The sequence below is a fragment of the Ruditapes philippinarum genome, unplaced genomic scaffold (assembly GCF_026571515.1).
Source record: "Ruditapes philippinarum isolate M1 unplaced genomic scaffold, ASM2657151v2 ctg12200_1_1_1_1, whole genome shotgun sequence".
NCBI lineage: Eukaryota > Metazoa > Mollusca > Bivalvia > Venerida > Veneridae > Ruditapes > Ruditapes philippinarum.
The window spans coordinates 1-62,500 of record NW_026861898.1 but is presented as its reverse complement, the minus strand read 5'-3'; the positions used below and the strand labels follow the sequence as shown (position 1 = coordinate 62,500).

General features: G+C 32.9%; 3 protein-coding genes and 1 long non-coding RNA gene across 4 annotated transcripts; 1 reads left to right on the top strand and 3 right to left on the bottom strand.

Annotated features, from left to right (window-relative positions):
- The first annotated feature begins 9,643 nt into the window (after positions 1-9,643).
- LOC132717298 (uncharacterized) lies at positions 9,644-11,673 on the top strand. The gene is made up of 3 exons (XM_060700730.1): positions 9,644-9,965; positions 10,368-10,620; positions 11,242-11,673. Exons 1-3 carry the CDS (start codon positions 9,900-9,902, stop codon positions 11,379-11,381), a joined length of 459 nt encoding a protein of 152 aa, XP_060556713.1. The 5' UTR covers positions 9,644-9,899; the 3' UTR covers positions 11,382-11,673.
- Positions 11,674-13,566: 1,893 nt separating this feature from the next.
- On the bottom strand, positions 13,567-18,315 carry LOC132717296 (uncharacterized). The gene is made up of 3 exons (XM_060700727.1): positions 17,313-18,315; positions 16,823-17,047; positions 13,567-16,397 (listed from the first exon to the last, which is right to left on the bottom strand). The coding sequence occupies exons 1-3, from the start codon at positions 18,313-18,315 to the stop codon at positions 13,567-13,569; spliced, it is 4,059 nt and encodes a 1,352-aa protein (XP_060556710.1).
- A 1,536-nt stretch (positions 18,316-19,851) lies between these two features.
- LOC132717299 (uncharacterized) lies at positions 19,852-22,509 on the bottom strand. Its single transcript, XR_009623942.1, has 3 exons — positions 21,659-22,509; positions 21,188-21,253; positions 19,852-20,867 (listed from the first exon to the last, which is right to left on the bottom strand). It is a non-coding gene; the product is annotated as an uncharacterized LOC132717299 (long non-coding RNA).
- Positions 22,510-44,176: 21,667 nt separating this feature from the next.
- Positions 44,177-61,735, bottom strand: LOC132717297 (F-box only protein 9-like). The gene is made up of 14 exons (XM_060700729.1): positions 61,585-61,735; positions 57,309-57,414; positions 56,603-56,706; positions 55,809-55,866; positions 54,987-55,095; positions 54,381-54,477; positions 53,300-53,401; positions 52,701-52,762; positions 51,993-52,078; positions 49,134-49,247; positions 47,597-47,715; positions 46,674-46,778; positions 45,674-45,753; positions 44,177-44,793 (listed from the first exon to the last, which is right to left on the bottom strand). The coding sequence occupies exons 1-14, from the start codon at positions 61,585-61,587 to the stop codon at positions 44,676-44,678; spliced, it is 1,263 nt and encodes a 420-aa protein (XP_060556712.1). The 5' UTR covers positions 61,588-61,735; the 3' UTR covers positions 44,177-44,675.
- Positions 61,736-62,500: the final 765 nt, after the last annotated feature.

The window sequence follows — 62,500 nt, the reverse complement described above, 5'->3', positions numbered from 1 at the left end:
AAAACCCAAATAGCTTGAGTTTAGATATTATACATGAAACATTTTTAAGTAAATATCTACAAAGTTTGTTCAAATAAAAGCCCGATGGTCAAAACTGGCCCTGCCTCAGGGGTGTCATTGTTTTTAACTATATGTGTATAGTAAAAACTTAAAAAATCTTCTTTTAAAAAAAACCCAATGAGCTAGAACTTAGATGTTTAGCATGAAACATCTTCTTATGGGTGTCTACCAAGTCTGTTCAAATAAAAGCCCTTGGGTAAAAATTGGCCCGGGGGGGGGGGGGGGGTTGGGGGGGGCTATATACAGGTGAGCGACCTCAGGGCCATCATGGCCCTCTTGTTTAAGTTTTAAGGTGCCCTAAAATACATTTGAGACAGTTATTTTGGCTTTCAGCTAACTACTTATTTGTATATTAAGTATTATTTACGTGTATTGCTTTTCATTTAAGTGTATTGTCATTAAAAAAATTTCTGAGACAATGTGTTTCTAATTTGAGGAGGTCATTTTTGGTTTCATCACATACAACAAAGACTGTTTTCTAAGTATTTAGGTGGTCCAAAATCCATTTAAGATAGTCATTTTGGCATCCAGCTGCCCCTTCATTTATTATCCCCCACCAAAAAGGCAGCGGGGGATATAGAAATAGTCTCCATCCGTCCGTCCCTCCGTTCGTCCTTCCATCCGACATTTTTGTCCGGAGCTTATCTCAAAAAGTATTTGAGGAGGAATGCTGTGTGCAAGAATGATAACTCTTCGCTATATAATTTTGAGTAATTGCCCTTTTCATACTATTTTGTCCGGAGCTTATCTCAAAAAGTATTTGAGATATCAACTTGAAACTTCATAGGTGGATGGATCTCATTGAGGAGGAGTGCAGTGCACAAGAATGATAACTCTACCCTGCATAATTTTTGAGTTATTGCCCTTTGTTATTTTTCAAAATCAATTTTTGTCCAGAGCATAACTCAAAAAGCCTTTGAGATATCAACATGAAACTTCATAGGTGCATAGAACTCACTCAGGAGGTGTGCATTGCACAAGAATGATAACTCTACTTTTCATAATTTTTGAGTTATTGCCCTTTGTTATTTTTCATGCTTAATTTTTTACCTGAGTGAAGCATTACTCAAAAGTGTATGAGGTGTCAACATGAAATGTCATAGGTGGATAGATCTTATTGAGGAAGAATGCTGTGCGCAAAAATAAAAACTCTTCCCTATACAATTTTTGAGTTATTGCCCTTTGTTCTTTTTCATACTATTTTGTCCGGAGCTTATCTCAAAAGTATTTGAAGTATCAACTTGAAACTTCATAGTTCGATGGATCTCATTGAGGAGGAGTGCAGTGCACAAGAATGATAACTCTACCCTGCATAATTTTTGAGTTATTGCCCTTTATTATTTTTCAAAAATTAATTTTTGTCCAGAGCATAAGTCTAAAGGCCTTTAAGATATCAACATGAAACTTCATAGGTGCATAGATCTCACTCAGGAGGTGTGCAGTGCACAAGAATGATAACTCTATCTTTCATAAATTTTTAGTTATTGCCCTTTGTTATTTTTCATACTTATTTTTTCACCCGAGTGTAGCATAACTCAAAAGTGTTTGAGATGTCAACATGAAATGTCATAACTCTTCCCTATATAATTTTTGAGTTATTGCCCTTTGTTCTTTTTCATACTTTTTTGTCTGGAGCTCATCTCAAAAAGTATTTGAGGTATCAACTTGAAACTTCATAGGTGGATAGATCTCATTGAAGAGGAGTGCAGCCATAAGAATGATAACCTACCCAGCATAATTTTTCAGTTATTGCCCTTTGTTATTTTCAGCCATCAGTATTCACATAGGTTTCAAATCTGTAATCACTTCTGCCATTAGTTTTCATTACCAAAAGACCTCTTAAAATTGAATTATTCTGCTCTACTACATATACATTCTTCCAATGAGCAAACCCTTTCGGTGGGGGATGGCCATGTTGACATGGCTCTTGTATTTGTATATTTACATGTATTCATATTTGTATATTTACATGTTTTCATATTTGTATATTTACATGTATTTCTTTTCTTTGTGTATTGTAAGAGTTTTGATTTGTAAATAAATCTGTTCACTAACCCAAAAGTCGTTTGATATAATGTTTTCCTTAAAAAGACTTTTTTACTATTATACAGAATTTCTGTAAAATGTTTGAAATGAAAATATTTTGGGTTCAGCAGATAAGATTGTCAAAATGTTTTAGAATAATGGCAACAAAGAATGAAAGCTACAACTTGTCTTTCTTTGCTTTGATACCTTTCAGTGAGATTGTTTTTCTTTATTAAATGTTTTAGCTGTCTAACTTGGCTTTAGGAAGGTTGCCAAATTGGTTCTATTCAAGTTTCCTTTTCTGTCTGAAATAATGTACACAGGGGTTTTTAAGTCCAAATAATTGTACTATGCTTTGAGATGTTGTGCTAATTTGATTCAGGAGGGTTCCTGAAATAATTCTGTCTATTCCTGAGAGATTAAAATCGCTGACTTCACACTACTTGTCCCTCATCGCTGTGGGTTGAAATCCAATCAGAGATTTTGATTTCTTTCATGTTATGAGTTAACTATCCAGTTGGCTTGTGGAACATCAATGATTTTCAGATGCCTGCTCATGCCTGAAATAATGCAAGAAGGGGCACTTTAGGTATTCATTACAATAATGTTACAGAATTCAAATGGGTGCATGCATTTGAATCCTTTGGGCAACTGACAGATTTTTTGGTGTTTTTATTTTCTTATGTTAGTTATTTTGGTTTAAGAATATAGGGGCTGTTTTCAAAGTTTGCCTAAATTTTCTTAAAGTATATTTTGTTGATCTTGTCAAATATAAAATATTTTTACCATGTAGTTTTTATTTTATTAGACTTTGAAAATATCAGGTACCATATTTGGTATTAAATTTGGCATAATGCAGCGAATAAATACGATAATTATTATATAATTAAAATGAAACACTTCTTTCTTTCCAAGAGTGATCTGAGAGATACATAAAATTAATAATGTTCAAAGAAAAAAAGATAAAAAAAAAATTGCCACCTCTGGGCTTTGAACCTACGCCCCTTAGTGTCAATGCAGTTGACAGTATATGTAGTAGTTCTAGCCTATTTTAATACTCTTCAATGTAGCAGTAATGCAAATAGATGGGTCATACTTTAATGGCTATGTTAATAGAGAGTTTCTGTTTTCTTTTACAGGCAAACCACCAGGAGACAACACAACACCGAAAGGTTACACATGTACATTTTGTGGAAAATTCTTCAACATGCCATCCCATTTTCGTCTTCATGTGAGAGTGCACACTGGAGAGAAGCCGTACACCTGCAATGTTTGCGGCAAAGGTTTTGCACAGAAGGGAAACATGAGGTCCCATCAGTTGGTCCATGCTAAAGAGCGAATAAAGTTTTAGTTACACTTCTTTGACAGGAAGTACTTAAAAACCTGGAAACATAGTGATCCCTTGGAAGCATTAATCACAACAAAATTACAAGAGAATTGCAGACTCGCTTTTATTGAGTCTGTACATGGGGGAAAATGAATACTTGCAACATCCCTCACGCCCCCTAGCACCGGCATGAGTGGTACTCAATTTTCAACACAGAACAGCCTTTCTCGGCATTTTATTTGTCATTGAAAAGCAATGGAATATCAGTTTTGGCTTTAATGACATATAAGAATTTATACCGAAGATAAACATTAGAAAATTATATGAATGAAAATTATCATAAGAAAACTATAAGGTTTTTTAATTGAAATGTTTCCGAGATGGTTTGTGTATGAAGATGAGTCGGTCATTTTTGGTTTCATCACTATCCTTAGAGTGCTTTGTAAGTTTTGAAGAGGCCCAAAAAGCATTTGGGAAAGATATTTCTGTGGAAGTGGTTTCATATATTGGAAGTAAATAATACAAAGGCGTTGTGTAGGTTCGATCAGTATTGACTCTCAATTCAAAATGTGTACAAAATCTCAATAGTAATATATAAACAATTACAACATACATCAGAAGTGATGTTGACGTCAAAAAGCGCAGGAAGATGTAACGTAAATAATAGCGTAAATAAAGGTAGTTAAATTGAGGACAATTTCTTCCCTCAGTCGAGTTAAATCCTGTAAGACATTATGATTATATGGGAAGTGTTACAGCTTGTGGTCAAAAATATGGCGTATTTATAAATTTGGTAAATATTTGCTAAGCTGTGTCTTAAACTTTTTTAGTTGTAGTTTTGTTGTGCTTGAAAATTGCAAGTTATCTGAAAGTTAAATTTGGTATTTAATTTTTGGGTGAAGATGTTCATGTACATGTTTGATGAGGGCTCAGCCAATAAAAATGTAGATTTTACCCAAAGAATATGAGGTTGTTGTTCTTATTCAGCTTGTCCAGTTTTTTGTTGTTTTTATTTGTTTGGATCGTCAGACCAAACAAATAATGGTAGCAAAATTTCAGACCCTGATGCTGTTAATTGCAAATGCCGAAAGTAGTCCGCTTTTTTGAAGCGGTTACTTCCCTTTATATGAACACTAACGCCAAAAAATTCAGGGGAGATCACTGCGTAAAGATGGTCAAATGACAGGCGCATTAATTTTCAAGCAAAATAGTTCCCGAATGGTCGAAGATTTCTAATATTGTTTTATTCTTTATAGATATATTCTTTATTCACCATGGCTGAGGGGTTTGCGCGCTCGCTTTGGAAGCGAGAGGTCTGGAGTTCAAATCCTAGATAAGGCAACTCATTTTTTTTCCAACTTGTTTATTAGTCATATCAACATTGAATTGAATATCAGTGTTGCAATAATTTTTATTAGTCTTATAGCCAATTTACTACAATTAAAACGGCAGAAAGCATTGGTGTCACTATACAAAAACAAATTGGTTTATAATCTCACAACCTTCACCTTTCTGACATTCTAAGACCCAAACAAATTCAGCGCCTTCTGTGCTTTGATTTTGGGAGGGATAGATGGTTAACAGTCAGTTTATTTTATACTAATACTTTTCTAAGTATTACAAGTAAATCATAATAAGTCTTCATTAAGGTGACAGCTCTATTTCAAAGCTGCATCATCGGTAGGCCTGAAATAAAAACTTATTTGTTTTCTCTCATGCTACCTACCTTAAAAAATCACTGATACCAATGAAATTTTTATTTTCAAACCAAAAAAAAAAAATCTAAATTAAACATGGAAGCAGATTCTCTCAATCAGAATCACTTTTTCATATCTGTTTCATATTTTCCCATTGTAAATTATTTATTATTTAACAAAGTGGAATAATTATATATTGAATAAAACATTGAAATTAATTGGTTCTTTAAAAATGTTAAAAGGACTCCACCAAAGTCTAAAAAGCCTAAAACATAAAAAAGATATTATATGGTATATTTTATAATAATATTGCATAAATAACAAAATAATCAATATTTTGCTAGCACCTTTGATGGCACACCTGTGCTGGCACCTCAGCCGCTGAGGCACCTGACTTGAACCACCAACCTACAATATGGACCGCTTCATAATAAGCTTTCTTTAAAGATGTACAACATTTTCTTTAAACAATACAGTAACTGATAGCACTTAAATATATCTGATGCTTTTCACATATCATGTCTTACTTCCCCTGGTTGCCATTTTTTGGGGGGTCATTCCAATATATTTTATTTCTAAGATATGATAAAAAAAAAGTCTTTCACAATTCTATCAGCTTCCTATATGCTAAGAGTGTAAGTGATGTTTTGATAATATGTTGCATTATATATTTGATAACATGATAATTATGCTAATGATTATTAAGATATGTTAATGATTACAATCATGTGATATGCTTTTGATTATGCATGATATGCTAAATAAATGATTATATGTGATAATTATGTTAATGATTAATATATGTAATATGCCAATGATTTTATGTGATATTCTAATGATTATAATATTAAGATATGCTAATGTTTACATTGGCCTTTAATCGACCTTGACCTTCAAGGTAAAATTATTCAAATTTGTTTAAATTGTTATAACTTTGTTATTTACTAACAATATTGGTTCATACTTGGACAAAAGAACAGATTTGACAAAACCAACATATTGATTTATTCTGATATGACCTTGACCTTAACTGACCTTAACCGTCAAGGTGAAATTATTGAAATTTGCTTGCATTGTCATATTTTTGTTAATTTGGTATTTTGATTTCCAGCTTTTGTTAAATTTTCCCATTTTTTTATCTCCTCAATTTGCAAGTCATAATCACAGATATATATATATATACAACGGATAGGAAGCTTTGAAAATAAACGATAGTTAGATTCAGACCCACAATCCTTAATGCGCGCTTCGGTGATCCCCGCTTGTCTCCAATTTTCATGTTCTCGTTAAACTTTGGCGATATCCATGGATTTTCATTGGAGAAATATTTTGTGAAAAAATTTTTATTGTATGTTTTAGAATAAATAAATAGTGATGCATAACGCATTCTAGAAAGCATATCACATGTAATTAATCATTAGCATATCACATACATATATGTTTTATGCTAAAGATTTTATGTGATATTCTAATGATTATAATATTAAGATATGCTAATGATTACATGTGATATGCTAATTAATGAGTATAGTTATGTGATATTATAGTATAGTCTAAAATACGCAATAATTATTATCTTGTGCATTATCTTTTATAGGCATACTTCAAAACGACACACTGGGAAGAAATGGTCATGTTTGTTCAACTTGTGGGAAGGCCTTTCCTACACCTTCCCATCTACGTCTACACATGAGAGTACATACTGGAGAGAAGCCTTACACCTGTAAAGTTTGTGGCAAAGGTTTTACACAGAAAGGAAACATGAAAGCACACCAGATTGTTCATATGAAATAACAGATAGTTCATATAAAAAAACAGATAGTTCATATTAAATCACAGATAGTTCATATAAAATAACAGATAGTTCATATTAAATAACAGATACAGTGTTTAGTTTCACTGTCTTCACAAGTACAATTTCACAGTTTTAGAAATTTACTACAGTTTTCCCCTCTTTTTGATGTATGATAATTCATACTGGAGAAAAACTGTTTACATTAGTAACCTAATGCCTTGTGTTTTATAGTTGCATAATTTATGTATTGTGTACAAAATTATATAGTGGAGATAAATGTTAATATTAGTAGCCTAATGCCTTGGATGTCTCTAAGTTTCAAAATGATTCTGATATTCTTAAAGGGAATAAAAACTGAGGTTTTTTGACAAGAGAGGACTGGACATTTATTTTTGAGATTTATGTTCCATTTGATGTAGGTCTACACTAATAACTAAGTGCAAAATTTCAGACCTTAATTGCTCACTCCGTTTTTCCAGGACAATTATTATAATTTTGAAAAGTGACCTAAAGTTGAAAAGTGTTGCAATGCTTTTCACTCAAGTCTGGCTAAAAATAGCACAGATATAAAAATGTTCAATTTATTAATTTTCTGATTATGTTTACAAATCATCCTTTGAATAACTTTCTGTTTTAATTGCCTCAGCTGATCTATGTGAGAAAATAAAATTCTAAGTTTTCAGCATTTAGACCTTAGTGGAGTTCCTTTAAGACATATAATTTTTTAAGTTTAAATGGAGATTTGAGGCAATAGTATCATAATATTTATACATTGTGAAAGAGTGAAATTTCAATTTGAAATTATTTCAGCCCTAAATTAACTGGGAAATGCTGCCATATTACTACAGTTCAAATATAAATCAACTTTACATTTCCTGGAAACTTAAAAGTTAAATCAAATCTACATCGTAAAGCTCACAGTCTTCGATGTTGGATATAGATATAATAAAATACCACTTTCCCTTTAAACACTTTTAAGTTTGTCAAGATGCACAAGTTCTGAAGTAGTGCTGGAGCGATTAATGATGCACCTTAGAAAGATATAGGTCCAAGTTTCCAATTTACATTCTTTCTGGCAAGAACTAAAGGTACTGACTTTATCAAGTTACTTAACTGTGTTTACATCCAAATTTTACAGAAATGATCAGTACCAAGTCTAGTTTTGCATATCAATGGCATTTTCTGGTTCAATGATTTTTGTCAGTTATAGTTCTTTAATGATTTTATTTTTAAAGTTTGTCCAGTTTACTCTTATAGTTATGCTTTCTAGAATATGTTATCAGTGATAAACAAAGTTAAAGTTTTAAGGAAATGTTGTACATCATTTTTGATTTGGAAAGCTGATGTTGGATAAATTATTCTTTTTCAGTTTTCAAGAAAGGTGCCTGCTAAAATATATAGACTACATGTAATAGCTAGGTGGTTTTCACTACCAGACCATTTGTTTTACATTAAATTGTTTAGGCCTTAGACATGGTAATTTAAAAACACAATGATTTCCTTAATCCACTCTGGCATCGTACATTATTCAAAACAGTTTTATGATGCTTTGTAAAAAATGTTGGTTGTTGTATGTTGTAGTAGAGAAAATTATAACTATGCAGTTATGCTCATTTCAAATATCATTCTCTTTTATGTCAAAATATTTAACTTTCTTCTTTTTTGTGTGTGTGTTTCCTCATTTTTGTGTTTCAATTTGGTATAAAAACAGATAAAAATAATAAAAAGATAAAAATGACACTAGATTTTTTTTATTTTTCCCCTGTTTAAGCTTGACTTAGGAGAAATATTTCGTGCAATTGCTACGGTCTAAATTTGACCTTGACATATAAATAACCTTGAAGGTCATATTATTGTATTTTCACAGTTTTTTGCTATAATTGGCTACAACAGGGAAATTAATTGATGTTTTGTCTTCATACTTGTGCACAACCATCCTAACTGCCTCCGTGGTCAAGGGTTTCGAGTCGATGACTTCTCATCCAGTTACCTCTCTGGCGTGGGTTCGATCCCCGGGAGATGCTTTGGTAGTTTAGCGCGGAGGAAGGTAGTCTATTACTGGTGTAACTCTCCAGGAACGATGGTTAGGAAACTACCCGCCTATATGACTGAAATACTGTTGGAAAAAGGCGTAAAATGAAACAAACAAACAAACAAAAGCACAACCATCCACAAAGCATTAAAGAGTCTTTAAGTGAACTTGATCTTCACCTTAATTTGACCTTGACACTTGAGGCCAAATAAGTAAATTTTGCTACAACTAAGCATAACTATTTTATTTACAGATTTCATTTGAATAATATTTAGACAAAAAACAACATTATGACAAAATTATTCTGATATAACCTTGACCTTTAATTGACCTCGACCATCAACATGAAATTATTGAATTTACTTTGTTTTTTACTAACAAAATTAATTCATACTTGGACAAAAGAACAGATTCGACAAAACCAACATGTTGAATTATTCTGATATGACCTTGACATTTAATTGACCTTGACTATTGAAATTTGCTTGCATTGTCATAACTTTGTTATTTACTTATAAATTTGATTCATACTTGGACAAAAGAATGCATGTAACAAAATGGACCAGTTGAATTATTCTGATATTAAATGTACCTTGACCTGTAATTGACCTTGACTGTCAAGGTGAAATTATTGAAATTTGCTTGTATGGTCATTACTTGGTTATTCACTTAGAGATTTGATTCAAAGAACACATGTAACAAAATACTCTGATATGACCTTGACCTTTAATTGACCTTGGCTGCAAAGGTGAAATTTTTGAAATGCTTGAATTGACATAACTTTGTTATCATATTTTGATTTCCAGGTTTGTTAAATTTTCCCATTTTTTAGCTTTTCAATTTGCAAGTCATAATCAAGCGAATAATTTACAAACTGAACTTACAGTTTTATTGATTTACTTGGATAAAATTATTTCAGGTACCTATGACCTTCAACAAGAAATACCTCTGCAGTCCCAAGGTATGCCAACAGCAACTTACAACAGCTATACTCCCAGTAAAGGACTAAAGATTCCAAAAGCAGACTATGTAAGTGTAATTTAAAGAAAATTATGCAATGAATTTTGAGCCAGGATAGAGGTTGGCCAGAAAAGGATTTTACAAGCCCAAATTTTTAAACTTTTAAATTGGAAACTTAAATGTCAAGAATAATGATTTACACACTTACTTTGTAAATTTTATTCTCTTTGATTTTTGAGAAAAATGAGATTTTCTGTTTCAAATTCAGTCATTAGTGAATTTTTCAGGCTAATTGGGCTAGAATTGAAATACTTTACTGCAGTGAAAATAAATTTTTACAGTGAAAATATGGAAAATGAAAATATGCATTTTTTTCATCATTATTTAATTTCTCAATATGTCATTTATAAGTACATGTATATGATAAAAGAATATATTTCATATCAAGAATGTTTTCTCAAACAATTTCAGATAATTCAGCAAAATTTGAATGAAACAGATGTCCATCCAGGATACTGCCAGTTTGGTGGCCCGGGCTCTAATGTACTGGTTACATTAAAATGGAAGAAAACTATGGAAGCAAGAACGAAACACTTTAAACCAGCCCACGCGGTGAAAAAATACATCGATGGCTTCTTTAATCCTTGGGATCTGCAGGGCCTTACATCAGGGTCGTTGGCGGGTATGACTGGGGACAAAAAAGAAATTTTTGAAGCGCTTGAATGTAAGTAATTTAAAAAAAAAGTTTTGTAAAGTTTATAATTATTTCCTGCTTAATATTTAAAATAGGATGATTCAAATTGCTAGAGACTGAAAATTAACTTAGAAAAATCAATGGTTTTGAATAATCCAAATCCAAATATAGTGAAAGAAGAAAACTACTCAACTTCCAGTTTCAACAGCGTCAGGGTTGTAGGCCTAGTGGTTACGGTGTCTGGCCCTCAACCAAAGGGATCATGGGTTCGAACCCTAATTGGGTCACAACCATGTTTCTCCATATGACACCAGTGTTTGGTCCAGAAAGCAGACTCGAAAGTAATTAATATAAGTTGCAAGAACTTGTTTTGCAATTGAGCTTAAATAAATATGTTTAATCCAATGTTGAATTATGAAAATCAATAACTTAAAGCAGTCTTGAGGTACCCACTTCTTAAAAAATAGTTTCTGGTTCCACCTACCTATACAAACAACAAATGATTATTAGCACTATAAAAAAGTGTGGGCAACCGCATGCAATTGATGCATTCATGTAATATGACCTATATATATAAAATAATGTAGAGAATTATATTATTTAAACATGAAATATCATTTTAAATAAATTTCTTTTAATCTCTCTTTTCAGTATTCGCCACAAGTGAATTTGGCTTCAACAGTACACAGTTCAACCGCATTATAAATACAAAGGCAGGAACATCCAGGAGGGCTATGAATGTTAATTTCCCCGATTATGCTGTGCCAAAACGAAAGAAGTTTATCCCTTAACCTACTGAATAGTAGAAATGGACTCATCTGCCATCTCATATTTTTGGACAAAACCATTCATCAGTTTTAGGGGAAATTTTGCAAAATATGTACATTCTGAATAGCGAACAGTTCAGACCATGACAGGTTTTTTTCTGGCCCATGTGTGATGATTGGTATTGAGTCATATTCCCAATGCCAAAAAGTATATGAGCCCCGTCACGACAAAACCAACATAATGGGTTTGCGACCAGCATGGATCCAGACCAGATCAGGATCCATGCTGTTTGCTTACTAACCTTATAACAAGTAGAGAAACTAATAGCGAACAGCATAGATCCTGATCAGACTGCGCGGTAGCGCAGGCTGGTCTGAATCCATGCTGGTCGCAAACCCATTATGTTGGTTTTGTCGTGACGTGGCTCATATGGCTTTATTTCTAATTTTAAGGTGAAAATTCCTAGTTCAAGGGACAAAAATTAAAATAAGTATTATTGTCATTTTGTTATAGTTAACTGTACTATGCCATAGAACATTATAATCTTGCATTCAAAAATTTGATATTTATGTGCTTATCAGTGAAATATAAAAGGAATTTAATTAAATTCATATATGTCAATAAAGGCAAAATAAAAATGTACGTTTGTTTTATTTTCAAACTTATGAATATTAAACATTGTCAAAAGACATAATAAAAAAAAAGAAAATAAGGGTTTTCTTTTTCATATGTATATTTTTGGTAGGGTGACAATCTGGCCCTCAAAAACAAGGGACCCGACCATGAAGACTAACAAAACTTGTTACATACCAAAATGTTCGGCATAGTCTGTAGTTCTTGAAACTGCCGGCATAAATTGGCATAAGTCACTGCATTTTCCAGAATCCAAGATGGCCGCCAAGATGGCCGCCAAAAAATAAAAAATGCCCAATCAGACTTATGTTGGTTATAGGGTGTCCTTTATGGCATTTAACTTTGTTTTTATTGATTATTTTATAAGAACAGACATAAATCTAAACATATTTAAGCTTTTCTGAGATTAATATCATACTTTGCGATTTTTTTGGTGAATAATACCCAAAAATTGCGTGAAAATCAGGGGGTAGGGGTAATATTTTCGTAAATATTTCAAGATGTGGACAATACATGCAGTTTATTTTTACTTATAACACTTCAGTAGTATATAATACTTACTATTTCAAACATTTTGTAACACATTCATTATCAACATTCACAATATTTATGATCTTTATGTGGTTGGGGCATTTTATCTGCAAAAAACTGTTATAATGTATAGTATTATATATATAAATTCGCAAACGGAACAAAAAGTGAATAAATGCAACATATTTCATTTTTACACTGTTAAGCTTACATAAGCACATATTTAAGCATAACTTGTTGTATGATAAAATCATCATGACTGTTAAGCAAAACTATGCTTAACATGGCTGTTAATGCAGATTTTGGCCTTTTCCGAATAAATACTGTAGATATAATACAAAACTAGCATGTTGACAAGAATTTTCTGCACAGCTTGCCATTGGCTAAGATCAGGCTAAAGCTATTCTTAAATAAAACAAATATTTGCAGAAAAACACATCAATGTCCAAACTTTAGTATATGAAGTGATCAAAACAACTGCACTCAAATGTTCAAGTCTGACATTTCATCATTTGACATTTTAAAAGCTGCGGTGGTTATTTTCATCCTGATCAACATATTGAATATAAACAAAACTAGGATAAAAGCTACAGATTGGCAGAACATACAATATAAGTACAAACAATGTTTCTCCTTACTGTTAGACACAACTTAATTATGCAAAGTTCACAGTTATAGACTTCAACAAAGCACAAATAGCTATTATATTCTACTAACTATTAACAATGTGCTTAGGCAAAAATCATAGTAGTATAGGTCCTCATCTGCAGAGACACTTGCCAGCATTGTAAACAAATTTTGACAGATGTCATCAGAATCTTGTAGTGTACCATTGCAGCTGCATGCTGTTGTACATGGTTGTTCATTTTCCTGACAGATACATTCCTCACTACAATGGTCATCACAAGCACATACCATATCACTCAAAATCTCTGGTGGTGCGCACGATTGTGACATGAGTTGAGGCGAGTACAAGCCCCTGTTGTCAGTCACATACCCACATTCGAGTGGATCTAGTTCAGGCTGAGGGTTCAAAGCATTTCTCTAAATGAACAGCTGGTATGCACATCTTAGTAAGTGTAACATCATGCTGTCATTTGTTGGTGGCAATCTTCTCGGCTTGACTCTAACCTTACCCAAGACAAGTTCTTTGCGTAGGATATTCAGAGATGTGCAACATGTTTGCCCATAGAGCAAACCAACAAAGAGAATGGCTGCAGCTTTTGTTTCAGAAGATATTTCTGGCAGCTGACCCAAGTCTGCTAGGCTTGTCAGTTGTGGTGAATGTTTGCGCAGAACATGGAAAGCTTTCTTCTTCCCAATTCCATGGAAGGAGGAACATGTGTCGCACCCTGTGATACAATAAACTGGAAGTAGAACGGCTCTTTCGTTGGGATTCAGTGCTCTGTACACCAAATGCACTGGTATGTATCTTGTAAGGTTACAGTACAAACCCTTTCTGCCGGTCTTGAAATACACGACTTCTATTCCCAGACTATCATAGTGGTGGACCAGTAGAACAAACACATCTGTGTCTGGACTTACCACTGTTGCACTCTTGATCCTTAATGATGCCGATGCATGTGCCAAGTGGAACAACATTCTGCTATCAGCTTCCTCTTGGTTTGACTCAAGGCCACCAACATATGAAACTGCCTTGTTTGTAACCAATAGAGTCTTCTGCTGTAACCCACCAGAGACAAACAGTTGCATGCCCTCAGCAATCAGGGTATGGCAATTTTCTGTTAAATGCCTTGTATACATTTTTGTTAGCTCGCTTTTACACTTGCTGCTGGTCAGCACCCTTTTCCAGTCGCCAATCACCATATTAGGTTGGATTGTTATGGCTGAGGCTGAAGCACTCTCTCCACGTTTTTGCCGTGTCTGCATTTTCAGACTGTTTTCTTCATATCTATCGAAGACTACATGGACTTGAGCTGTTTGCTGACATCCAGAAATTATATATGTCCAGAAGCTGTCTGCCATTTGCTTGTATGTAGGTTTTGAACCTGTTGGTGGCTGAAGTAATTGAATAATTGCCATTCCATCGAAAACAATACAATCTACTCTTTGCATATTTCTAGGAATGTTTTCAGGTTCTGCAAGTTGTTCAAGTTTTTCCAGAAAGTCAGACTTTTTGGTGGAAGTCATTGAGCCATCATCATGAAATAAACTAAGAGGGACAGGAGCATTCTCAAATGACATGACACGTTCTAGTGGCACTCTCTTATAGGCGTTGATTGCCAGCAGCCGGAGGTACATTTCTTCGCCATTAATGGTTATATCTTTGGCTTTCATGCGAATGGTCCTTGCCTTTCTTGAGCTCATGGTTTTTATGTTTGCCCTTGGGATTGGATCGAAGAAATTCTTCTTCGGCGCTGGTCTCCCTTCAACCTGAAACCTGTCTTGCACGAAATCTGTTAACATCGACATACCAGTAGAGTGACAGTTAAGAAGACTACTAGCAACTTCAGGTTCTGCTGCAACACCTGTAGCGAAGTTTACCAGAGTGTCCGGTGGATCAGTCAGGCAAAAGGGGTCTACGAAGACCTGGTTTTCAAACAGACTCAGCATGTTTCTGACAGCTTCGTTATATGCACTCATGTGGAAAGGTGTGTCTGTGTGATGTTTCACTGTTGGAGTCTTTCCAGCAGACGAAAATTCAACAGCATACTTAGCTGTAACTGGTCTGGATAGGAACCACCGAGACAGGGCACTGTCATTGTGTGTGAGGCCAATTATGCCACCTGAAGACTTCAGTGCCTTATTCTCCGTCACTTCCAGGACATAGTCGATCCATACAGAGTTGAATACTCCTTTTGTCAATTTGGCAACAAATTTACCTTTCTTGAAGGATTTGAGTATGGCATCTGGCAGTCGATTCATCTTCAACAGCATATAAGGCATATATCTTGCATATACTGTTCTGTTTGCTGCAAACATGAATGGTAGTAGCAGTGACTTTGAGTAATGAAAGGTATCCCAAAGACCATGCCTTGAAGCAGCTAGGTACAGTTTCAGAGGTTTGGAGACTTTCATCAAGTAGTCATCCCAGAATTGGAAGAGTTCTGATTCAGTCCTACCTTGGTGACGAAATACTTCCATGAGAGGAACCATGTGGGTTTCTAAAAGTGCTGTGGTCTCCTGGAGAAGACTTGTATCAGCTGACTTCACATCAAGTTGTTGAAGTTTCTGCAAAAGTGATACTGGCACTAGCTGTGATTTCTGCTGCCCCCATCTGTAGAACTGAAACAAAAATCTCTGGCTTAACACTTCATCAATCATGATAAGAGCACGAAGGGCCCTGTCAAAATCTTTGCCAGAGAGTATATGATCTGCTGTATTTCTGGCAAACACATCTGACTCTACCAACAAATTCTTTAGTCCAGCATCCCCATATATATGCCCTATGCCACCAAATACACTCATCAAAAAATGCATGCCTCCTTCAAGAGGAATAACTCCCTGGAACTCAAGTGGCTTTGCCCATACAATTTCTAATGCTTTTGACAACAAACCCATATCAAATACAATAGGACACTCTGTCTGACCTAGTGCATTAACCTGTTCTTTACTTCGTTTTAGGGTTGTGTAAACTGTATTGAGTTCAGTTGGTGGGGCCATAATTATTGGATTGAATATTATTTCAGATGAATTAGTGAGAATGTCAGTTTGTATATTTGACTGGAAAACTGTCCATGGTGGAAACAAAGACTCAAATCGGCCCACTGAGTACAATATGTCATTCAAACGTAGTTGTCTGGCTTCAGCTGGTTCTGGGCTACTTAGTTCCGACATCTGCACCGGAGGATTAAGCTGGGGATTTGGCCGCTCTGTAGGCTTCTGGTAAACCAATGTATGTGCGAGACCATCTCCTGAAAGCAATTTAAGATATCATAAAAAAGAAAAACTGAAATTAAGTGGATGACTTGTATACATATTTTTCAAGAAACAAGATTGAATTTGGAATAATGTTATTATGTAAAAAGATGTTACAAAGAAATAATTGAGCAGCCAAATTATTATAATTGTTGCCTGGGAGCAAGTGGGTCCTGGTGTATAGAAATGGGAAAACTAGAATATTCATCTTCTTTAACACTTGAACATTTCTGATGGTTACTTTTTCCAATATCTGATACTAATTATAGTTTGGATGGTATTTTTGCTATCTTTTTATCCAATTTTACTTGGTACTCAAAATTATATCTACGCCCTTGAGGATCTGACAAAGGATACTGGTAACTAAAGCCATAAGGATTGTTTTGGCATGATGTGGGTCAATCAAACTCATTTTGTTTACCAGGCAGTTCTACAGTGTCGATAGACCTCTCCTTCACTCTAGGTATGCGGGGTGCTGACTGTTCGCCACTTGAAGGTGTGTGGACCAAAATACTGGTCATGGCATGTGTTGACTTTTTGCCACTCAGGGTACTTTCATTATGGTCCCAGTTGTCGGCTGCCAAAATGATCAAGTCATCAGATCGCTCCTGCTCATCTCGTGTCATGTGTGCAGGGATAATTCCACCTGAAAGTATTAAATTTATTTATTTATTTATTGCCTGTTACACTTGTTACCATGACCTAATAAATGATATTGTTGTTGTTGTCGTCGTAAAAATTATTTATTTATTTATTTATTTATTTATTTATTTATTTATTTATTTATTTATTTACACAGATAAAATTTATAATAGCATGAGCTAATGTATTATAAGAACAAATTCTGCTGATCATACGTAGTAACATACATTTTTACATATCTTAAATAATTATTTTAGTTGCTTTTTTACCTGACAGTGTTCTCTCTTGAACAGATGCCATATGAATTGCTGCTGATGTGAGGAAATGCCTGATCTCTGTGTATGAGAGCGTGTACCCATGTGAATGAAGGTCCTCGATTAACTTCTTGCTTCCATATGAGTGGTGCAAATATATCGATAATCCAAGGTGTTTTGGGGTTATAACTGGCTTAACTAGTGCTGTGATATCTGAGCAAATTGAAACTGTTCTCTGATCAGTGTCACTATCAAGTAAGTCATGTCCATCTTTTAGTTTGGATTCTGATCCCAACCATGTAACAAAGCGCACTAACAGAGGATCCAAAAATTCTCTTTGGGTGGACAGTCCTATTTCCATGGAAGAAAAGTACTCTTTGTCTAGACCTTCAGTCTGCAAGATTCTCCTCCTCAATATCCCAGCTGCTTCATGGACAACTGATATTTCATTTGCATTCTTATCATTTATACTTTCTGTTATACTTGTTTCAAGTTCTTCTTGTTCAGTTATATCTTCTAAAGCCTTCTGCAGCTGCACAGACTTTGACAATGCTTCATCTACTGTAACACCCTGAGAACAAACAAGGTAACTTAAACCTTCTCTAGCAACAAACTTCAGATCTGGCCAAACTTGCACCAGTGCTTCCTTTACACGGCCTGCACGTAACATAGTGTCTGGTATGTCTAAACCATTTTCTCTTGAAATTTCAATCAGTTTTGTTCGTAAGTATCTAAAGTCATAGGTAATTTTGTCCTTTTCAATCTTGTCATTTAACTCAGACTTCAGCAATTGGCAAGCTTTGTTTAGACTACATGTACTTTTATCATCAGCCGGGTATTTCCGTAATAAGTATTTACTCAAACATTGGGGCTGTCTATGGTATCTTGCTTCAACAGCTACCAAATCTCCATGTGTACTCAGCAACCGTGTTTGTAATGCATTGTCGTTTTTACTTACAGCTACTTGTAGCAAATTTGAGAACAGCTTAGAATTCTCATCAATTGAGCCTTCAATCATTTTTTTGTTTGTTTTTTTTTTGTTTTGGGTTTTACGTAACATCGACACAGTATAGGTCATATCGCGACGTTCCAGCTTTACTGGTGGAGGAAGACCTCAGGTGCCCTTCCGTGCATTATTTCAGGCACGAACGGGCACCTGAGTAGAACCACCGACGTTCCGTAAGCTAGCTGGATAGCTTCCTCACATGAAAGAATCCAAAGTCCCTGTCGGGATTCGAACCCACAGCGGTGAGGGGCAAGTGGTTTGAAGTCAACGACCTTAACCACTGGGCCACGGACGCCCCAAAGAGCCTTCAATCATAGACCAGCAAAGTCTGTTCTTTGAGGTACATTTTCCACCACAAATGAAACAACGCTCTTTCCACAGAAATTCAGATCCAAGCTGGGATCGTGTAGATTTTGATGGGGTTAAATTTTCATCATTTTTAATATTTTTCTCTTCATTTTCAGACCCTTGTTTGTTGTAAAAAGGGTGCACAAATTTAGAACGACATACTTTGTGATAATTAAGTTTAAGCTCTCCATTTCTTATTTTGTCTTCATATGTAACAATGTTTGTTGAAATTTCATCACCTCTGCTTTTACAAACATCTAGCAGTGTATCAAACTTCAATGGGTTTAATTCAGTTCTTTCAGATTGTTTAAGAAACTTCTTATTGCAAAAGACACAGTTGTTTTCAGTAAATGATAGTTTTCTTTTCTTGGACTTTTCATTTACAGTTCCTTCCATGATGCTGCCTTTGCATCATACCTAGAAAACAAGATAGGATATATTTGAAGGGGATATTTTTACTGAAGCACCGTTTTTGAATGAGTTGCTCATAAACTGCTTAAAGAATAGATTTTTGTTCATGAATTTATATGTACTGTATAAAATATAATGTTATAGCAAAAAAAAACATCATAATCAAGACATATATTAGTATATATTTATACAGATATTATTAAAAACCGTTGACTAGTGCACTGACTTTTTCAATGTCATTGACAGGGAAGAAAAAACATTAAATTTAGTTTCTGCTGTATTTTGTTTTGAAGAATTCACATCTAAATACAATCATTAAACAAAGTTGCAGGTCACTTATTACCTGTTTTAATTCATTGTGGGAAAATTTTGGACTAAATATGATTGTTTTTCACATGTTGAATTTTGAATTCCCCTCCCACTAAACTTTTTGGTGCAGCAGTAAATATTACCCCTTCAATATTATCCTATACCTGTTTACTATGGGGGAATGAAGGAAGGATTAATAATAGCCTTGATATGATTCAATAAATCAGTACTTACCAAGAATATGTTATTTGTATGTCTTCTTACCTTGTAATTATGCAAGATTTTCGGAAATCGGCTAGAAAAACTACATTACTTACCTTAAACGCTTAAAAAATGAAAACTGACAATAAATTTATACCAGATTGCTTGAATTTTATTTGATTGTCACTGTATTAAAGTTAAAACCTGAAAAGTATACAGTTTATTGCATAAAACTTTAAATGTAGACAAAAATAGAACCCCCGGGCCAGCTCGCCCAAACCAAAATCGCAAGCTAACATTGCAAGCTTGTCACAAGCTTGCTGCAAGCTTAAGTTGCAAGCTTGCTACTGGCTAGTAATTGGAACCTTGCGGCAAGCTTGCGGCAAGCTTGCGATCAGTTATTTAAAAAAATCTGACTGCAAACTAGTTAATATTTAAGCTTGCGCAAGCTTAATCGCAAGCTTGCGCAAGCTTAATCGCAAGCTTGCGCAAGCTTAATCGCAAGCTTGCGCAAGCTTAATCGCAAGCTTGCGCAAGCTTAATCGTAAGCTTGCGCAAGCTTATTTGCAAGCTTGCGCAGGTTTATCTGCAAGCCTGCACAGGCTAAGTCGCAAGCTTGTGCATGTATAACTACAAGCTTAATGTATAAGCTTGCGCAAGCTTAATCGCAGGCTTGCAAAAACTGTAAACCCTATTTGGAAAGGGAGCTGCTACGTATAACAGTCTCTGAATCCTATATAACATGCAAAAAAAAGGCATTAATTACCATGATAAACTTATTTAATCATAAATTGTAAAAAGAAGCTGATGTTAAATTTTTCATATACTAATGTTTTCTTCCAATTACCATGGTAAATAGTCCAGCCTTGATGGAATGACATTGAAAAAATCCAGCCTAATTCCAGCATCCCTGAATGTTCTTAAAATGTAAAATTCTGGGATGGAATTCAGCACAGGAATGTTTGGGGTAGAATTTTTATGAGTTTAACATGATCACATATTTCTTTCACAAAATTTAATACATATCCTTTAGTCCAAATACAGAATAGAACACCCTGCATTCACTATAACACAAACAATTTTTTTCTAGCTGCAGGTTTTGGTAGGTTCTTGTTTTCTTAGAATCCAACACTTTGTTTTAAGCAATTATTTTGCTCTTAGTCTGTCAGTGACAAACTATTCAATCTTAAATTTGTTTTAAATGTTTCTGATTATTTAAATTACTATTTCTTTTATCGGTGTCCATTTTTAGTCCTCTGCCTGTGTTTCCTAGAACTTCTTATGGTTGTGCTGACCTTTAAAGATAAAATTCATAATTAATTAAATACAGATGCAGTAATGAACTATGTTTTATTGCATAAATGCAGTTATATTACATATCTTTTAATAACATCGAATCTAATGTTTCAACAGTATTAACTATTAAATATTAACTATGCTTATGCATTTTCAAAAAATACTAAAGCAATGCAGTATATCTTATTTCAATGTGCACAAATGTTTAAGAATTTCTCTGTATGAGAATTAAGTAAATTTGTGACAATATTTATTACCCAGTATGTATTTTTTCAAGAAAAGATGTGGAATAGAAAAGTATTGAGATTTAATAATATACCTTTTCAGGATTAATACTGCACATCATTATTAAACTCTGCCGCTATTTCTCACAGTCAGCACCAGCCTGCAAATTATTTATGTATAATGTAATTTTAGATTGTTCCATTGAAAACACAACACATACATGTAAAATAACAAATGATTATGATTGACCCTGTTCAGCTGTACAACTTAACTACTGATTGTACCAATAAGTCCTATTTAATCAAATTGATTTAATTTGTTTAATTTGCAGGAAATGAAAAAGATCTACTAACATGCCATTTAAACAATATAAACAATCATTAAAAAGAAATCATTGAATAATTTATATGTTACAGATTATACATGTATAGATTAAAAAGAATTATCAGAAAAACAAATGCATGAAGTTGAAAATATAAAAACAACCTTGATCTCTTGTTACAAATGTTAATAATTTGATATATAACCTGTTTCTGCATTAATGTAACTTAAGGTTTATAATTACCTGATTCTGTTGTATATATCCTTGTCCCAGGTGATTCTGATTGTTATCATACCAATACTTAAACACTTTAAATGTTAAACAAAACAATATCTCCAAAACTGCTAAAATATCAAGTACATCCTCTGCTCTCTTTGCTGACCCAGATATCTTAGAATTCAAATTTTACAACAGTTACTGTAAAACTGGACAGGTCTATCATTATGTAAAGCAGGGTTAATCTACTCATCATTTTAACTTTCATTCTTTGAGCGTAAAAGAAAATATCAAATAGCTAATAGATATAAATATTTTAAAAATCATTACAAATTTTTGTACAAAAAGATTGCAATGTCCTTCTAGACACATTCTGCATATGAAATTTATAATGTTATCTCTCCCCAAAATAATCACATGGAACAGCCTGATCTGTCTGAATGACCAGGGAGTAAATTAGTCATGCACAGATGGTCAATGAATTTTATCAAGGCTCTGATGTGTGTAGCGTAAAATCTCAGTGGTGGAGTATTTATTTTCCTAAATAAAAGCAATATATTGATTAATTTAATATAGAATATATATGAGATTATTTCATGCACTGTTTTTGTTTTGTTTATTTATTTATTTATTGTTATCCAAAAACATGAATTCTTAGAATTTAAAAATGGCAAGCAATGCAATCCCATCTTGATTATTATAGTGTCTGAATGATTGAATCACAGACTTTAATTAATTTATAGTTACACTTAAAGCCTGTAATTAAATGGATATTATTTCATTGTACATAACTTCATGTAGATTTATTGAAATAATAATATGTATTTAACAATCAATTCATTTACTTCTTTTGCACAGACATTTTTTCTGAGATACCCTTTTCCAACTACATGACAGTGATTTTTCTCACTGAATTGGGAAGAGGCCTTAGCCTCTTGATTTTGGGAAAAATTATCGCTAAAATTGCCGATTTGGGAAGTAAAAAAGCTGGTTTAAGTTCAGATTTTGGGGAAAACTGCATGATTTTAAAGAAAATTTCAATTGGGAAGAGGCCTTTTTTCGGAGTCTGTTATATAAGTAGGAAAATCACTGACATGAAATGTATAAAGTGTCAAATTTCAAATCATTTACAGTAACTTGCATTAAAATAGATGATGATTTTATATTTTCTTCGTAAATTTACAATACTGAGCTGAATATATAAAATAACTAATAACTAATAATAAACTTTAGCGTGGTGATTTAGTTAAACTAGTTAATTATCACTGATACTATCATTTTTGGAATTTTTATTTTAATGTGTACACTTTTGACAAAAAATTTTCTAAGTGTTTCAATTACTTTCACAAGAAATTTCTAAGTGTAGATTTGTACAAAAATTTTCTAAGTGTCTACTAATTGCAAGCTTGCGGCATTGCAAGCTTACATCAAATGTTTGCAAGCTTGCATGAATTTTAAACAAGCTTGCAATATATTTCAAAAGTCATCGCAAGCTTGCGCAAGCTTGTTGCAAGCATGCAGGTACCTTGTATTTATGCTGTAAGCTTGCGGCAAGCTTGTGACAAGCTTGCGGCAAGCTTGTCGCAGGCATGCATTTTGGTTTGGGGGCCACCCCCAAAATTTGATGTCATTTTTGGAAATTCGGCTCTCAAAAATCTTGAAAATATAATATTAATCTTAAAAAAGCTTATATGTGTCCAGATTTATGTCTGTTCTTATAAAATAATCAATAAAAACAAAATTAAAAACCTTAATGGACACCCTATAACCAACCTAACTCTTGTTGGGCTTTTTTGTTTTTTTGGCGGCCATCTTGGATTCTGGAAAACGCAGTGACTTATGCTAATTTATGCCGACAGTTTCAAAAACTTCAGACTTTGCCGAACATTTTGATATATAACAAGTTTTGTTAGTCTTTATGGTCGGGTACCCCCTGTAAATAAAGCCCTAAATAGCCCATTGTCACCCTACCATTTATTTATTGCATTGGTAACTTTTACCAATACTTCACCCATTGAATTTCCAAAACATTGGTTGTTAACATACAGCAAGAAATTAAATTTAGGGTTTTGAAAAGCAGTCAACTTCTAAAACATTATTTTGATAGCTGTAAAACATCAATTCTTTTCAATCAAGACCTTTTATTGATGCACACATTAAAGTGTACAACTGTAAAATGCAGCATGACCTGTTAGCAGCACATAAGGGATATACAGCATGTACACCTAAAGACAATAAAATGTGCACTTCACATATGCAACATGTGCAACATGATCTGTTCACAGCAAGTACACATATACATTTGTACAATGCAGCCTCATTTGCATGTGAAAAGTGTATTTGCTGTGTATGTTCTGTGTACTATTTCTCTGATGAACATAAAGTGTATATATTGTATATTTATTTTATACTTAAAACATACTTGTTCCTCCTGTGTACAGGTAGCATCCAGCAGATAGAAATGGGAGAGCTCATTAAGTGAGCCGCTTCACGACAAAACCAACATAGTTTGTTTGCGACCAGCATGGATCCAGACCAGCCTGCGCATTGGCGCAGTCTGATCAGGATCCATGCTGTGTGCTTACAAACCATATAACAAGTAGAGAAACTGATAGCGAACAGCATGGATCCTGTAAGGGAACTATGCATGAGCTCTTTGAGAAAAGAAGTAACTTTTGATTTAATTACATCAGGGAAACATTAAAAAATAAAACTCTAAGCTGAAAAGAGTTAAGCCATAAAACAATTATTAAATATATCAGAAGTCCTCAATTTTCAGTCCAAAATCAATTTCCTAAAAAATAAAGTCAATACAGAACACCATCAATTAAATAAGATAAATTTTCACTTGTTACACAGTTTCACAGTTACATTTTTTTTATTTGATAAATCTTGCCTACCAGTAAGTTGATCTAATAATGTCTTTACACTATGTCATGACTTAAAGGCCCCCAGCCTAAGGGTTACAGGTTAAAACGTATTCGCTTCGATTTTCACTCGTAAACATTTACAATATTTTTTACCGTTTAATAGAAGTTACCATGTTGTCTTAGCATAATATTCTAGTCATTATTGATAATCATGAATTTTATCAATTTAGATTGATAAATGCACACTCAGTAAAAACAAGATGAGATAGACTTTTCAAGGCTATTAAAAACAAATGTAGCTGATCAATTAGACTTAAAATACCCTTTTGGTATAGTTGATTTTCCTTTGATCTTTCAAAAGAGCAAAATGTATATTAAATTGGTGCCGACTGAAGTGGCTTGAATCTCTTTTGCAGTATAGAAAGATAGGCATAAATTTTTGTATTGTCTTATTATGTCCTTAACCTGTAACCTGTTGGAACCAAAAATGACTAACCTTTGCCATCAGCATTAACCCTTTACTTCATATAGACGTGTTTTCATGCTTTTTCACCCCCCCCCCTTTTTTTGAGGCCATAAAATGTCCTATGTAGGGGCCCCAAACACTTATTTTTGTTTGAGAATTATTGAAAAAGTCATCATTTTTATTGTAAAGTTATCTTTTTATTTCCGTGCCGCCTTCTTATATGTGAGTAAAGACTGATTTTGCAGGATTAATATCACCACATTTTTTCTGCATGAGTAACACACAGTATTGAACGGGCTGCTTTTGCGTATTTTGACCTCTTTTTGGTAATTTAGTCGTTAGTGCCAACTGCAGTGTGTAAATTACCTTCTTTTTCTGTACTATTAAAGACAATGTTAAAAAGCATATCATATAATGGCAAAGTTATGGTTGTTTTTTTTTCATTTTATTTTGTAGACATAAATGAAGAAGATGATGGTTTACTTGGCAATTGGACATGTGGCGTATGCCAACAATGGTTCCAGACAAAGAGCAAATTACTGATCCATATGAAGGTGCAACATTCTGCAGAAAATAGGTCGCAACATGTGAATATTGCAGAAAATAGGTCAAAACATGTGAGAATTGCGCCCACGGAAAATAAAATGTGTAACATTTGTAACAAGATATTTACCACTACCACTAGTTTAAAGATGCATATGAGAGTACATACTGGAGAAAAACCATTCGAATGTCCAATGTGTAAGAAAAAGTTTACACAGAAGGGTCATATGAGGTCACATATGGTGACAGTACACTTAAACGAGACTTTGAATTAGGTTAATTTACATTCACGAATTCGAAAACCTAGCTAAACGCCGTTTTCCGGTACTTTCTGTACATAGCTCTGGGGAATTCACCTAATGGAGTGTAATAGCGAACTCGATGTTTTCGGCCTTTTTTAAAATTAAATTGAAATAAAATAGTTATTTCTTTTTAAGAAAATAATTAAATATCATTGTATGAATAATTCCATACAAAAAATAAAGTAAATACACAAGTTTACGCAGAAATAACCTTATTTCTTATGGAAGATTCCTAGAGCTGTCATCGATATCGACAATATCGATGTATCGTTGATATTTTTTTGTCGATCAATAATCGATACACATTTTAGAAAATCGATACTTTTGACTTATAAATTAAATGTCTAGAAATTATAAAATTCACCCAAAATATATACAGAAGCAGTTATTATATCTAATCTTATGCTTTTGTTATAAAGCGGAATTATTTCATAGCAATGGTGACAAAAAATATTGTCTGGAATAAATCACGCAGTGGACAAGACACTGTACAGAACATGTTTTTGACTGAAATCATTGAAACAGGTATGAAAGTGAATGACAGACAAGTGAGTACAGGATATTATCGATATATCGGTGTATCGTTGATTTTAGTCACTTGATATCAATATATCGTTGATATGCTTTGCACTGAATCAATGACAGCTCTAAAGATTCCACTACTTCTGTTTTAATTTTATTGATTTTCATTATAAACAATTTATTTTTTTGAAAAATTTGCAATAGATATTTAAGGAATATTGATAATTTTCAAATTCATCAATTTTTCTCACCTTAAACGGTAAAATAATGATAGAAAAATAGAAATATCATGTAATTGTGTTATGTACTTCATTTGGCGTAATTCCCCAGAGCTAAATCCGTAACGTACCGGAAAACGGTGTTTAGCTAGGTTTTCGAAAAGGTCAATAGTGTTTTATTAAAAGGTCATATTGAGGTCACTGTGGTAAAAAAGCATAATTGCATAAGACTTTGATTTTTGCTATTATCTGGCTATATAACTTTGTTATTTATGAATGGATTCTCTTCATACTTGAACACAACTACCTTAACAACAGTGTCTTAACAAAGGACAATTTGAATTGGACCTTGACTCTTAATTATTTGACATTAACCTTGAAGGTCAAATTATTGTAATGTTAGATTTTATTTGCTATGATTGGCTATAACTTTGTTATTTATGAATGAATAACCTTCACACTTGAACACAACTACCTTAAGGACAATTTGTCTAATAGAAGAACAAACTGAAATTGACCTTTATTCATATATGACCTTAACCTTGAAGTTCAAATCATTGTTATTTCAGTGGGTTTTTTTTGCTTTGATTGGCTATAACTTTTTAAACAATGAATGGATTGTCTTTATACTTGTGCATAGCAATCTTCAGGCAATACATTAAAGAAGCCTTAATTGAACTTGACCTTATCTTTATTTCACATTGACACTAAAGGTAACAACCGCCTCCGTGGTTGAGGGGTTAGAGTCGATGACTTCTAATCAAGTTACCTCTCTGGCATGGGTTCCATCCCCGGGAGATGCGCTTGGTAGTTTAGCGTGGAGGAATGTAGTCTAGTACTGGTGTAACTCTCCAGGAACGATGGTTAGGAAACTACCCGCCTATATGACTGAAATACTGTTGGTAAAAGGCATAAAATCAAACAAACAAACAAACAAACAGACACTAAAGATGACTGTTTAAATCAATGAATTTTGCTACAATTAGAAATAAGTATTATTTATTTATGGATTTTATTTATACTTTGACTAAAGAACACTAATGACAAAACTGACATAAAGATTCATACATATATGACCTTGACCTTTTAATGATTTTGACTGTTAAGGTCAAATTATTGAATTTAGCTTAGATTGTCATAACTCTGTTAATTATTTACTGGTTTGCTTTATAATTGAACAAAAGAACCCTTTTAACAAAACCCGGATGTTTTGCATAATTCTAACATGACCTTGACCTTATATTAACCTTTACCATCAAGGTCAAATTATTTAAATTTGCTTTAATTGTCATAACTTTGTTATAAATTTTACAGATTTGATAAATACTGGAACAAATGGAATTTTTAACAGATTTTTCAGTTTGAAAAATAACTGACCTCAAATTGCCTGAAAAATGACCTTGACAGTGACTTGTTATTCATTTTGGATTTGTTTCATTCTTGACAAAAACACACTTAAGATCAAATTGACATGATGATTTTATCAAATATGACCTTGACCTTTGAGTGACCTTGAAAGTCCAAGGTCATATTATTGAATTTATCATGCATGCCAATCATAAATTATGTTGTTAATTATTACTAACCATAATGAGCAGATTTGATTATTACTTGGACAAACCAATACCAACAATTGTTGAATAACTGATAAGTATGACCTTTATCAGTAAATGACATTGACTGTCAAGGTCAACTATGAACTTTGAATTATATTTTGTTTTAAAAATCTGATGTTTTCTGGGAGTATTCTTTACTATAATGTTCTTCGTCTTTTGTGTTTGTCTTCTAAGCAATAAGAAAAAGTGTGGCCTGTGATAAGAAACGTTAAGTATTAACTTATAATGTCTGCCATTTATTATTACTAAAGCTATAAAGTTTACATGTAATTTTATAAAAGGCTGTTTACCATACACTTTGACACCTTGCCTCACCCCCAGCTGCCCTTCCCAATTTAAGAAGAAAAAAAAGAAAATATCGACATTGACATTAAAGTCGTTGAATGGTATTCCGAGGATCCCAGGTTTGAGTCCTCGTCAGGCTGCACATCCTGTGACCCTGTGACATTTTGCAGTACGGTCCCACCATGTAACTTTTTAAATGGCTGTTTATCATACACTTTGACACCGGACTCACCCCTAGCTTGCCTTTCCTATAAAAGAAGAAAAGAAAAAAAGAGAAAAATATTGACAATGAGATTTATGTTGCATCCATCACATATTGTACAGATTGTGTCAACATTATTATGTTCTTGAATGTTCTTTATTCTTGACATGTTTACACCTTGAATGTTCTTTATTCTTGACATGTTTACACCTTGAATGTTCTTTATTCTTGACATGTTTATACCTTGAATGTTCTTTTTTCTTGTCATGTTTATACCTTAAATGTTCTTAATTCTTGACATGTTAATACCTTGAATGTTCTTTGTTCTTGACATGTTTATACCTTGAATGCACTTTGTTCTTGACATGTTTATACCTTGAATTTTCTTTATTCTTGACATGTTTATACCTTGAATGTTCTTTTTTCTTGTCTTGAATGTTCTTTTTTCTTGTCATGTTTATACCTTGAATGTTCTGTATTCTTGACAAGTTGATACCTTGGAGAATGTTCTTTGTTCTTTACATGTTTATACCTTGAATGTTATTTGTACTTGGCATGTTTATACCTTGAATGTTCTTGACATGTTCATTACTTGAAGGTTCTTTTTCTTGTCAGGTTTATATCTTGAATGTTCTTTGCTCTTGACATGTTTATACCTTGAATGTTCTTTATTCTTGACATGTTTATACCTTGAATGTTCTTTGCTCTTGACATGTTTATACCTTGAATGTTCTTTATTCTTGACATGTTTATACCTTGAATGTTCTTTGTTCTTGACATGTTTATACCTTGAATGTTCTTTATTCTTGACATGTTTATACCTTGAATGTTCTTTATTCTTGACATGTTTATACCTTGAATGTTCTTTATTCTTGACATGTTTATACTTTGAATGTTCTTTGTACTTGACATGTTTATACCTTAAATGTTCTTAATTCTTGACATGTTAATACCTTGAATGTTCTTTGTTCTTGACATGTTTATACATTGAATGTACTTTGTTCTTGACATGTTTATACCTTGAATGTTCTTTATTCTTGACATGTTTATACCTTAATTGTTCTTTTTTCTTGTCTTGAATGTTCTTTTTTCTTGACATGTTTATACCTTGAATGTTCTTTGTTCTTGACATGTTTATATCTTAAATGTTCTTTATTCTTGACATGTTTATACCTTGAATGTTCTTTATTCTTGACATGTTTATACCTTGAATGTTCTTTATTCTTGACATGTTTATACCTTGAATGTTCTTTATTCTTGACATGTTTATACCTTGAATGTTCTTTATTCTTGACATGTTTATACTTTGAATGTTCTTTGTACTTGACATGTTTATACCTTGAATGTTCTTTATTTTTGACATGTTTATACCTTGAATGTTCTTTGTACTTGACATGTTTATACCTTGAATGTTCTTTCTTCTTGACATGTTTATACCTTGAATGTTCTTTGAACTTGACATGTTGATATCTTGAAAGTTCTTTGAACTTGACATGTTTATACCTTGAATGTTCTTTATTCTTGACATGTTTATACCTTGAATGTTCTTTATTCTTAACATGTTTATATGCAAATAGTATTTTTGTCATCTTTTTCATTTGTGGTTTGTACATAAGTTTGTAAATAAAAGCAATAAAATATATAAAACTGTGAATAATTTGTTATTTCAATTTATAAAAGCATACTCAAAACTGGTCTGTCTGTAGTCATATTCAAATATGTGTCATTAAATGATGGCATTTTATAAAAATTAAAGTCCTTTTAAAATTTGAAAAAAGATTTAAAAAAAGCTATTCATGTCCTTTTTTGTAACATTTATAAATGGAAAGCAACAACTGTACTAAACCTGTACTTTAAATTTCCAATTCAAACAGTTTTTAGCATAATTGATTTCATGGTTGAGTCCTAGGAGTTTCAAAGTATTCCAAATTTACTTTTATATGTTTTATATATGTTTATAAATTTTGTAAAAACCTTAAATATAATACCAAACAACCAGTAACAGACTTTTATGGAACATTAGGCAAAGAAATTGACCATTATCTCAATTTCACATGTAGAATATAATTTAAAATTCAAATGATTTTAATGGCATCAGATGTCCTGAATATACAGACTTTGCCCATTTAGCATAAAGAAAGAAAAATAAAAAAAATTGAAATTGTCAAACGGAGGTATTGGTTATGAATGATTCCATGAGAATAAAACTTTTTTCAAATGTTTACTTCCGGCACTTTTTGCTTTCTGAAATTTTATGACTTGTCTTTTTATTTTTGGTTTATGCAGAATTTATTTTAGTTTGATTGTGTAGGAAGCTATATCAAGCTTATAGACACACTTTCAAATACAATCCTGGAACCAACCTGAGCAATGAGTGTAAAATTTTATTGCTCAAGGAAGCAACAACTTGCCTCTGACGGGGTAATTGAAGCCACGCGGCTAGCGATCATTAGATTACTAGTCTGACAGGTTAACCACCATTTGTAAGGAATCTTTGTAAATAAATTGGTATTTAATCCTTTAGATATAGTATTGTCTACTTTTAATGTTCATAGAAAATATATTAAAAACGATTCATTGTTATTTGCAGGATTCATGAAGGACCCTGACTCAGGAATGTTTAAATGTGCATTCTGTCCAAAAATGTTTCGAACTAAATGTGACATCACTAGGCACGTGAGAATTCACACCGGAGAAAAGCCATTTAAGTGTGAAGTCTGTGGTAAAGGCTTTAACGTGAAGGGGAATATGAAGACCCATATGGTGATACATATAGATGCATTTAATATGTGAGTATACATAATAATTATATAATTGCCTGAGTTTGTACTCTATTACTCGCTCTTTGTACAGTTTGTACTCTATAACTCATTCTTTGCAATGAGTTTGTACTCTAATACACACTCTTCAAAGTTTGTACACCGATACACACTCTTCATATAGTTTGTACTATATTACACACTCTATGCATAGTTTGTACTCTAATACACACTCTTCAAAGTTTGTACTCCGATACACACTCTTCATATAGTTTGTACTATATTACACACTCTTTGTATGGTTTGTACTCTATTACACACTCTTTGTATAGTTTGTACTCTATTACACACTCTTTGTATAGTTTGTACTCTATTACACACATTTTGTATGGTTTGTACTCTATTACATACTCTTCATATAGTTTGTACTCTATTACACACTCTTTGTATGGTTTGTACTCTATTACACACATTTTGTATGGTTTGTACTCTATTACATACTCTTCATACAGTTTGTACTCTATTACACACTCTTTGTATGGTTTGTACTTACTCTACACACATTTTGTATGGTTTGTACTCTAATACACACTCTTCATATAGTTTGTACTCTATTGCACACTCTTTGTATGGTTTGTACTCTACACACACTCTTTGTATAGTTTGTACTCTTATACATACTCTTCATATAGTTTGTACTCTATTACACACTCTTTGTATGGTTTGTACTCTACACACACTCTTTGTATAGTTTGTACTCTTATACACACTCTTCATACAGTTTGTACTCTATTACACACTCTTTGTATGGTTTGTACTCTATTACACACATTTTGTATGGTTTGTACTCTAATACACACTCTTTGTATAGTTTGTACTCTATTACACACTCTTTGTATGGTTTGTACTCTATTACACACTCTTTGTATAGTTTGTACTCTATTACACACTCTTTGTATGGTTTGTACTCTATTACACACTCTTTGTATGGTTTGTACTCTACACACACTATTTGTATAGTTTGTACTCTTATACACACTCTTCATACAGTTTGTACTCTATTACACACTGTTTGTATGGTTTGTACTCTATTACACACTCTTTGTATGGTTTGTACTCTACACACACTCTTTGTATAGTTTGTACTCTATTACACACTCTTCATACAGTTTGTACTCTATTACACACTCTTTGTATGGTTTGTACTCTATTACACACTCTTTGTATGGTTTGTACTCTACACACACTCTTTGTATAGTTTGTACTCTTATACACACTCTTCATACAGTTTGTACTCTATTACACACTCTTTGTATGGTTTGTACTCTATTACACACTCTTTGTATGGTTTGTACTCTATTACACACTCTTTGTATGGTTTGTACTCTACACACACTCTTTGTATATTTTGTACTCTTATACACACTCTTCATACAGTTTGTACTCTATTACACACTCTTTGTATGGTTTGTACTCTATTACACACACTTTGTATGGTTTGTACTCTATTACACACTCTTTGTATAGTTTGTACTCTAATACACACTCTTCATACAGTTTGTACTCTATTACACACTCTTTGTATTATAGCTTTGTACACTTTTACACACTTTTTGTATAGCTTCTACTCTATTACACACTCTTTGCATAGTTTGTACTCTGTTATACACAAAGAAAACAACCTATTTGGACAAAGGGGATATTTAAATCTACAGACTGAGAATACTTATGATTTTAACAGCATTTTAACCAATGATTGGCTCAGCAATCTGTTGATAATGAAAACCCTGCATGTAATAGTGACAATGGGCACTCAGTGACAGAAAACACAAAATGAGAATTTGAATAAGAATTATACATACATATATATAATGTGAAAAGAAAGTAAACAAAATGTCTACATTTTTATACGCCTGTTTGATAAACTATTATAGTTTCCCCACTGCCGGGCGCGTGGGCAGGCAGCGTCCACTTTTTGTCCGGAGCATAACTCCTACACCCATTGAGGAATTTTAATAAAATTTCATAGAAATGTTCACCACTATGAGAAGCAGTGTTGTGCACATGAACCAGGCCTCTAGATCAAAGGTCAAGGTCTCACTTAGAGGTCATTGAAAAAGGCTTGTTCGGAGCAAAACTTCTACATGCATAGAGGGATTTCAATATAACTTGGCACAAATGTTCACTATTATGAGGCGGAGTGTCGCACACAAAATTTAGGTGCCTGCGGTCAAGATCGCACAAAGGGGTCAAAGTTCAGATAAAAATATGAAAATGTGTATTGGGACCATTTTGAGTCTTCATTTATTTTGAGGGATTGAAACACAAATGGTCATTATCATGACTACTGGTGTGAAACTTGTTATTTAGATTAATATGTGCAAGGTCATGGTCACTTAAGATGATTGCCAAGGTCACTAAATATGATAAAATATAGAGATTTTGTCTAAAGCATAACTCCTACACATATGGAGGGATTCTAATTAAACTTCATACAAATGTTCACCACTATGAGAAGCCATGTCCCTTGCATGAACCAGGCCTCTGTGTCAAAGGTCAAGGTCACACTTAAAGGTCATTGAAAAAGGCTTGTCCGGAGCAAAACTTCTACATGCATAGAGGGATTTCAATATAACTTGGCACAAAATTTTAATGTTCACTATTGTGAGGCGGAGTGTGGCACACAAAATTTAGGTCCCTCCAGCTAAGGTCAAGGTCACACATAGGGGTCAAAGTTCAGATAAAAACATCAGTAGAGATGATTGTATATCCAGATATTGCCCAGAGCATATCTCCTGTATGCATATTTATATGCCCACATCTCTGCCAAAAGCTTCTGTGACAGGCCTATATTGCGACAATGCTGCCCTTGTTCAGTTAAGATATATTACATATCCAATATGTTCCATATAAGATATCAATTTCCTTATCAATTGCTATCCTGCCACATGATTACATGACAACTATTTAATTAATATTTGAAAGCTTGCTCTGTAAATTATTTTGAATTTTTTTTTCCAGGTAATGTCAGATCAAATGCTGCAAAAAAACAAAAAAAACACCGGATTTCTATGGAAACCAGCAAAGTTACACAACATTAAAACCTTCAGAACATATCAGTTTCTAATATCAGTGTAATAAAATGTTTTATATGGGCATTTAAATGTATGTTCTTTGAAAGTAGTTTAAAAAGGACATTGTGCTTTAAGTTTAAATGGACATTTGCAGATTATAATATTATTTAAATGGACATTTTGCATATGAGCTTAGTTTAATGGCCTTTTGTACATAGTTTACAGGGACGGTTGTTCTTAATTTACATATTCTTAGTTTAAATGGACATATTGTATAAGAGCATAATAGTTTATATAGACATTTGTACATAGTTTGAAAGGAGATATGCACTTATTCATAATTGAAATTAATACATAGTTTAAAGGGACTTTTACACATTATAAGTTTAAATGGACACTTTGAATAAATGAAGTTAAATGACATTTGTGGATAGTTTTAAATTGATGTTTGTATGTTTACATGGACATGATGAACTTGGTCAAATTAGACATTTGTAAATATTAATTTAAATGCATCTTTATCAGTGCTTTTTATGCCCCCGGGCATATAGTAATTGAACCGTCCGTCCGTCCGTACGAGGTTAACCTAGAACGGCAAGTTGGATTTTTCTCAAGTTCTACCTGTACCAATGGCTTCTAAGTTTACACACTTACTAATCAATACAAAGTACATGATCTGGGCAAGTTACATAACTGTGGCTTTCATATTTACCAAGTTATTGCCCTTTTCAGCCCTTAGAAAATGAATACTGGTTAACCTAAAACGGCAAGTTGGAAATATCTTAAGTTCTATCTATACTAATGGCTTTATAATTTCCACACTTACTTATCAATACAAAGTACATGATATTGCCAAGTTATATAACTGTGTCATCCATATTTCCCAGTTATTTCCCTTTTTTCACTTTGAAAATAGGGCCTTGTCTGGTTAACCTATTTCGGCAAGTTGGATTTATCTTAAATTTCTCCTAATTGCTTAATTTCTTAAATGATATCTTTCATATTTAGTAGGTGGATACCTTTGATGGTCCTCTAATTTTTTGTGGAGTAAGCGGTCTCTAGGGTCAAGGTCAAGGTCACTGGTTTAAAAAATAAATATAAACATTTTTGCTCATACAGCCTTTATTTTTTAGTTGATGTCTTAGTTTAATACAAACATGCCAAGGGAGGTCCTCCTTCTTTGGGTGTAGTAAGGGGTCATTTGGGTCAAGGTTAATGTTACCAATGTCAAGGTCACCAATGTTAAAAATAGATTTTTTCATGTGTATTGACCTTATTCTATAGACAGATGTTATTTATAATTAATAGAAACATAAACTTTGATGGAGTTAGTGGTCATTTGGGTCAAGGTCACCAGTGCTAAAAATAGATTTTTACACTTTTGCTCATACAGCCTTTATTAAGTGACAGATATTTTTTATATTTGGTAGGAAGATAACTTGCATGGTATTCATCCTTTTTGATTGGGGTAGGGATGGGGTAGGGATCAGTGGGTATTCTTCCTTTGGACACGGAGTAAAGGGGTCAGTTGGGGTCAAGGTCACCATGCTAAAAATAGATTTTTACACTTTTGCCCATACAGCTTTAATTTATTGACAGATGTATTTCATATTTGGTAGGAAGATAACTTGCATGGTATTCTTCCTTTGGGTGGAGTAAGGGGTCATTTGGGTCAAGGTCCAGTGCTCAAAATAGATTTTTACACTTTTGCCCATACAGCCTTTATTTATTGACAGATGTATTTTATATTTGGTAGGAAGATAACTTACATGGTATTCTTCTTTTTGGATAGAGTTAGGGGTCAGTTTGGTCAAGGTCACCAGTGCTCAAAATAGATTTTAAAACACTTTTGCCCATACAGCCTTTATTTAATGACAGATGTATTTCATATTTGGTAGGAAGATAACTTGCATGAAGTTGAATATTTTTCAACTTCACAAGCCAGAGCAATGACTTGGCAACTTATATTTTTCACAATTACGAAATGCCATGACTTTGTCAAGCTATAATAACTTGTGTTTACAATTTTTTTGGCAATTTTTCTGTCCATAACTGAGTGAATGGGTAAATACATGTATTTTTTTGAAATATTGCTACCGACAAGAATCTGAGCAGGGGGCATTTGTGTTTAACAAACACGTTCTTGTTTTGTATCATTTATTAAGATCCTGCATATTGACTTAATAGTACACCAAATGTGACATTGTTGTCAAAAATAAGGCCATATGATGTTGACAAATTTTCTGTAAACAACTATACCTTATGAAGATTTTCGAGCTGATACCTTGTATATTTTCAAATAAAATAATACATTTTTTAATTCAAACTAGTATTGACTTTTTCATTCATATTTATTATGATTTTATAATGTTGCTTCACATTGGATTATAAACCCATGACATTTATTTACACTTAAAGTAATGTTATATTATTTCAGGTTTCCTTAAAAAAGGAAGATTGCTTTATTTTAATTTGTTATAAAGATTCTGGACAGGTTATATAAATGATTGTTTTGCAATTTGCAATATAAACCCTTGCCCAACAGGTTATATATTTATACAGGGCATATAACTGTCATAACCTTAATATAACAAAGTTATTATCCATGAAATACTTGCAAATTTATAAACATGAGTCTGATCTTCCCATTTTTTTTCTCCAAATTTAAGGTTTCTTTCGCATGCTCCCTTTAGTTATACATCTTTAGGTCATACTTGGCGGTCCAGTACACTTAATTGGTTTTCCTGAATTACTAACGAGCAAATTACCAACTTCTCTGCAAGTGACTGACTAATAATCCTACATGGTCTAAAATCAGCAAGTGAGAAAAACAAACGACGCATTACACTCTATGTCAAAGATCAGTGTGAAAATCGCAAGGAAGAAGTTGAGCGTTTGCCCAAGGATCAAATCTGCAACACGTTTTTTTACCTTGCACCAACACAGTATTTGGTCAAATGGCAACCTTTCCAACTTTACTGGTTGAGGGAGAACCTGAGGTGCCCCTCTGTAAATTATTTTTTAGGCACAAACGATCACCTAAGTAGATTCACCTGATTAAAATCTGATGCTAATGCTGCCCATATTGTGCTTGCAGACGGACATTTGAATTATATGAATACAATATAGAGAAAAAAGTCTTTACATTTTCTTTAAAACAATTTAATTAATTTGCATGATAAAAAAACATTCCTCACAAAGAAAACGTGCATAAAATTTTCAGCACACTGTTTTACACAACTGTATATAATTTAAATACTATAGAGTGCAATATATATAAACATACATGTAGTTTGAACCAAATGTGGACAACAAATTCACAAAAACACAATAAATTCACTAGCCTTGCTGACTTTGCACGACATGAAAAGAAGACAAGTGTTCTGTTTCAAAAAAATTAAAGTTCCTGCATTGAAAAGCAACACTCGTTATAAAAACAGAAACACCATTCAAAAATCCAATGATAATTGGATAAGTATGACACTGCCTTGAATATATTAAAGCTGCATGCCTCCAGATAAGCCAAAATATTTGAAGAAAATCAAACGTGAGAAAAAGTGTGTGATCAGATTTAAAGAAAAGTCAAAAGATTCAAGTAATGTGTGTGATAATTGACTGATTGAGCAGTATTTGCCACCATATTTTCTACTGCGTTGGGCTATTTTTTGCATATTTTGACCTCTTTTTGGCAATTTAAGTCTATTGTAAAAGCAGTTTGCAATGTGTTAATTATTTTTTTGTTCACTTCACAATATTTTAACTACATGTATTAACATTTTCAAAATTTTCATGAAAATTTAGCATGAATCTGGAGGCGTGCTGCTTTAACAATAATCATCATCAATATATATGCTGTGAAACCAGTTTCAACTAGATTATAATTACATGAATTATAAATCTTGGTAAGAAATAATTTTCAACCCATCATCACCGGAGAGAAATCTTAAAATCTCATTGTTAATTTCCATGGGCTACTGTTCACAGCGATTTGTAGATTTTGAAAAAAACTACTCGCTATTAACTGCCTGTATAACAATGTATATAATTATATAAGCCTAAAAATGTACAATACACACATACACTATATTCTGAGATACCGTCTACAATATCATAATGTTTCAGTGCAGCACATATAATAAGCCAGAATTAATCCAGAAACATGGCATTTCTTTAAGGCGGAAGCCATAATTTTATTTTAAGCATCAATAACCTTAACCTTAGGGGAACTAAAAAATCAATCCCAAGCAAGGTCTTCACGTAAGCTTGCTGTATACCAAGTTTGATTAAAATAGCTCCTTCTAAACTCTAGTTATAGGCCAGAAACCACCTGTTTCATGTCCGCCCAAATACCCAACAACCCGAACTACCACCATTTGCCAACCTAACAACCAGGATATTCAAAATTGAAAACTGGTTAAGAATGCCTGGTGTGGAGCCTTTAAAATCCAAATAAAATCTATACTTGTCAATCCCAGCACATGTACTGATCATATATATCAAAAAAACTTAATATAAGCCGTTTTGAAAAAAATTCATATTTCGATGTCTATAATATTAAAATACACAAGATAAAAATGTTCGCCGGAAAAAATCTGCACACCTACCGTAAAAATCGTCATGTATTTTATTCCATTTTCTAATATTTACACATAATCCTTTGGTCCATCGACACAGAAGATATCATTCTTCACGCTGATGATCATTTTTTTTAACTTCAATGTCAATATAAACAACGCAACAGGCGAAATAAACATCAAGATTATTGCCGTTTAACTCCATTTAAAAAATCTTTCGACAAATTCAAATGTAGCTCCCCAGCTTTACCGTATACAAATACGCCCTGCTTTGAATTATGGGAACCAACATATTACCAAATGGCTCCGCCTATAGCCGACTGGTTCTCATCTTCAAAGCGCAGTGCATTTGCATACGGCAAAAAGTTACAATTTCCCTCCAAATGCTTCCTTATTCTTTAAATAATACACTGCTTAGCATAAAAGCATGATTACTTTCTATATTTACATTTACCTTTAAAGTGGAAGGCCTCCAACTTTACGAGTGAACAGTTTCAAAAAGTCAAACTTAGTAAACAATTGTAACATTCAGCATTTCAGAAAAGTATAAATTTTCACAATCCAGGAAATAGGTGCACATACACTGTGCCAAAACGTGACCAATAATCTTATGTTTTTATCGCCATATCTGTTACCTGTTACCCAACAAGGATTATTTTTGAATATTGTTGCCCGTCTTTATGTAATTTCAATTACAATCTGTAGTACTTTTTGCTAGCTTTAAAGAAATACTATGCTCATCCTTGAGTAAAATATTTTTATCACAAAAATTTATTGAAATCTTCATAATTCTTACTGACTATGTCTAAATTTGAATTAAAAGAATAAATAAACTATGTAGGGAAAACTGCGTCCCTATTAAAGATCAAGTAAACTCGGTCTTTTCTTTAAAAAAAAAAAACCTGCCAGTTTTTTTAAATGACATCACATTCATATTGTGACCACCTACAGTGTGCAGAGTTTAAAAACAACATATCTACTTTGTGTGAAGTCAAAACACGTTTATTTTATATCTACAGAGAGACTCACTCAGTGAAGCAATTAACAATATTTTCTAATATCAAATTTGAGCATAGTATATCTTTAATTACTAAATACTGTTTGAATTATCCATGAAAAATTATCATGAATCTGCTTTAATGAACACATGGCTTATAAATAAATATAATTATTATAACAATTTTTTTATTTCTTGACCACATAATTGCAAAAACCCTCCTGTACAAACACTAGATAACGTATAGGAAAATTAAGCATATAAAACATAAAAACAACAACAATAATATCAACAAAAGACACCAACTTCTTCAATAATTCAACATAATTATATTAATATACATTTCCTCACTAAAAAGCAAAAAGCATAACCTAATTTCTCATCTTTAAAAAACTACTTTTAGTACAATGTAAAATATCCTAAAATTTTTGTTATAGTAATCTTATATGGCAACACACTTTTTCCCTTTAAATGCTTTAAAATATGACTCAAAAGCATTAAAATGGAATGCATAGACTGAATTCATAACCACTAAGATTTCTTAAAATGTTGTGAACAACTTAAAACAATACATGTATGTTAGACTCCCCCCCCCCCCACCGCCCAAAAGGTACTTTTGTGACCTAGACACAGTCTAAACTGCTTGTACAGAACCAGGCCAGAGTTTGATGTACTCCTTTTTATCTGCAGAGAGCATCTGAAAAGTTCTCTCGTGGCTAGGAATTCTAGAAATTTTGCTTAGGCAAACAAAACACCCCCCCCCAACAACAAACAAAGAATTGAAAAAAAACAACAACAAATAAGCAGTTGGTTTTTGAACTTGCATCAAAACTCCAGACCCACTTTGAACTACCCTAGTTGTCTTCCCTGTCCCTAAACTTTTAAGTTATAAATTAAATTTATGATAATAACAAGTAATGAAAAACTGCATGGTCTGGCAACAATAAACATGGTTTCCACCACATAAGATGATTACTTAATTATGTCACAGGGTGAGAAAAATGTGCAGCCTGACCGGGACCCCTGGGAATATCATTCAGTGGCTCTACCGACTGAGTTTTCGGGCCGCTTACACATCTTTTCTCACCTAAATAGTGAACAGTTCTGAACCGTGATAATTACATATGTATCATCCTGTAACATTTTGTTGAAATGGAAATATATGTAAATAAACAATGCAAATCTTAACTTCAACAACTGAAATTTAAAATAATATGATATGGAAATATAAACAACTGACATTTCTCAACATGGAATGAGGAAAAAATTTACAGAAAAACATAATTATATACAGGAAAAAACAAACTACGTTAAAACAATACAAATTCTATTTAAATAATATGAACAAAATATAAAATATAGTGCCAATTATTACGAGATCTTGTAACACAAGCTGATTTTAAAAAGTATAAATAATCTATATCGTAAATTAAATTCTACAGGTTATATATTAATTAAGGTAGTCTTACTGCTATGCTAATTTTCATGCCAAAAAAATTTCTTACATTGGCCAATATCTTAATAAATCGGTCATTTCCGGAACGCTATTTTTCACAATCTTTGGTATTCAATAATTTTTAACTGTTTGTAGCCAGAATTTTGTACTTCCAGATAAAGGATGAGTGATAGTAAATAATCTAATGCCAAAGATTTTGAAAAAATAACAATCCGGAAATAACCCATTATGATTTGCTACGATATTGGTCGATGTTAGAATTTTTTGGCGGGAAAGCATTACAGTAAGACTATTCTTAAGACAGAGTTACTGTGGCACTTGACCTAATAATATATGATAAATTTTACTAAATAATTAATAGTCATTAAATAGCTACTTAAAACATTCAATGAGGAATTAAAATGTTTTGTTTTGTAAAATATAAAAAACATCGACACATCATCTGGTCATCAACACAATAGGGTTAGGGTAGACAGCAATTGTAGGCAGCATAATATGGTATGTACATTACATGGAGCCTATGTGCCTTGTACATATTTTGAGTTTTTGTTTTTGTTTTTTATGTCTGATGCTAAATACTTTCAACATAATTATCTATTGTATTACAGACATTCCGTTATTGACTAATTCCCTTTAAACATCTAACTAGTACATGGAATATGAGTATATGATTATTATTATCGTAACAATTATCCAATGATTTTATTTTAATGAAAAATGTTTGATTTTAAGATCCTGAGCATTAAAATCATAATAAAAGTCTATTTTTACCATCTCTCTGAAGTATTAACTTGAACGCGTAACTACATTAATTTTGCACTGGTTCCTAGCCATTATTCAATGGATCAGCAAAGATTTGGAATCTATCTATAGTAACAGAAAGCATTTATTTAACTATAAAAAAAACATCAAATAAACTGAACAAAACATAGAACACCATGACACATATAAAAGTTTTGCATTTAAAATAAAACATGCACAAAAAGACATCCCACCCCTCCTTAAAAACTCATGTAATTTCAAATCTGAACAAGAGCTGTCGGTAGGACAGCAACGCTCGACTATTCTAAGTGCTTGATAGTAAAAAAAAATGCTTGATACAATTACCTCCTCCTGTTTACAGGTCGGGTTAATGATGGTGAACAAGTGTGCAAAGTTTCAAAGCCATATGTCAATGGACTTTGAAAATATTTGAACTATTACAAAAACTTTAACGTAAATTCTAAGTAGAAAAAGGGGCATAATTCTGTCAAAATACTTGATAGAGTTACCTCCTCCTGTCTACAGGTTGGGGTCATGATGGTGAACAAGTGTGCAAAGTTTCAAAGCCATATGTCAATGGACTTTGAAAATATTTGAACTATTACAAAAACTTTAACGTAAATTCTAAGTCGAAAAAGGGGCATAATTCTGTCAAAATGCTTGATATAGTTACCTCCTCCTGTCTACAGGTTGGGGTCATGATGGTGAACAAGTGTGCCAAGTTTCAAAGCCATATGTCAATGGACTTTGAAAATATTTAAACTATTACAAAAACTTTAACGTAAATTCTAAGTCGAAAAAGGGGCATAATTCTGTCAAAATGCTTGATACAGTTACCTCCTCCTGTTTACAGGTTGGGGTCATGATGGTGAACAAGTGTGCAAAGTTTCAAAGCCATATGTCAATGGACTTTGAAAATATTTGAACTATTACAAAAACTTTAACGTAAATTCTAAGTCGAACAAGAGCTGTCGGTAGGACAGCATGCTCGACTATTCTTAGTGCTTGATAGTAAAAAAAATGCCTGATACAGTTACCTCCTCCTGTTTACAGGTTGGGGTCATGATGGTGAACAAGTGTGCAAAGTTTCAAAGCCATATGTCAATGGACTTTTGAAAATATTTGAACTATTACAAAAACTTTAACGTAAATTCTAAGTCGAAAAAGGGGCATAATTCTGTCAAAATGCTTGATAGAGTTACCTCCTCCTGTTTACAGGTTGGGGTCATGATGTTGAACAAGTGTGCAAAGTTTCAAAGCCATATGTCAATGGACTTTGAAAATATTTGAACTATTACAAAAAACTTTAACGTAAATTCTAAGTCGAAAAAGGGGCATAATTCTGTCAAAATGCTTAATAGAGTTACCTCCTGCTGTCTACAGGTTGGGGTCATGATGTTGAACAAGTGTGCAAAGTTTCAAAGCCATATGTCTATGGACTTTGAAAATATTTGAACTATTACAAAAACTTTAACGGAAATTCTAAGTCGAAAAAGGGGCATAATTCTGTCAAAATGCTTGATAGAGTTACCTCCTCCTGTCTACAGGTTGGGGTCATGATGGTGAACAAGTGTGCAAAGTTTCAAAAGCCATATGTCAATGGACTTTGAAAATATTTGAACTATTACAAAAACTTTAATGGAAATTCTAAGTCGAAAAAGGGGCATAATTCTGTCAAAATGCTTGATAGAGTTACCTCCTCCTGTCTACAGGTTGGGGTCATGATGGTGAACAAGTGTGCAAAGTTTCAAAGCCATATGTCAATGGACTTTGAAAATATTTGAACTATTACAAAAACTTTAACATAAGTGGTTACGCCGACGCCGACGCTCGGGTGACTGCAATAGCTCTACTTATTCTTATCGAATAGTCGAGCTAAAAAGGGGCATAATTCTGTCAAAATGCTTGATACAGTTACCTCCTCCTGTCTACAGGTTGGGGTCATGATGGTGAACAAGTGTGCCAAGTTTCAAAGCCATATGTCAATGGACTTTGAAAATATTTGAACTATTACAAAAACTTTAACGTAAATTCTAAGTCGAAAAAGGGGCATAATTCTGTCAAAATGCTTGATACAGTTACCTCCTCCTGTCTAAAGGTAGGGGTCATGATGGTGAACAAGTGTGCCAAGTTTCAAAGCCATATGTCAATGGACTTTGAAAATATTTGAACTATTACAAAAACTTTAACATAAGTGGTTACGCCGACGCGGACACCAACGCCGACGCCGACGCTCGGGTGACAACAATAGCTCTACTTATTCTTATCGAATAGTCGAGCTAAAAAAAACAACCAAAAAACTGTCAGCTGTTAAACTGACGTCTGCATTGTCTATGTCTATAATTCCTACAGTGCTTATGTATGTGTAAAATTCTGTGCTAACATGTACAAGAGCTCTTCACGGTTGAAGGCAGGAATCCAAGTCTGCCGAGAAACTTTTCACACGAGAGAATATCAACGGCGGATACGCTCGGTCAGACAGCTCAAAATCTGTGTCATTATCCTCACCGGTAGACCTAAAAAGAAGATGATAAATTTGTTTGTTTCTTCGGGATTTTTTAGCCACAATGGCAGAATGATTAAACATACTTTTAAAAATCAATGAGGCGGAAACAGGTTGAAATATTTTGTATATATCTTTATAATACCAGTGTGGACACAAAAGTATGGAAGGAAAGACAGCGTATACATGTATATGACTGTAAATGCACAGGATAAAAAAATATGCTTATTACATAATTATATATGCTTATTTCTCTACCTCGAAAAAATGTTCAGCTTAAACTGTTTGTTTTTTTTCTGTATGTTTTTACACCAATTTAAACACATTATTTTGTTATGTCTATGATGGTTGATCTACCTAATCAGCTGGACTAACCAGTTATTACAAATTTCTCACTACATATGCGTATTTCACTACCTAGAAAAAATGTTTCCCTTAAACTGTTGGTTTTTTTCCTGTAATTTTTACACTAATTTTCACACATTTTGTGGTCATGTCTCAGTTAATTGATTGACCTTACCAGCTTTCCTGGATATTAGTAACCAGTTATTACATGTACTAATTTTTCAACAAATGATGTACAATTAATCCAACATGATTTCTGTATCAGCGGTGAGAGACAAATGACCGTTAGACTCAATGTCCGAGATCAAATGTCAAGGTGAAATAACGCCTTGCTCAAGGTTCAAACCAGTGTCCCTATTACTAATCTGATACTCTCCCTATTGAGCTAAGTTTAGTTGACGGACATTTCACTTAATAAACGCACCAATTTCTACATTTAAAACAGAAGGTCTAACATACTTAAATGGCTACCTTAACAAAAAAGTTTAACACAGTTGAAGGGCTACCTTAACTTGAAAACCTAAGCATTTTTTCAAAAGTCAACTTACTTGTAGAATGTTTTCACGGAGTAGTGTATCCATGACAACTTGCATCCATTTCTCTTACCAACATTCTGGATTTCAAGTTCCTGTAACATCATGAAAATATTAGTAAACAATAACATACGTAACACCATTTCTTGTAAATTGCTTTCTTTAGCTACTATGAGTCAATTTTATATATATACAATGTATTTATGTTCAGGACATGTTTGAACAGAATTTGAGAATTACACTGTTTATTTACTCTAATTCTTTCCTGCCAAAAAAAATTCTAACATCAACCAATCCTGTATCAAATCAGTTTTTTTTTCAAAATCTTGGGCATTAGATTATTTAAAATCACTCATCCTTTATCACAATATACTTATTTTAGAATATGAACGATTAAAAATTTTTGAATACTGAAGATCTTGAATAATTACATTCCGGAAATGACCAATTTATTACAATATTGGCGGATGTAAGATTATGATATTTTTGGCGGGAAGGCATTACAGTTGGACTACCTTAACATATACCATCCTGAAAGTAAATGTTATTCTTTACCACCAGCATCGAGACAGGTTAGCCTTCACATCTGCTTAGTCATGTAACTATTCTTTTTGTAGCTAAATATTTGCATTTTCATCTTGAAATCCCTTAAAACTTGTAATGCATTATTCCAATTTAAAAGCAAGGGAAATCAGTAACTCAAAATTCACAGATTTTGGATTAAATACATTGTTCCTAATTTTGTACCAATATATTCCAACTTGTATACAAAAATCAGTCTATAACAAACACATATTCAGGGTCACATGACCCATGTTTTATCTACCCTGACAAACAGACAAAAATGGTTAGTTGGATAGTTGGTTGGATATTTACGTTGCACCAACACAGTATAGGTGATACGGTGGCTCTTTTCCACCTTCACTGGTGGAGGAAGACCTCAGATGTCCTGTGCATTATTTTCAGGCACGAACGGGCACCCAATTAGAAACAGACAAGCTGAACGACAACTTACAATATGGAAGCTCTGTTGGACATCATTTTGAATGTTCTTGTTACGTTTGTACTTGTAATTCGATGCATTCTCTGTATTCGGTACCCTCTTTAGCACACCAGTCACCTGTACAAATAATAGGAACATTGTACATATATAATATCTACTAGTATTTCTACAGATTTTTCAGTTCACCAAAGGTCAATTTGTAACACGAAATGTAACCGAAAACTTAGACTCATATAATGATTGACAAGCTATTGGTCATAAACATTAAAAAGAATCTTTTTTTTTTTTTGGTTGGGTTTAATGTCATAATATAGGCCATCTTGCAACTTTTCAATTTTACTGGTGGAGGAAGACCACATGTGCCCTTCCATGCATTATTTCAGGCACGAACGGGCACCTAAGTAGAACTAAAGACCTCATCACATGACAGAATCCAAAGTTCCTGATGGGATTTGCGCGCACAGCATTAAGGGGCAAGTGGTTTTACAATGTAAGCCAATGACCATAACTAATTGACCATGGATGCCCCAAAAAAAGAATTAAGATTTTTAAAAAGTCTCAGAATTTATATTTGTTAACATTATTTTTTTTCTTTTTTACATGCATTTCCTATAAAATTTACAATAATGAATAGAAAAATTGGTTTTAACCATAGCTGTGGCAAATCTGCCTCTTAAATGCTTTGTGGTTAAAAAATAAAGAAATGGATAAGGCATATAGTTTGTTTTTTTTTAAATTAACTTATATGTACATGTAACAAAAGAGCTAAGAAGACTTTCTTAATAATAACACTGTATTATAAATTGCATAACAGTTCAAGGTAATACTTACAAATCTTTTAAAAATCATACCTGGCGACATGCTGAGCATATGTACAATAAACCAAAAAATTGCTTCACGAGAAAAATCACAATAAAAAAACCAAGGGAGCTTACTCTGTTCCCTGAGATTTTATATGCACCCTTCAACATGCCAGGTGTCTTTGCATGTGAGTATTTAAACTTGGGAAGTGTCAAACTTGGATGTTCGGGGCTTGTCATCATCAACACTTTACCTGAAACACCATTGGTACGTATTATAACTAATACTTTGTTTAAGAAATAATACAGTCATCTTAAACCCCAGTCACACTAGAGCTTACGATTACTTGCGACCACCTACGACTTGTAAAACTGACAATCATCAGCGATTGTCTGCAACCAAAACCATTTTTGCACAGATAAATTTACTTCTGCGACTATCGTAAGACAAGTCATCATTGACAATCGCACGACAGGTCATAAGCAAACGTATGATGGTCTCAAGATTGTGTTGGATTACTTATGACTACCTGTGACCTGTCATGCGATCACCTACAACTTGTCCTACGACCATCGCACGATAACTCGAGGTTACTCAAGATTATCAGTGACTTAAGTGGCAATTTGTAAAGACTGTCGTAAGATTGTCGCACTTCCGAACGACCATCGTGCGACAGCCTTAGACCTTATAAGATCACTAGTGACATGTTCGATCGCAAGGAGGTTGTTGTGCAAGCTCAAAAACCGCTCTACGACTGAAATCGGTCGTGGGACCTAAATAAGATAACCTGCGACTGTCAAAGATCACCGATGACCGTCGTAAGACGTTTTAAAGATTGTCTGCGACCAGAGGTCACTGGTGATCGTGAACTGGTCTTCACTGGTCGTAAGCTCTAATGTGACTGGGGCTTTAGTTAATTAACTAATGAACTCCTGTTAAATTTAGAAGAACTTGTTTCGTTACTGTACTAAGGTGACGAAATATCCCCAACAGTAATTTAATCACTAAAAAAAATCACTGTTTGGAGTTTGGATGCAAGGAATTATATCACGAGGGTGTAGCCCGAGTGTTATAATGCTGTGCATCCGAACAACAAACAGTGATTTTATCAAGTGATAAATCATTGCTTGGGATATATTATTTGGATTCTAACACAACATCTAACAAATAAATGCTTCCGATTTGTTTCCGTACTTATTTTCAGCATGCTCCATTTTTAATGGTTACATCACATGTCTAATTATAAATCATCAACAGTGATTTTTCTTTTCCATTTAAGTGACATAATGCTCATTTTTCCATGGACAAGTTGAGCTGAATTAACTACACATTTCATAAAATTGACTTTTATGGTGATTGGCCATCAGTTGATATTTGAAAATGTGTAGGAGAAAATATAAATCTGCTAAACATATAAAAAGACTGCCCCCTATTTTTTATAAATGGAATGTTACAGATTATTTCCGATGGATATTTATAGAAATTACCTTGGCCATCCGGGTTATTTATTGTTCATGCAAAATATCTTATAAAATTAAAGGGAATAATCTAAACCCCATAGCCACAAGGGGTTTGCGAGCAAGGTAGCCGAACCTTAGACTATGTCTTCTGCATACGATAATACACATAAAGAAAACAGTATTCACTTAACTTCCTGAAGTTTTTACTTACCTTCAGAAAAGAATCGTATGTATCTGAAATACTCTATGCTATGCCACGGACTGTAAAATCCATCCAGACTTTTCTCTCCTTGTCTGATATAAGACATCTTACTGATGTAACAACCTGAAACAGATAGTTTAAAAACTAAGAAGCCAATTTAAGCCATGTGGTTATAGGAATAATCAGACCCAGAATCACATGGTCACATGGCTAAACACTACTCAGCTAAAAAACAAAGTGCGTTCTAAGTTTAATAAGGCTCTATCCGCCCTTTAAGGAGCAGAGAGTACGCACCTGTCCTTAGATAGTATCAAAATGCCAAATGGTCACCTACTACAGGGTTCGTACAGACATCCAATGCCAAAATTCAAGGACTTTTTAAGCACTATTTAAGCACGTTTTCTCATTTTTCAAGCACATTTGTTGCACATATACCGACACAATCTTCAACCTATGATGGATAGTATGTTCACCATTTTTTGTTAAATACACATTTTCTTACATTATAGAAGAACAACTAAGGGTGCATCAAGCAGAGATCTGCCAAGAATTTGAAAGTACTGGGCCCTGGGCCCACTTGGTCTGAAAATGATAGGCCATTTTTACCAATGTATGGGCCTTGGGAAAATAAGTAAACATTGACCTAAATAACTGTTTAAAAAGTTTGTAGATCTGGTAATAAATTAAACTTAAATCATATTTTAAGACAAGTGGATCACTTATGATTCAGTACTTAACCAATAATTTAAAATTATGCCTACATGGTATAATTTGCTAACTTTTAAATATTAATTGCAGGCAAAATATTTTTTAAATGGCTGCTCAAAAATTTGATATGCATATTTATTCACCTTACTTCTAAATGTCTAATACTGTGCATTATCCATTTAACTGTTTAATTGTTCCTTAACTTTGCACCAAATGTCCCTTACCACTGTATATTGACGAATATTATTACCCCTTGTATGCCTCTGTGTAGACAGCATACATCAAAGACACTTGCCGACAGACCTTTTGATCATGAAAAAAAGTCATGTACAATGTTTCCCTGATTGGTTAATCACCCTGTCAAATATTCTGATGACGAAATAGACAATTTTTTTTACACTTCATCAGGGACTTGAGTGACCTAAGGGGTGATCAAAGTTGTACACCTGTCAGATTATTCTGTAACTTACAGCATTTCTTAAAATAGCAACACTTTTTTTTCAGTTACCGATAATCATTTTAAATATTAAGTAGTTGTATAATTTGTTTGTTTATTTTATTGGTTTAAATTTACGGTAGCAGAAATGAGTATCTGTGTGGGAAAGGGATTATGAGAAGAGATGCGGTAAGTAGATAACATAAACAAAAGCTAAAGGGGAACGGATAAATTCAAGAATATGCACAATTACAGGGGAATGGGTAACACCAGTTTTGGCTGGATGACTAAATAACCCAACAGACAATTTTGTTTTCTTATAAGTCTGGCACAGATTTTAGATGCCCCCATGGCCCTTTGCTGCCGATTTTCCTACGCCGATGGCGCAAAATCGCGTCCTCTGCAGATCTCTGATCAAGTACAGATTAGTTCAAAACAACTGCAATTTGTCCACTTACTGTTACCTTGAGTAAACATTTCATTGATTTTGATACTAAATTTGATCCTTTTTTTATTTTGTTAACCGTTGATTTTTATCAAAACTATGTCATTCTGTGATTCAAACATTTTCAAGCACATTTTTAGCAAATTTAAGCACTTTTTAGCACTTTTCAAGAGAGTAATCAAATTCAAGGACTTTTAAGCACTTTTTTACATTTTTAAGCACTTTTTAAGAAAGAGATTCAAATTTAAGCACTTTTTAAGACTGTACGAACCCTGTACTAATTTTGAATCCACCAATTCAATAAATTTGACTAAATATACAAAATGTATGTTTCTTTCTATTTGATATACAGTATACATGACTAAGTGATGCAAAGGATGCCAATGAGACCAAAAATAACCCCAACTGGAACTGAAACTGATAAGTCCTTGTCATCTTAATAGAGCAAGGCAATCCTGCCCTTCTGTGCAGTCTGACCAATCTATATACACTTTGCAGATAAATTTTGGTATTTTATTATTTAGATTCCTAAAAAATCAAATGGACTGTTCCAAATTCAAAGCAGATTGAATCCATTGATGTCTTTTGAATTTCACGCTTCTTCCAGATTTTTATACTTCACAACACCAGATGTCAAGTGCTGTGGCACAGCTGTAAAAAGTTGCCCTGTGCATCACTTCAGCGTTCTTATATTTCACTGGTCTTTTGGGATCATTGATTCCAGCACTTTTTAGTGCTGAAAACTAAGTACCGCTCATTTTAGCCAGTGCTAGAGGGCATAAGGGATGTTGCACTTTTCTTGTTATCCCTCATGTACAGACTAAATCAAACAGAGTCTGCACTTTTAAAGTTATCATGTTGTGATTAATGCTTTTGACAAATTATCCTTCTTCCAGATTTTTTTTTTCCACAAGCATTTCATGCAAGAAAATGACACAGGTAAAAGAGTCCTGTCTAGGATTTAAACATACAGGCATTGAGAGTAAATCAACATAAGTAGTGGTGGCATGGCCCAGTGGTTAACTCATCAGACTAGTAATATAATGATTGCTAGCCCCCTGGGTTCAAACTCCGTCAGGGGCAAGTCATTGTTTCCTTCATTGTTTCATTGCTCAGTACTGGATGGGTCTAGAAAAGGATTTGAAAGTGTATCTGTAAGCTTATAGTTTCCTACACAATTAAACTAAAATAAATTCTGTATAAACCAACATAAGCATTCATCACTTAAGGCCCCTTACTTATCTTTAAGATAGTTAAAAAAAATATAAAAAATACCTACCAACAAACTGAAGATGTGGCCTTTCTATGTACATGTTTCTCCATAATCCATATTTCTTCACTTTTCCAGTATTGGAACCCCACACCCTAAAATCAGTAAGATTTGTACATCCATATAAGAAATTGCCAATTTATGCATACAAAGATTTTAACAATTCATATTTCTTGTAAAAAAAATTTTAACATTTGTCAGCAAAAGAAGACCTGTACAGAAAAGTACTGAAAAAGACCACCTGCAAGACTATTTGTAAGCATATTGATAGCCCTCTTTAAAAAGACCACTTTCAAGAGTATTTGTCAGCATATTGATAGCCCTCTCTTAAAGGACCACCTGCAACAGTGTGCTGTAATCTATTTTCATGAAATCCATAGGTGAAACAACATCATCTGAAAATGGTCTTTCACAGACAGGTGAATTCTTTACACATATGATGTTGATGATCCTTCTTATTTTCACTTCTAAGTTTGCTAAAAAATCATTAACCTATATGTAACAATCAAATTCATGAACATTTGTGATTAGTGATATTTCTAACAGTCTTAGTCAAGAATCTATTACTGAAATAGTGGAAGAGGCAGAACAGCCATGGACATCTGCAATTTTTAGTTCCAAATATCTCCAAGGTAACATAATTGGAGATAAAAAATGGCAGAAATACTGTGACCAAAGTTGTCATTCTCATTCACTTAAGATTGAATTTAGACCAACCTGAGACAAGCAAGCCTCCAGAGTTCCTCATCCCTCGCACATAAGTAAAATCCTCGACATACCTGTAATAACCAAATATTTTACATTCCACACAAATGGAAATATGCCCAATTGATAATAATGCTAAGAAATATTGCAAACTTAGTCACGGAGAATCTTCAATGTTTTGCTCATTGCTTTTTGCATTCTTTGCTCTGAAGTGATTAGTACACTATTGCAGAATTTTTACCCAAGTTGTATCAATGTCCATGCATTATTAATCTTAGAATTTTCTTTCTTTAGATCTGAAAAATTTCTATATACAGTCTAAGGAAATAAATTATAGAACAGTAGTCTTTCATTCACAAATGTTCTCTAAAGTTGGGTCAAAGAGGAAGAAAAAAATAACACAAGAGAAGATGATGTCAACTTTGACTGTATCTTGTTTCAAGGTCAAGGTCACATTGTCAGGGCCACAGAGTCAAGGTCATTCACATGTTTCCAAAAATAACAATTTTCTTATTTTTCATGTGTGACCATAAGATGTGACCTTTGCCATTATAAAGCTTGACTGAATCAAATGTCAAGGTCACAGTGTCAAGGTCATTGCCAGCACTTACCTCAGCAATACTCTCCAGTGACTTCATGTCAAGCTGGGAGGACACGACCCATTTAAATATGTAGATCAGAACCTCAACTGGTAGAGCAGATATGTGACATGCCTGAAATATGACACATAAACTAGTAGAGTAGATATATGACATGCCTGAAATAAGACACATAAACTGGGTATATGACATGCTTGAAATAAGACACATAAACTGGGTATATGACATGCCTGAAATAAGACACATAAACTTGTTATATGACATGCCTGAAATATTGCAAGTAACTGGAGAGCAGTTGTGTGGCATGCCAAAAAAAACATCACATACATGGTGGGGCAGATATGTGACATGCCTGAAATATGACACATGAACTGGTAGAGAACATATTTGGCATGCCTGAAATATGACACATTAACTGGTAGAGCAGATATGTGACATGCCTGAAATATGACACATAAACTGGTAGAGCTGATATGTGAAATGTCTGAAATATGACACATAAACTGGTAGAGTAGATATATGACATGCCTGAAATATGACACATAAACTGGTAGAGCTGATATGTGAAATGTCTGAAATATGACACATAAACTGGTAGAGTAGATATATGACATGCCTGAAATATGACACATAAACTGGTAGAGTAGATATATGAAATGTCTGAAATATGACACATTTCCATGTAGAGCAGATATGTAACATGTCTGAAATATAACACATGAACTGGTATAGTAGATATATGACATGCCTGAAATATGACACATAAACTGGTAGAGTAGATATATGACATGTCTGAAATATGACACATAAACTGGCATAACAGATATGTGACATGTCTGAAATATGACACATTAACTGGTGGAGCAAATATGTGACATGCCTGAAATATGACACATAAACTGGCGGAGCAAATATGTGATGTGCCTGAATAAGATATATCAACTAGAAGTGAGATATGTGGCATGTCTGAAATATGACACATAAACTGGTAGATCAGTACATTTATTACACAATGAACAATGCTGTATTTTTAATTGTTGTAAGCAAATTGTATTACATAAAACCAGAATAGTGTAAGAAATTTCAAACCTACCCTCTGTTGATATGCTGGAGAACAGATTCGTTTTTCCTCCACTTTCAGATTATGGAATCTACTCAGCAGATCTGATTCCAATTCCTCACCATCATAGCTGTAATACATGTATATTTATTATTGTCACTAGTCAAAACAAACAAATCTAGACCTATTACATGGACAGATCTTTCATATAAAAATTCAGTAAAAATTATCCCTAAGTTGATAACATAAAACCTGCAAACTTGTAGAGAGACACTTTATGACCTATCAACTGCTATAAGTCTCATTATGCAAATGTGACAACTTTATATAAGTAAGTAAGTAAAGTCTTTATTGAGGCTACACATTTGGTTACCCAATATTCCATGTCGGCCTCGAAAACATAATTTACAAAGCTTACATCATTTACATCAAGGTTATACATTTCAATTTTCAAAATGCATAGTTTTTGCATGAAAATGCAAAGCTTGGAATTTTCCAACAGTTTCAGATTTACGAATGGAAAAAGGTATATTATTCCATGGTTTGGGGCTCGAATAAGTCAGAGATATTTTTTAAGTTGTGGTACAAATATATCTAAATTTTTTATTGACCTAAGATACACCCATAAGCAAAATTTACCTGTCTACGGAACTTTCACTTTCAAATCGTTCTCTTGGACTTCTGGGATATTCTATCCTCATTTCAATGTCAGGTACAAGCTGCATGGCTCGACGATAGAAATTTACAGCTGATGAAATATAAAAATAATATTTCATATGAATGTTAGTGTGACACTTGGCAGGTTAATAAAGTTTCGTTTGTCAGGGTTTTAAGTTACAAAGGCACTGCTAAGGTCATATGGCAATTTTTCAACTCTGCTTGCACCTCCGATGCTTTTCAATTCATTGTTTTACGCACAAGAAGTCAAAATGAACAGAATTTAACATGGGAGTAAAATCATAAGAATAAATTATTCAATGATCCTGTTTAATAGAATAATTTTATGTATGTGTTTTTCCTGTATGTTACAAAGAAGCCTACATATGAATAGAAATACTGGAAGACTGCGGGACACATGGTAGATACGTAACAATATCCTTAAAATCCTTGAACTGTTAGTTGCTATGCAACTTGCGTATCTGATAGTCTGTAGGATAAATGCAAAATCATCATTATATGTGGAGCACTAATTTTCGTGGTTTTCGTGTACAGGTCAATCTACTAATTTAAGATTCAACAAACTTTCTATTTTATCTGTTGTGCAAGTATTCTTACCACATTTTTTGCATTTTACTTTTATTCAAAAACAGAAAATCCAGGACTTTAGGAACCCGCAAAAATGTCCTTTTTGACAAAACCACAAAATTTCATGCCCACTTAATTAAGTGAATTTCCCTACAAAAGCAACTTCTTAACATGATCATTGAAGTCAAAGACATTTGGACATTTGGAAATAATTACCTTCATAAAGTGACCCCTCTTGTTCCAGTTTAGATCCCATCAAGAACAATGCAGCAGCCTATAACAAAGGGAGACAATTGATATCTTTCATGTGAATACCTACAAGGGGTGGCGAACAAATATTGTTTCCTTCCATATCAGTCAGTACATAAGCAGGGTTGTCATTAACATTTTTTGCAGAAGGTTTGTTTTGAACTTTAGGCGGTCATTTCTGTCTTTATCATGCATAACAAAGAGTGTTTTCTTAGTTTTGAGGCGGCCCATAATGCATTTGAGACAGGCATTTTGGCCTCCTGCCGCCTCTTAATGACAACCCTGCATAAGATGGAACACATCAATTTAAGTGGATACCAAAAGATAACAATATTTGCAATCTTGCTTATTTGGGGCTACTAACCTCACAATACTCGCTCTCTTTTTTACATTAAATTATATTTATTTCTAAAACTACAACAAAACTTCCAAACCGAGCATCAGTATTTTAAAATTGTTGTTTTCAGGGTCATCACACTAGATTCTATCCGAATTGAGAAAATAACGGGTCTTTTGTTTAATCTACCACAGTATATGTTTGTAATAGTAAATTTACAACTATAAAGCTAGGTTTCATATTAGTATTTAAACAAAGAATCATAGCATGTGCAAATAAATTTTTTTCTCTTCTTTCAGAATCTACCCTTAGCTTAGTGTATTTTGTAAGAGGACTGACAGTTGTGTGTAGGTAGCAAAAGCCTGCTAACATCACTGTAAAAAAAAGAAATTTGAAAATGGAAGTTTTTAAAGGGTCAGCTTACCTCTTTCTCCACCTCATCCTTTTCAGATAATCCTTGATTACTCATGTTTGCCTGACTTCCCTTTAATTCTGCCTGCCATTGCTGCCTAAATTGTTCCAATTGACCTTGAGAGTAAAATAATACACTCATTATAAACTAAATTAATAATAAATTATTTATAATAGTTACAAATGTCAAGTAAAATTCCAATTTCTTATGACATGTATTTCACAGGAATTTGAAGTAAGGATGTGATGTATCACATAATTTTCTTCAGATTCCATACAAATCCAAACAACACATTCGCATAACTTATAAATAATGATGATTATTCATTTCAGCAATGAATTGATAACAGAATTTTGAACTTTAACATAAACATAAACAGAATTTTATTTTAATTCATGTAGTTCATGTAGTATTTCAGGTCAGAACATCATTAATGATGCTAAGCTGAACTTCTTGGTCGTTTTGGAGATTGTATTCCCTTTTCATTATTTCTCTTCCAACTCCTTTGTTATGGTTATTATTCTTAAACAAATATTTGACATTATAAAGTAATCTGTTTACTTTCTCCATCCGAACAATGCTTTTCTGGAGCACTTTATAATTTTTTGTATCTTCTTTTTTCATAAAATGAGAAAAAAATGCAGCCAAGCCAGAATTCCTTAAATAACTAATCCCTTCTTATGTTATAGTCTGACATTATATTAAGAAAATTGTTTACTTTCTACATCCAAAGGTTCATCATTTTCATCAAATGCCAGTATTTCTTCTTCTCTAAACTCCCCCTCATCTCCTTGCAACAAGCTTGGCACTTCCTTTTCCAAATCCTTTAAAAGAAAATAATAACTTGTTGGAATAGAGATACTGTTCAACTTAAAAAATGTGTTAATTTCTTAATACTGAGTACTGTAAAAAAAATGTACACAATTTATTATGTACTTGTTTGCAAAATTATGCAAGAAATCAGAAAATTATTTAAACTATATTTATGACAGCAAAATTTCTTTTTTTACTCTAACAATGGTTGCAGGTTATTGCAGAATTCTTGGTCATAAAAAAAGCAAAAAAAACAAACTCCTAAAACCTGTTATGTCTATAAAAAAACTGTAAGTCTATAATTGCAAAAAATTCTTTTATAAATTGTCTGCGAAACATATATGCTTATATAAATGTATGTCTAGTATAAAGTATTTAAATATATGTATGTATACCCTTTATGCCTAATGAGGGTCCATCTACCCATTAAAGCATTATAAGTAGCTTTCGCTACCAATTAAGGCGCCAGACATAATTAAAGTTTAATTTTTAAGTACAACATGGTAATAATCTATCACTGAGTATTAGCTAAAGATATGAATTGCACTTTAGGCAATGAATAACTAAACATACATGTACAATAACCTGTGACAATAGCAAAAGAGGTAGCTCTTATAAGAGCCAAGAAAAGGGCCTGTGTTGCAAGTTGTCACTGTGTACGCACTCTTAATTGTACCCTTCCTTGTTGTCCCTGCCTACTTTGTAAGGTAAATCCCCTTTCCGCCACTTTAGACATTGGCATCTTATTCCAATTGACCTGAGTTGTGCTGCTTTAAATGTAACCATGACCTGAGCTGAAGGAATTGAATGTGAACTTGCTGTCTTACACATGCCAGTATACAGTCAGTGGATCTTAAATCATCAAACCTAGTCCAACTAATTTTACTGCGCAACGAGATATTGTGCTATTTTCGTGTCTGGGCAATATCTCGCCTCATATATCTCTTTAAAGCGAGATTCTGCCCCAGAACAAAAATATCTCAGAATCAAGCTTTGGCACGTCAATATATTTTGACTACAAACCATGCCTTGTCCCTCTCAATGACATGCGCAAAACAGTGGGGCTTAGTGAGTTAAATGTTATATGTATTTTGATATTGTGTCTTGGCAAGGTCTTTCTATTTGAGAGACCCTGGTCTTGTGCCTGTGTTCAGCTAGGTTGCGTACTGATAATGATTAAACTCATAAAGAATAATTGCAACATACATGTTGTGCAATTTCGATTTTTAATTCTTATTTTCAACAGTTAACCTTTCCCTTAATAATGAGTACCAGGTTGTGACGGGCACGTTACGATACCGAAATCAACTTGATTTCGGTAAAGTTACCGAAATCAACTTTTCATTACCGAAATCAACTCGTAAAAACCAACCTAGTTAAAATATTGCTATTATTTCTTCATTATTTGATGAAAATTAGTGAAATAAACTTTCAGTTAAAAAATCTATTGAAAATATTTTATTTTAATGATGTTATTAACAAAAATGTAATTATTGAGTTACTTCCCTTTGTTCTAAACAATCCGTATATGTGTTTAGCATTACCGAAATCAGCTGTTAAGTTTAAATTTTGTAAATAAATACATGTATAATACATATATAGTGATTATTTAAGATAATTTATGTTTTTGAAAATTTAAAAAAACCCGACTACATTGATGAGAGCGTTCAGTTGCAACTGAATAGATATCATGTGTAATATCTGTTCAGTGCATCCAGGCCACACCACGGGGAGGCGCTCTCTTCATGACCCATCTTTTTTTTCTTTTCTTTTTCTTTTTTTTCTTTTATTTTTTTTAAGTAACATTGTAATAAATAACTAAATAAATAAATAACTAAATAAATAAATACTAAACGTGCGCTGTCACTGATGCTTATACACGTGCTATAATTTCAATATACAGGCACGAACATGGGTAAATAAAATGTTAACTTATGTTTAATTATTGTACATTATTTTAGTATAAAAGAACAATGATTATTAATAGAATATGGAACATGAATATGAAAAAATGATATATATTCATTTAACACGGTACAATATTAATGAACAAAGTAAGATTTTTTTTTTCTCCAACATATGAAATGAACTTTCGAACAGGGTTTGATTCACTTTAAGTCATTATGCAATAAAATATATTGCAAGTTTAGAGATATTTGGTACACTAATTATGTATGTTCAGCAACCATTTATTACAAGACATTAGCACAAGCATGTGATATATATGCACGTGATTATCGTGCATAACAATTTTCTAATCAAATCGTATTTTTAAAAAGCTATGATGGAAAAATATAATACTCTGTAATATGAGTTAAATCTAAGTATAAATTTTGTACATGTTTATGTTTTATGAGTTTGAATACAGATATATAATTCGACTGCTCTAAAAATTTTCCATAAACATTGTATAATGTATCAGGCAGTAAAATTGGAAATCGGAAAGTTTGTCTCTTTCTTTTATTGAACAGTTAAAATATATATTAACAAATCGCTAACATATGTTATGGGGACTCTTTATTATAATATTTTTATATTTTAGTAATTTTTTAAATGTTTATTACGAAATAAACCGATGGTCCATTATAATCTTTTATCTGTAACATACATTGTATGTCAACTGTACCTCCTGTCTTAATTACTTCACACCTTACTTAATACAGTAATACACAACATGTCATATCGTACAAGTTACAACATTACATAATTGAAATTTGTCAGTTTAAAGTGTTCCATTTTTTCCATCATATAAATATATATCAGTCATTCCATAAATTGATGCTGTTTACAGATATGAATTTAAAATGATCAACATAAAATCATGACTTAACAACTTTTTCAATAAGTAGAATATGTAGTTATTAATATATTATAAAGTATCCGGGACATCAAAAAAATGCATACATTTTTGGAACAACTGATATGCAATTTGGAAATAATAATATCAAGGCACCTTGTCTCATATACCGAAATGTTTTCTACGGAAACATATAGCGACCACCCCTACATGTTAGTTTAAACAGATCTTTTGACAATTTATTTAATATAACATTATATTTTTACCAGCTTAATAGATCTGAAATATTTATAGTATAAAACTATAAAAAGAAGTCTTTCTAAAGTTTCCATGCACCGATGTATATTAAAGAATTGCGGTTAACGAGTATGTAATGTCAACTAGAGCACCTCTATTGTCCGAGCACGTGTATGTTTGCTCTTTATAGAAAAGGTGTTATGATTACATGATAAATGGCAACCGCTACGTCTTTATAATTTAATCAAATCATAATTATTGGATTTAAATTAAATACTGTGATAATTTTCAATCAACTATTTTAACAGTGATCTAAATTAGGCGGATAAACATTGAAAATAAGCGATATGAATTCAAAGTTTAAAACTCACTCAAATACCTTTTTTAATAGACTTCTGAAATTCATGCAAATTATTTAGGGATTATTCTCATCTTTGAAATGAAATTTGATTTGATTTCGGTAATAAAACACATTAATAACAAGGGAAGTAATCATGATATGATATACATAATTATCCGTCTATAACATCATCATCTTTTATAATTAAATATTATTTTCCTTTGTTTATGGTTCAGTTTGAATGATTTTATATTAATTACTAAAACAAGATCTATTAAAATGTTTATTTTAACTTTTACAAGCCGATTTCGGTATGGTAACATATATTTCGGTTCGTGACAAATCAGGGAATTCAAGTAATCTTGATATTTAGATATTTGTTTCTAATTTCATAATTATTAATTATTTCGAACTGATTTTTTGCATGAAAGTCAAACTTAACCTATTGTAATATATTATAATGGAAAAAATATAATAAAACTCTTAATTGTGATTTTACAAGCCGATTTCGGTATTGTAACATATATTTCGGTTTGTGGCAAATCAGGGAAGTAATCTTGATATTAAGTTATTTGTTTCTAATTTCATAATTATTTATTATTTCGAACTGATTTTTTGCATGAAAGTCAAACTTAACCTATTGTAATATATTATAATGGAAAAAATATAATAAAACGCTTAATTGTGATTTTACAAGTTGATTTCGGTAATGAAAAGTTGATTTCGGTAACTTTACCGAAATCAAGTTGATTTCGGTATCGTAACGTACCGGGTTGTGACAGTTGCTGAAAACGAAAGATTATTTACCATTTTACAGACTTCAGGCAGTCTTTGAATTTTCAAATAGTTAGTTCACGGAAGGTATACAAAATAACAGAGGAATACAAAAGTGCTCTCCTGACAGCTGCCATTTTGTGATGATTTTGATATTGGTACCCAGCTTTACAGGCATTGTCTATTATGTAGAATGATGTAGACCGGGTCCATTCTATTTTGACTGGTTACCTTGCTGAACTACCTCATTTGAACAGATTTTGATAAAAGGATTTAAACCAGTCGACATATCATAGACATGGAAGGTAAACAAAATGAATTTGTATAATTCTTTAAAAAATCTGTAGTAAAATAACTTTTCTTTTTTAAATAAACTTAATAGAGATATTATGTTTAGAAGTCTTATTTTATGTAAAGGAAAATGCAATATAGAAGTGTATTCAACGATTCCAAATCGCTTGAAAACATGGTCGCGTTTGTTGACAAGTTGTTTACACTTGTCAGCCGGTAGCTAAGGTTGTAAGAAATATTATGAATAAATATTATAATGCAACGAGAATAATGCATGTTTCCGAAGAAAATGGGAATGTATGTTATTTAGATTTTGTCTATGTCGACTGTCACAATTGGTACTAATCACCAAGCCTAATTTTTATTATAGATCAACAAAGTTTACTGAAACATCTTTCACATAAGCACTTGGTTTCGGGATAAAATAACCCTTTGAGAGGTTTGTAGAACTCAAATATAATTGAATGTTACAATATAGGAAAAATGACGGTTTTAGAAAAGAGACATCTACGTTAAAAAAATTGTAACATTCAATTATATTTGAGTTCTACAAACCTCTCAAAGGGTTATTTTATCCCGAAACCAAGTGCCTATGATCATTCATGTCTGACATCTAATTATTCTAAAATCTATTTATCCTATATCTACAATTTAAAAA

Bases quoted from the DNA above. Each gene is read 5' to 3' on its own strand.
- LOC132717298 (XM_060700730.1), top strand. From the start codon at position 9,900: ATGCCAACAGCAACTTACAACAGCTATACTCCCAGTAAAGGACTAAAG. The intron at 9,966-10,367 runs GTAAGTGTAATT...AAACAATTTCAG, and splicing joins AGATTCCAAAAGCAGACTAT to ATAATTCAGCAAAATTTGAA. The intron at 10,621-11,241 runs GTAAGTAATTTA...CTCTCTTTTCAG, and splicing joins AATTTTTGAAGCGCTTGAAT to TATTCGCCACAAGTGAATTT.
- LOC132717296 (XM_060700727.1), bottom strand. From the start codon at position 18,315: ATGATTGAAGGCTCAATTGATGAGAATTCTAAGCTGTTCTCAAATTTG. The intron at 17,048-17,312 runs GTAAAAAAGCAA...TAATACTTTCAG, and splicing joins TCAAGAGAGAACACTGTCAG to GTGGAATTATCCCTGCACAC. The intron at 16,398-16,822 runs GTAAACAAAATG...AATTGCTTTCAG, and splicing joins CGACACTGTAGAACTGCCTG to GAGATGGTCTCGCACATACA.
- LOC132717297 (XM_060700729.1), bottom strand. The intron at 49,248-51,992 runs GTAGGTATTTTT...TATCTGTTTCAG, and splicing joins GCCACATCTTCAGTTTGTTG to GTTGTTACATCAGTAAGATG. The intron at 47,716-49,133 runs GTAAGTAAAAAC...ATGGTGTTTCAG, and splicing joins CATACGATTCTTTTCTGAAG to GTAAAGTGTTGATGATGACA.